At 45.0% G+C, this 67,494-nt stretch overlaps 1 long non-coding RNA gene across 2 annotated transcripts; it reads right to left on the reverse strand.

The window, feature by feature from the left end:
- Positions 1-37,185: 37,185 nt before the first annotated feature.
- LOC140125757 (uncharacterized) lies at positions 37,186-60,634 on the reverse strand. 2 transcript variants are annotated; one of them, XR_011854723.1, is made up of 4 exons: positions 60,361-60,634; positions 40,601-40,648; positions 40,152-40,245; positions 37,186-37,821 (listed from the first exon to the last, which is right to left on the reverse strand). It is a non-coding gene; the product is annotated as an uncharacterized lncRNA (long non-coding RNA). The 2 variants fall into 2 exon arrangements; XR_011854722.1 differs by lacking the exon at positions 60,361-60,634 and adding an exon at positions 43,243-43,354.
- Between the last annotated feature and the right edge of the window lie 6,860 nt (positions 60,635-67,494).

Here is a 67,494-nt window from a genome sequence, read left to right on the forward strand (position 1 = left end):
AGCTAGGTCTCCACCAGCAATGAGTCACAGCAGATAGGTCTCCACCAGCAATGAGTCACAGCAGGAAGGTCGCCACAGCAATGAGTCACAGCAGCTAGGTCTCCACCAGGAATGGGTCACAGCAGCTAGGTCTCCCCCAGCAATGAGTCCCAGCAGCTAGGTCTCCACCAGCAATGAGTTACAGCAGCTAGGTCTCCACCAGCAATGAGTCACAGCAGATAGGTCTCCACCAGCAATGAGTCACAGCAGATAGGTCTCCACCAGCAATGAGTCACAGCAGGAAGGTCGCCACAGCAATGAGTCACAGCAGCTAGGTCTCCACCAGCAAAGAGACCTGCAAACTGAGGCTAAAGTTGTAAGAAAAGAGAACCATAAGTAACACAACAAAGGGGCAGATTTACTTACCCGGTCCATTTGCGATCCAGCGGCGCGTTCTCTGCGGTGGATTCGGGTCTGGCCGGGATTCACTAAGGTAGTTCCCCGAGGCCCGCCGTAATGCACTGAAGTTCACCGGCCTATTCCTGGTGCAGGTAAGCGCGAGTCCCGCGACACTTTTTTTTAAACAATGCGGCGTTTTTTTCCGAATCCGTCAGGTTTTCGTTCGGCCACGTCCCCTGCAATTCAGGGAAAATCGGCGCAAATCGCGGGAAATATTCGGGTAACACGTCGGGAAACCGCGAATCGGGCCCTTAGTAAATGACCCCCAAAGTGTTACTTCTCATTTTCACTTTATTAACATTATTTTTGTGCAGAGTCTGTAATACAATATATTTGGAGAGGCCTCCTCTACATGACACAATCCGGGTGCAGCAGAGGGGTTTCAGTTCACGTTTTAATTTTATGCCATGTCGCTTAGAGAGATGTAAGAAATCTTTTACTCCGGCTGCACCGGCAATGGTGAACGGCGGTGAATTGAATAGAAAAATGTTCTACCCCATAACTCTGGATGTTTTTTACGTTTTTTAAATAGAAATATTTTGTATGTTTATATATCTGTATGATGTAATGTGAAATGTGTGAGGGGATGTCAATTCTTCAACTCCCCTTTGGGACAATAAAGTTTGTTATAATTATTAATGCACACAGTGATGTCACAGTACAAAGAACACACACAGTGATGTCACAGTACAGGGATAATACACACAGTGATGTCACAGTACAGGGATAATACACATAGTGATATCACAGTACAGGGATAATACACACAGCGATGTCACAGTACAGGGATAATACACATAGTGATATCACAGTACAGGAATGATACACACATTGGGGCACATTTACTATGGTCCGTACTCCAGTTTTCAGTGCAAATTCCGCGCACAGGCATTTAACAAGTGACCCTTTTGTGGCGCAGCTGCAAAAAAATTAGGGGGACTTCTTGTGCTCTTTCTGAACGTGCACCAGATTTATCATGCGGAGTCCAACATAATAGTGTCGCACGCCCCTTGTACCAAAAAATTATTGCTGCTCTCTGTTGGAACGCCGCACTTGTGCAGGAAACGCCGCAGTTCATGAATCTGGCGCACTCTACACCCGCCACAGTTTTTGGAATGGGCCAATCGGACAGGGAATCTCCCTGCAGGTGTTCGCTCAGACCGTAGGTGCTTCATAATAATTTACAGCTGACACCCCGTGATTTTCCGCTGATCAGCTGATCCGGCATTGGCTCCATGACATATAGGGGCACATTTACTAAGGGTCAGTCGGACGCATTTCCGTCGGGTTTCGTGATTTTTTCTGTTTTGCCCTGAATTGCCCCGGGTTTTTGGTGCACGTGATCGGATTGTGTCGCATCGGCATCAACTTGCATGTGACGCAAATTGGGGGAGTGGATGTCGGACAACCCGACTGATTCAGACAAACCGCGAAATTTAAAAAACAAATTGTGTCGCAAGATCAGCACTTACATGGATCGGGAGGAAGAAAGTGAACTCCGGCGGACCTCAGCGGTGAAGTGACACATGCAGGAAATTGGACGAACGATCTTAGTGAATCACGGCAGACTTCATCCTCGTTAGAAATTCCGGATCGGCGCCGCCAACGGGACGGGTAAGTAAATGTGCCCCATAAGGTTGATAAATCTGATGGAGAGCAGAGCTCCGAATGCAGAAATTGGCCCAAACTGGTTGCACAGGTATTTTTAAAGTATTTCCACCACGACACAATACTGTGCACCTAAAGGGGCGCTCCTGCACCGTCCCTTTAATATTTCCTGTATAATTGATAATAACATCAATAGTAACGGGGATTGTACTTCAGACATTGCAGAATCTAGCAATAGATTTTCACTTAAAGGAAAATTGACCCTTCCCGCTTCCCCCCAGCCCCCGGCTCCCGTGCCTCCGGTTATAGCGCTGCCATATTGGATGTGACGGTGATTGGACGTGTGATCCCTGCAGCAGATGTTCCCGTCTTCGTTTCATCTTCTTACCTATTTACTATCTCCTAAATTAACGCAGACGCCAATATCCATAGCAGAGAGGCAGACTGGGAATTTCATAGGCGCTGAAGGTCAAGGCAATGACTTCTAGATCTGCCCTAGGTGAGATACGGACCGTGCTTAAAGGAATCTTCCACCCTGCAGCCGCCTGCATGGTATATGTGATTGATAGGATGTCATGCCTTCACGAGCAGTAGTGACCTTACATGTGACGGCAATGTTAGGGTCAAGAGTGATGACCGCTGTAGACCATTTGCAATACTGTAATTTTACCACAGCACTAGGAGCTTGCCCTCACACTGCTGTGCTCTGAGTTCTCTGCATTCTGTTGTCCCTCGAATCACTCTTGGCAAAACTGGTCTCTGGTTGAATACTACAGCAGTTACTCAGACTAGATTGTGGGGTGTGGCTGTGGAGCAGCTCAGTGCAGAGAGTTAAGAGCAGTGCACAGCAGTGTGAGGATACGATCCCGATTAACTGGATCTGGATTACAAAATGTAGCCTTTTTATGGGAGCTTTATTTTATTTGACCAATTTATAAAAAAATCAGAATTCCGTGATTGGTTATCTTCTTATATTTGTTATCCATAGCCCCCTTCTTTCTGAAATCAACTTTTATAATTATGCTAATTTGCTGTTATTCCATGCTGTAGCTTCACAGGCTGTTACATTGTGCAGGAGCACTTATACTCTTACTATGTGAGATTGCAGAAGAAAGTGGGAGGGAGAAGTGCTGACAGAGAAGGGGAGACAGTGTAATGGCCTGCATGGAGGGGCTCTGGTAATGCCCCCCCGGAGCCCTTCGGGTTCATTAGCATAATTTAAAACGTTGATTTTAAAAGAAAGGAGCCCCTTGGTCATCTCCAATCACATTGAAGGTTTACCTGCCCTTTAAATGTACATGTTCTTGCAATCTGTGCCTCCTTGTGAGTTACATGAAAAATAATATCTTGAAGGCTCTCAGAAAACCAGGTCAGTATAGAAGACTGGAGAAATGTAATGCAATCCGCCACCGTACCTGTAACATGTTATAATGGCTTTTTACATGGATAAAAATTGGATTTTTCCTTCGGGAAGTGCTTGATCATGTTACATTTTTCCTAGAAGGAATAGTACAAGTTCATGAGTCCCACAAAGTGCTGACGCCTGAAGGTCACTGAGCTGCGGAGGCTACAGGAGTCCTGAAAGCTTTTCCTCTAATTGACTTAATGTAGGGTAGAGTTAAAGTGATTGTCCAGTCAGCAGCTCAGGACTGATATGTAAGTCCCGGCATAGGGGGAAGCACAGCCTGCTAGGTCCTGCCATCAGTTCTTACCTGACATCTGTGATCTGTGACTACAGTCTAGCTGCGGTGTCTACAGGGAGTCTGAGACACGCCCCCTGTCTCCTTATTGGCTCTGATTGCTTCACTCTGCTCATGTGATCATAGAGAGCTGCTCAAGAGGAAACATGTAGGACTGGGCTACACATGTGTCCCCCCCCCCCTTACCAATAGGGTAACAAGAGTCCATTGGGACCCGGTGTGAAACTGGCACCTCTGTCCTGTGCATTACACTTGAGAATACACATGTAGGCTACATAGAAATATACACACAGCACGTTACTCATAGACTGGCCGGACTAACCATAATTTACCCAGCTTTCCCACACGGCTCGAAATAAAGGCACAGACAAGTATGTTGGGAGAAAAGTGGGGGGTCGGCCACAGTAAAAACCAGATGGTCCAATGGGTAACCCTAGACCCTACCTACTATCACCTAGTAGGCCAGGCCCCACCTCCTAGCACACCAAGCCCCGCCTCCTAGCATGCCAGGCCCCGCCTCCATGCAATGTCAACAATGTCCTAGTTGATCCGTCAATTCAAAAACGTAGTTAACAATAACTTAACAAAACATAATGAACAAAAAACACAAAAAACACAAAAAATTGGGAGGGTGGGATATTTCCTGGAGCGCGGAGCCGTCCTGAAAGAGGAAGGGATGATCCGTGCCTGGCAATAAATATCCCCGGACCCTCCCCCCCCCCGGAAGACGCTGGCAAAATGCTGCCGGGTGGGTGTGCGGGACGGGCCAGGCTCCTCTTAAAGCTATAGAGCTCGGCCAGTCCTGCAACCCCCAGCTTAAACAGCCCGTGGTATGGGCACACCTTAGTGTAGTGTCCAGCAGTGTCCTCCCTTATTAATATTCTGTGCCAAACCTATCATTAATGAAATATCCCCTAATAATGAAACATCCACAGCAGCCCCCTTTTATAATGATACGTCTACAGCAGCCCCCTTTATAATGATACGTCTACAGCAGCCCCCTTTATAATGATATGTCCACAGCAGCCCCCTTTATAATGATACGTCTACAGCAGCCCCCTTTATAATGATACATCCACAGCAGCCCCCTTTATAATGATACATCCACAGCAGCCCCCTTTATAATGATACGTCCACAGCAGCCCCCTTTATAATGAGACGTCTACAGCAGCCCCCTTTATAATGATATGTCCACAGCAGCCCCCTTTATAATGATACATCCACAGCAGCCCCCTTTATAATGATACATCCACAGCAGCCCCCTTTATAATGATACGTCCACAGCAGCCCCCTTTATAATGAGACGTCTACAGCAGCCCCCTTTATAATGATATGTCCACAGCAGCCCCCTTTATAATGATACATCCACAGCAGCCCCCTTTATAATGATACATCCACAGCAGCCCCCTTTATAATGAGACGTCTACAGCAGCCCCTTTATAATGATACATCCACAGCAGCCCCCTTTATAATGAGACGTCTACAGCAGCCCCTTTATAATGATACATCCACAGCAGCCCCCTTTATAATGAGACGTCTATAGCAGCCCCCTTTATAATGATACTTCCACAGCAGCCCCCTTTATAATGATACTTCCACAGCAGCCCCCTTTATAATGATACGTCTACAGCAGCCCCCTTTATAATGATACTTCCACAGCAGCCCCCTTTATAATGAGACGTCTACAGCAGCCCCTTTATAATGATACGTCTACAGCAGCCCCCTTTATAATAATACTTCCACAGCAGCCCCCTTTATAATGATACTTCCACAGCAGCCCCCCTTTATAATGATACGTCTACAGCAGCCCCCTTTATAATGATACATCCACAGCAGCCCCCTTTATAATGATACGTCCACAGCAGCCCCCTTTATAATGATACATCCACAGCATCCCCCTTTATAATGATACGTCTACAGCAGCCCCCTTTATAATAATACTTCCACAGCAGCCCCCTTTATAATGATACGTCTACAGCAGCCCCCTTTATTGATACGCTCATAGCAACCCCTCTTAATAATGATATGTCCACAGCAGCCCCCCTTTACAATGATACATCCACAGCAGCCCACTTTATAATGATATGTCCACAGCAGCCCCCTTTATAATGATACTTCCACAGCAGCCCCCTTTATAATGATACGTCCACAGCAGCCCCCTTTATAATGATACTTCCACAGCAGCCCCCTTTATAATGATACGTCTACAGCAGCCCCCTTTATAATGATACTTCCACAGCAGCCCCCTTTATAATGATACGTCTACAGCAGCCCCCTTTATAATGATACGTCTACAGCAGCCCCCTTTATAATAATACTTCCACAGCAGCCCCCCTTTATAATGATACGTCTACAGCAGCCCCCTTTATAATAATACTTCCACAGCAGGCCCCTTTATAATGATACGTCTACAGCAGCCCCCTTTATAATAATACTTCCACAGCAGCCCCCTTTATAATGATACATCCACAGCAGCTCCCTTTATAATGATACTTCCACAGCAGCCCCCTTTATAATGATACTTCCACAGCAGCCCCCTTTATAATGATACGTCTACAGCAGCCCCCTTTATAATGATACTTCCACAGCAGCCCCCTTTATAATGATACGTCTACAGCAGCCCCCTTTATAATGATACGTCTACAGCAGCCCCCTTTATAATAATACTTCCACAGCAGCCCCCCTTTATAATGATACGTCTACAGCAGCCCCCTTTATAATAATACTTCCACAGCAGCCCCCTTTATAATGATACTTCCACAGCAGCCCCCTTTATAATGATACTTCCACAGCAGCCCCCTTTATAATGATACGTCTACAGCAGCCCCCTTTATAATGATACTTCCACAGCAGCCCCCTTTATAATGATACGTCTACAGCAGCCCCCTTTATAATGATACGTCTACAGCAGCCCCCTTTATAATAATACTTCCACAGCAGCCCCCCTTTATAATGATACGTCTACAGCAGCCCCCTTTATAATAATACTTCCACAGCAGGCCCCTTTATAATGATACGTCTACAGCAGCCCCCATTATAATAATACTTCCACAGCAGCCCCCTTTATAATGATACATCCACAGCAGCCCCCTTTATAATGATACTTCCACAGCAGCCCCCTTTATAATGATACGTCTACAGCAGCCCCCTTTATAATAATACTTCCACAGCAGCCCCCTTTATAATGATACTTCCACAGCAGCCCCCTTTATAATGATACGTCTACAGCAGCCCCCTTTATTGATACGCTCATAGCAACCCCTCTTAATAATGATTCGTCTACAGCAGCCCCCTTTATAATGATACGTCTACAGCAGCCCCCTTTATTGATACGCTCATAGCAACCCCTCTTAATAATGATTCGTCTACAGCAGCCCCCTTTATAATGATACGTCTATAGCAGCCCCCTTTATAATGATACATCCACAGTAGCCCCCTGAATAATGATACATCCACAGTAGCCCCCTGAATAATGATACATCCACAGCAGCCCCCTTTATAATAATACTTCCACAGCAGCCCCCCTTTATAATGATACGTCTACAGCAGCCCCCTTTATTGATACGCTCATAGCAAACCCCCTTAATAATGATATGTCCACAGCTGCCCCCCTTTATAATGATATGTCTACAACAGCCCCCTTTATAATGATACGTCTACAGCAGCCCCCTTTATAATGATACGTCTACAGCAGCCCCCTTTATAATAATACTTCCACAGCAGCCCCCCTTTATAATGATACGTCTACAGCAGCCCCCTTTATAATAATACTTCCACAGCAGCCCCCCTTTATAATGATACGTTTACAGCAGCCCCCTTTATTGATACGCTCATAGCAACCCCCCTTAATAATGATATGTCCACAGCTGCCCCCCTTTATAATGAGACGTCTACAGCAGACTTCCTAATAATGAAACATCGCCAGCAGCCCCCCTTTATCCGGGGGCACAGTCGCACCTCCAGCGATCATTACAACCCTGCTCCCCAACATTACCCCTGGATCAACATCCTGAGATTCATGTCATGAGATGAGAAGCTTTTCTCCCTAGTAACGTCTACACTGCCCGGAGATGGGAATAATCCTTACATCACTGCTTTAGTGGAAAGTCCTATGTTATCGAGGAACAATGCAGTCATTCCAGTGGTGGTAGGGACCCCATTGACTAATTTTGATCCCTGGTGGTCAGGGGTCAGTGGTAGTAACAACAAGAACCTATAGGGGCACGTTTACTAAGGGTCCGAACGCCGCACTTTCGGCAGGTTTCACGAGGTTTCCGAGATTGCCCTGGGGTTTTTGCCACACGCGACCGGCTTGCACGCGACAGAAAATCCAGGTGGGGGGGGGGGGGGGGGGGCTGTCGGACAACCAGATGGATACGGACAAACTGCGGAATTTAAAAATGGAATTGCAGGAACTCGGGCGCACGATCTTAGTGAATTGCGGCTGACCCAAATCCTCGTTGGACAATGCACCGCGGGATCCCGACAGGACCGGGTGAGTGAATGTGCCCCTGTGTGTTGAATTTTAGGAAAACATCTCTGATGGCCTGGGGAAGTGTTGAGGTCAATAATGACTTATCTAGTGGTCTAGAACAGCTAATATATCCCATTCCTGGTGGTCTGTGGTGGTCCTAAGGTTAATGTGGTCTAGGTAAGAGTGACATCCCAGGGGGGAAAGTGGTAACTGGTAACATCTCTGGTGGTCTAGGTCAGTGAGGAGTTTAATGCCAACACTCCTGGGGATACGATAATGAAAGGTATAATGTCTGTGGTATTGTCCCTGGTGGTCTATGGAAGTCTTCGGGACAATATCACAGTCTCTGGAGGCCTGGAACATCCCTGGTGGCCTGTGGTGGTATACTGTGGTTTGATACGGTTATCAGTTTCTGGTTACATGTTCATTTAGGTGTTTAACAACAACATCTCCAATGACCGTGAGGGCATTGACAGTTTTAATTGCAAGATCCCTGGTGGTCTAGAGAAATTGTACAGTCAATAATGACATCTCTGGTGGTCTTGGGAACTGGGGTTAATCTCTAGTGTACAGGGGCAATGAAGGGTTCAATGTCAACATCGTTGGTCTAGTTAAGTTGTAAGGTTATTAATAAGATCCCTGGTGGTCTAGTAAAGTAATGGGGTCACTCATATGAATTGGGATATTCACTGCGACACCGATACAGTCAGTGGTCCCATTTTTAGTGGTCTAGTGAAGGAGTTTATTTAAGAGTTAACATACCCGGTGTTGTAGGGTATTGAGGGGCTACTGGCTACATCCCTGATGGTCTAGTGTAGGAATACAGTGTAACCTCACAATGCTGTACATTAGGTGATGACGTCACTAAGAGAAATATCTTGTACTTCACTTCATGGCTCTTCCTTGGAGTCCCCGGAGAGATTTCTCCCTCTCTTCCATCTTTAGCGACCTATCCATGGCCTCCCGCTCCGACCTTGACAAGGTCGAGATGAACTGAGCCGGCATTGTGTCAGATAACCGGCTCATCAGTCCTTCCACCTCTTACTACAGTTTTACTTTCTGACGATTTAACGAGGTATTAGCCTGAGAAGATAAGAGATGGAACAATGAGCGATGAGCGATGATACTGGTTGTCGGAAGGGAACCTGTCACCAGATGTGACGCCTGTAAACTAGCAGCCCCCCCAGGCCGGGGATGAAATGTCCTTTTTTAGAATTCCCTCTTTTATGTGAAATCTCCCCCCGTTTACTTATAAAAAAAATCTCTTCTAAAGTCATATGCAAAAGAGCAGAGAAGAGTCATATTTTAGTTGAGATGAGTCAAGTTTAGAGGCTGCAGGGGGAGAGTGACTTGTATAGAGCATAGAAACATACTGCTGGTGTCGTATTAAAGTAACCCCCCATGTTTCTAGGTCCTGTAGCACACTTATAGGTGATATAGGCAGCCTCTAAGCTTGACTCATCTCAGATAAAATATGACTCTTCTCTGCTCATTGTCACATGACTTTGGAGGAGATTTTACCTCTTGGTAGAAATGCCATTTCATACACTACATGAAGGAACTAGTCGTTTAATGAGGTAAAATCTGATGACGGGTTCCCTTTAAGGCTTTTACACATTCAGGACAGTTTATAAGTAATTTAGCCAACACGGGGAATCTCAGAAAAGTCTCACCCTCCTCCCTCTAATCTCTCTGTATAAGGCATTTTTGTCCGCTCACAATTTTGGAGTTTGATGGGGGGCAGTTGGAGCGGTGTGGGTAGGAGGCAAACGGAGTATGAACGCCCCATCCCCCCATATTTACTATGGCCTCAGCAGAGACTATATCTAAAATCTACATCAGGTCCCACCTGGTCTAAACCTATTGGTGCTACTTGTGTGAGTGAAAGTTTTCGAGGGGGGTTGGGCAAAGTCAAGGGAACCTCTTTAAATAATGAGGCCAGTCATTGGATGAAGGAAGTCCTGTGACCTCCCAAAAACCAGAAGTCACCAAGTCCTTCTTCCATCCAAACTGACACAGAGAAGATCCAGAAATGTACGTAGATTCAGTTCCATCTGTGTCCAAGGGAGGCAGATAGAGTTGAAGGTCCGGCATGGGCGGCCGGGGGCTGAGCTAATGACTGCAGGGGGCATAGACATCGGCTGACAGGGGGCGGAGCCATATGACCCTGTGGGGATCCAATTATTATTACTTAGTTCTTCAGCAATTTTTGAAACTTTTTTTTTTGTCAGTTTGTAAGTTTCGGGGTGCAATCTGTAGATTAGACAATGTAAATATGCATATTATTAATATTAACCCCTCGTGCCCTCTATCATTACCCCCCTGTGCCCTTCTCTCCCCAAATCCCACAGCCTGCAGTGGGCAACAATCCTAAAACATCTCCCTAGTTAACAGAGAATGAATCAATTAAGAACGATCTAATCACCGCCGGGAAATCGTGTTTGGTGCTTCGCTCCGTGTTATTCCAGAACCCGATCCTGTTACTCTCTGCAGAACAATCTGCGAATCCGCTCCTCGGGTCAATAGCGCCCTCTCCTGGACATGTATGGGAGTGGCTGTGCCGGCGGCTGCGCTGCATACAGATTCCTGGAGCTAAGCAGAATCTGCTGGATTAACTCTTTCCACCCTACACCAATGCACCGTCCATACATGAGCGACCAATGAGGAGCGGCGCAGCCTGTTACTGCCAGGAGATAAGGCTGGGGAAGGGGGGTATACAGCGGTATATAGCACAGGGTGTGCACTGGACCCCTGCCAGACTGCTGCCTTATCTGCATTGTATCTGCAATGCATCAGTAGCCGAGGTGCAGGCCCCTGTCACTTAGCGTGGGAAACCCTGTGTCTTCATATATAATGAGATCTCGCCGTCACTTACTGAAGTCGAATTATTTAACCCTTCCATCGCCAGACTTGTGCAATACTATAGTGTAAGAAATAATGTGCCGCCTTATGGATATGACACATGGACAGGACATTACATATAGCGAGGAAATGCAACTTCTACTAAAAGTTGCAAAGTCACACCCATTTCAGACCCCGGCGCCGGAAAGTGCTGCACGTGAAAGCTAATGGACATGACACAGTGGGACTCATTTACTTACCCGTCCGACTGAGTGCACCTAAAGTGCATTGTCTGACGATCATGCACTGTGCCGCAATTCACTATGATCATGCATCCGATATTCTGCATGTGTCGCTTCCCCGCTCAGGTCCACAGGAGTTCCCCTTCTTCTTCCTGGTGCATGTAAGTACATTGTCTTGCGACACAATTTGAATACTAAATCCCGCGCTCAGTCCAAATCAGTTGGATAGTCCGACTGCACGCCCCCTGATATATGCTGCATGGAAGCATCGCAGCTGCGCCAAAATCTGATCGTGTGCGACACAATCCCAGCGCAAACCCCTGTTAAATACCTGTCAAAGTTGCACAAATCCCGAAACCAGCAAACAATCCGACGAATGTGCGATCCGCGACCCTTAGTAAATAAGCCCCAGTGACTAATTTACAGTATGGTACCAGACACATGCAGATATAAATCTGCCTCACAGTGAGACCATGCAGTGTTACATATAATACTAGGAGATCATCCGACCTCTGTATGTGCAGAACTGTGATTTACATTTTAAAGGGAACCTGTCACCAGGAAGGTTATTATTAGCCGGTGACAGGTTCCAACAAACTATTCTATTCTGTTATGAATAATGCCTTTGTCGACATTGTGCATCATTTCAGTACTTTATAAAACTTGATTTCACATCACTTGGCTCCCTGCCAACAGCATGTGGTGAATCCTGGGGAGGGGACAGCTGCAGTAGCCTATGTCTCAGCCTCCTAGGCCTCCTTTCTTCCTCTATCCCCCCCCCCCCCCCTTCCCCCTTGCCTGAACTAACCATTGCAATCCCTCTTCCTGTTATGTGCACTTAGCAGGCAGGGGAAGGAGAGAGATAGTGTGGAGGTGAGGGGGGAGTATGCAAGGAGACTGAGACACAGGCTGCAGCTGACCCCTCCCCGAGACTCACCACAAGCTGCTGGCAGGGAGCCAGGTAATGTTAAATAAAATTTGATAAAGTATTGAAATAATTCAAAATGCTGACAAAGGAAATTATTAATACCAGCATAGAATAGGCTATTGGGACCTGACACCAGCTAAAAATGACATTCCTGGTGACCGGTTCGCTTTAAGTGCACTGACGAGGTTTCCTCACACTGCTGTTCTCTTAGGTCTCAAAACCTAAGAGAACAGCAGTATCAAACACTGCATCAGACTACTTCACAGCGCCTCTCCAGTGCTTTAAATGACTGATGTGGTAGTTTACCAAAAGTTTCTTTTAGCTTTTTCTGTGTAAAGCAGAGTAACAACTCAATGCAGTGAGCTAAGAGCACAGCAGTGAGAGGACACAACCCTAATGAGCCCTAGTGAAACCCTAATATTAGAAAAACATGGCTGCTTTCTTCCACAATTGTTGTTTTAGAGTTGATCCGCAATATCAGACCAGCCATGTTTTTGTCATCTGGAATAATCCCTTATTAACTCTGAATTCTTAAATGATGTTTTCAAAAATTTGGATTCTAAATTAGACAACCCCTATATCTGCTCCCATTTTATCTGTGTCTCTCTGAAGACTCTCTCTCTAGCTCTCAGTCGGTGGCTGGAGACTGGCTGCTATGATGTCTCCCATACACTGCACACTGAGGAGAATCTATTATCACATGAGAATCTTGCCTCAGGCGGCAGATGTTAGAGCCCCATGGGGGGGCGGCATGTGGAAATGTAAAACATGTGTGATTTGGGTGCCCATGGCATGCCCGAATCTTCAATCAAAAATATTCAGACGCAATTTGTCTCCATCGCTCTGTATGCAGTGGAGGACACAGGCGCCGAGTGCTAACATTACACCACCTGCGTCTCTCCACAGAAGCGGTCCACTGCACTGAGGTGCGGGCGGCATACATCACTGCAGATATGTATTAGTTCGTTATTTTTTTAAATTGGTCACATGGGGGGGGGGGGTGTTACTGCATGGAGTGGGCTTTATTAATAATTTATCGCATCAGTTTATGGTGGTGTGCATACATTTATAATGTGGTCGCTGTATGTCTGGGGAATGTGTATGATGTTCCTCGGGGGTCGGACATCTGTATGTAGGTGCTGGTTATCTAATATGAGAGGGGACTGTATATAATAAACCAATGGGGAACATCTGTATTGGGTGGTGGATACTTATATGGAGGGATGGGAGGGGCTATATATAACATAACTGGGGCTGCATCTGTACAGGGGAGGTGGATACTAATATAGGGGTCTATATATAATATTATTGATGTGGGGCATATATAATTATAGGGAGCTGTATATAATATAACTTAGGGGTGTGTATAATATTCATGGGGGGCATCTGTACATGGCTGTTGGATGCTATTATGGGGGGCTGTATAGTATGTAACTGGGGTATCTGTGTATTGAAGCTGCATACTAATGTAGGGGGCTGTATATAATATACCTTGTGGATCATCTGTACATAGGGCTGTATATAACTGTATATGTGGTCTGCATATAGACTATTGTATGTAGTTAAACTATATGTTGGCGGCTGTATATAGGGGATAGATTTACCAAACTAAAGGTGTGTCTATGTAGGGTACTATGTAATGAAACCCCCCGATTTCCGTCGCGTGCACGCCAGCGCCGATGCGCCACAATACGATCGCATGCGCCAAAATCCCAGGGCAATTCAGGGAGAATCGGCGCAAATCGGAAATATTCGGGTAACACGTCGGGAAAATGCGAATCGGGCTCTTAGTAAATGACCCCCAATATGAAAGTGTCATGTGAACCGAGCCTTAGGGGGCTGTATATAATATACAATAACTCATTTTATTGATATACTGAAATACTGTAAGTGCGTAGGGTGACAATGGGGCTCATTTACTTATCATGTCCCCAGAGTTCACAGAAAGTGCATTGTCCGTGTATAATGCTGCGTGCCGCGATTCATCAAGATCATCTACCGGAGTTCACCTTCTTCTTCCCGGTGCATGTAATTGCATTGTCTTGTGACACAATTTGAAACTTAAGTCCTGCGCTCAGTCCGAATCAGTCAGATCATCCGACGCCCCCCCCCCCCCCGATTTGTGTCGCATGGGAGCCAGAGCAACTGCGCCAAAATCCCAGCCCTGACCCCTGTTAAATACCAGTCTAAGCCCTGCAATCCCCGAAAAAAGTGCAAAGACTGACGAAAGTGCGCTTACGACCATTGGTAAATGAGCCCCAATGTGCTACGTGGAGCTCTCCGGGAGAAATCATAATAACGTCCACTTCCTGATGGAGCGGAATTTTGCCAGAATTCTTAGAACAGGTTGTAGACACATTTAAAAAACTTGTCTAGAAATTCAGTGAACCAATGTAGCAGGCGATAAGTAGTAAGCAGGGGGGGGGGGGGGATATAAATTTTCGCCTTAAGTAGCAAAATCGTACAGATCTGGTGGTGTAAGACAGAACTTACCATTATCTGCAGCATCAGGTGTCTCTCTCCATAAACATTAATATAGTAGGTTACCTCTATGGGGCACATTTACTAAGTGTCCGAATCACGTTTTTCCGCCGGGTTTTCCGAATTTTGCCGCTTTGCAACGAATTGCCCCGGGTTTTTGGCGCACACGATCGGATTGTGTCGCATCGGAGCCGGGTTTCACGCGACGAAAAACAGGGGGTGTGGCTGTCGGAAAACCCAGACGGATTCGGAAAAATCGCGGTATTTTTAAAAAAAAAGTGTCGCTTGACACACACTTACATGCACCAGGAATAGGTTGGTGAACTCCGGTGGACCTCGGCGCAGCAGCGACACCTGGTGGACATCGGGCGCACGACCTTAGGGAATCGCTAGAAGACCCGAATACTCCACAGAGAACGCGCCGCTGGATCGCGACAGGACCGGGTAAGTACATGAGCCCCTATGAGTCCAGTCCCTCCAAAAAAAATTGGGGGTCATTTACTAAGGGCCCGATTCGCGTTTTCCTGACGTGTTACCCGAATATTTCCGTTTTGAGCCGATTTTCCATGAATTGCCCCGGGATTTGGGCGCACGCGATCGGATTGTGGCGCATCAGCGCCGGCATGCACGCGACGGAAATCGGGCGCGGCTGAATGAAAACCAGACGGATTCGGAAAAACCGCGTGCTTAAAAAAAAAAAAGTGCTGCGGGGCTCGCGCTTACCTTCACTAGGAATAGGCCGGTGTACTTCAGTGCATTCCAGGGAACTTCAGCGCAGCAGCGCCACCTGGTGGAAGTCGGAGGAACTGCCTTAATGAATCCCGTCCGGACCCGAATCCACCGCAGAGAACGCGCCGCTGGATCGCGAATGGACCGGGTAAGTAAATCTGCCCCAGTGTATCCAAAAGGAAGGAATTGACTGTAGTGCTTGTCCTCACACTGCTGTGCTTTTATTTTTTTCTTTGACTTTCTCCACAGCAGAAAGTAGCTATTGTGGTTAATGCAGATAGCCAAGAGCACAGCAGTGTGAGGAACACAAGCCCCCCCCCCCCCAGTACAATCCTGCTATCTTTAGTCCATTCTTCACAGTCCTGCAGCTACTAACAACACATACAAAGCTATGATGACACAGGTAATACTAGCTACAATACTGCATGTTCAGAACTGCTGACTTAAAAGGGATGGCGTACTGTCAGATACAGATACATAAACTTGTGGATATTCCATGACTTAAAAGTAAAAAGTTGTTAAAAATAATTAAATTCAGTGAAAATGTGGAGAATGCAGTTGGAGTTGTGTGGGCGCCGGTGCTGGAGGACTCTCCTTGCTGTGAAGGTTACCGGCGCGGGTTTGCTCAGTAATAATCATATTGATATTCTTGGCGGGTGGTTTTGCGAGACACAAATGGGTTTGATTAAATGGAGCCAAGAGGAAAAAAAAAAAAACAAATCGGCAATTTATATCCTGCAGCAAAGGTGGAGCGATGGCATCACGGAGAGCGGGCGCCGCCCACCAAACTAAAAAGCCCTAAAGATCCGCCATTTTCTTTATTAAAGGCAATGTCGGGATGAATAGAAGGTTTGTAACGTTTCATCATCTCGACGAGACTCGGCGTCAGGCGGCTCCTGCTGCGGGAGCAAGACTCCTATTTGTTCTGTATTAATAAAACATGCAGAGAATTCAAGGGACGGGATTGTAGTTAAAGGGCTCCAGACCTTCTCCAGGAGGAAGGTGATGTAGAATATCATGACTTGTAGTGACATCACATGGGCTTAGAATAGTGACATCACAAGGGTTTGGGATACTGAAATAAGAGTAACTTGGAATAGTGATGTCATGCGGGAACAGTGACATCACAAGGATTGATTGATAGCAACAGCACAAGGATTTGGAATAGGGACATCACAAGGGTTTGGGATACTGAAGTAAGAGCAACTTGGAATGGTGATGTCATGCGGGAACAGTGACATCACAAGGACATCATACAAACTTGAGATCACAAGGGCTTAGAAGGTCTAGAGTGACATCACACGGATGACAGTGACATCACAAGGGTTTGGGATAGTGACATAACAAAAACTTGGAATAGTGATGTCATACGTGCTTGGAACAGTGACATCATAAGGGACGTCCCAAGTGATTGCAATCGTATCATTTATGGTAGCAACATCACAACGATTTTGAATAGTGACATCACACAAACTTGATATAGTGGCATTGCCAGATTCGGAATAGTGTCAACATAAGTGACGTCACAACTGATTGGAGTAATGACATTGTATGGGTGACAGTGGCATCACAAGGATTTGGAATAGTGACATCATAAGTGAAGTCAATAGTTATTGAAATAGCGACATCCAAAAGGACTTGGAATAGTGACGTTACAAGGGCTTAGGAGAGTGACATCACTTGGGTGGCATTGACATTGCAAGGATTTGGAATAGTGACATCATAAGTGGCATCACAGAAGGATCTACATATGATAGCGACATCACAACAATGTGGAATAGTGACATCACACAAACTTGAAAATTTGACATCACATGGGCAGCAGCAGAGGAACCTGTAATAGATGTGTCACAACCGCTCAGAGTAGTGACATCATAAGGGCTTGGGATAGTGACATCACAACTGCTTGAAGTTGTTACATCATAAAGGTTGAAAGAAGAGCCATGAGAAAGGCATAAAACAGTGACATCACAAGGGCTTACAATTATGACATCACACTGCCGCTATTTAAGCTTCATCCCAGTCTATTGCACTTTTGTTATATCCATAGGATAAGTCCAGTGATAACATAGAAGATGACAGTTCAGCCTTCTGACTGTATCTTATGATCTCTTACATTTTGTAGGATAATATAGTGAAGAGGATAATTACACCGTCCCCTGGATGGTACGGTCTCTAGATGCCCATGTGATGCTCTACTGATGCATCATGTGTAACAATACACAAAACTGTGATTCTCCTGCTGTTAAAATCCCACAACTCCTAGCATCCGCTGACAGTCTTGGCTACATCCTTTCTAGACTACAGGTCACATATGGAATTACAGTTTGTCCCATTCACTTAAATAGGGCTGAGATGTAATCACTAGCCCCAAATCACATAGGGAAGGGGCGGGGGACTGTGGGGGAGATGTTATTTAAGTTTCAATGGATGCAGAAGGAGGCTATTGGCCCCTCTTTTGGGGCGGTAACTAAAGGAGGTGGGGGGCGGCTTGCAGAGCCCGCCCCATGGTGTTAAAAGCTTTGGGAGCATGTTGGGGGGGTCCTCTTTCCTTCTGCCTAAGGACCAAGCGGCAAGAAGTTAGGACCCCCTTTTCCGTGCTCTTTTTGCCTACCCTCAAGATGGCATCTTTGGAGGCCCAGGTGCTGGAAAGAGTGGCATCTGAGGGGTCTGCATGGCTTGATGCCCTGAAACAGCGCCACGTGGCTGCATCAGCCCCCCTTCTGCAGCACGCCCCAGAAGACCCCACATCCGTTGTGCCGGCTGCTACCCCGTCCATCCAGCCCACCCAGTGCTCCTCACCTCCAGCCCACCCAGTGCTCCTCACCTCCAGCCCACCCAGTGCTCCTCACCTCCAGCCCACCCAGTGCTCCTCACCTCCAGCGCACCCAGTGCTCCTCACCTCCAGCCCACCCAGTGCTCCTCACCTCCAGTGCACCCAGTGCTCCTCACCTCCAGCGCACCCAGTGCTCCTCACCTCCAGCCCACCCAGTGCTCCTCACCTCCAGCCCACCCAGTGCTCCTCACCTCCAGCCCACCCAGTGCTCCTCACCTCCAGCCCACCCAGTACTCCTCAACTCAAGCGCACCCAGTGCTCCTCACCTCCAGCCCACCCAGTGCTCCTCACCTCCAGCCCACCCAGTGCTCCTCACCTCCAGCCCACCCAGTGCTCCTCACCTCCAGCGCACCCAGTGCTCCCCACCTCCAGCCCACCCAGTGCTCCTCACCTCCAGCGCACCCAGTGCTCCTCACCTCCAGCCCACCCAGTGCTCCTCACCTCCAGTGCACCCAGTGCTCCTCACCTCCAGCGCACCCAGTGCTCCTCACCTCCAGCCCACCCAGTGCTCCTCACCTCCAGCGCACCCAGTGCTCCTCACCTCCAGCCCACCCAGTGCTCCTCACCTCCAGCCCACCCAGTGCTCCTCACCTCCAGCCCACCCAGTGCTCCTCACCTCCAGCCCACCCAGTACTCCTCAACTCAAGCGCACCCAGTGCTCCTCACCTCCAGCCCACCCAGTGCTCCTCACCTCCAGCCCACCCAGTGCTCCTCACCTCCAGCCCACCCAGTGCTCCTCACCTCCAGCGCACCCAGTGCTCCCCACCTCCAGCCCACCCAGTGCTCCTCACCTCCAGCGCACCCAGTGCTCCTCACCTCCAGCCCACCCAGTGCTCCTCACCTCCAGTGCACCCAGTGCTCCTCACCTCCAGCGCACCCAGTGCTCCTCACCTCCAGCCCACCCAGTGCTCCTCACCTCCAGCGCACCCAGTGCTCCTCACCTCCAGCCCACCCAGTGCTCCTCACCTCCAGTGCACCCAGTGCTCCTCACCTCCAGCGCACCCAGTGCTCCTCACCTCCAGCCAACCCAGTGCTCCTCACCTCCAGCCCACCCAGTGCTCCTCACCTCAACTGGTTGCTGTGGCCTACCCACATACCCACAACAATTTAATGGTCCATGTCGTTCAATATCGGTTTATTTTGGGGGGATGGCAAATCCCCGGGTCAAGAGCCGCGGTTTTTATGGTACTGGTCTACAGGTCCCTACAGTCTAACAGACGCAGCCTCCGGACAGCTGTGGTGCTGTATCTAGGATCAGTTTTTGCAATGTGGCCAAAAACCTCACAATAGGATTGAGATTACAGATTGCATTATACATTATAATCCATTTTTTAGTCCTGTAGTGACTTTTTTGGGAATTTATGGATTGTAAGTTTAGACATATGGGATAATGGGATTCTCCTTTAACTCAGGGCAGTGCTGAACACTTCATCTTTAATCAGCAGAGCAGTAACCTCTATGTCAGCATGCAGTACAGTATTGCAATGCTGCAGAGCTTTGCGGTCCTGGGAGGGAGCGATCTTCTGCAGGGTGTGGTGCTGCTCTATTCCAGGCTCTGCAGATGTCATAAATCTGACTGATGGCCGCCGCAGCAATGCATGCCGCAGCAGAACCTGGAGCTCTATACTGGAGGGAGGGGAGAGAGAGCAAAAATATATAGATGTAGCAGAGCTGAGTTTGTCATTTGTCATTGCTTCTGCTTTATGACAACTCTGGTTTACCTGCAAAACCAACACAGGAGGTCATCTGGATGATGATGATGTCATTTTACCAGTCCCCAGCCCTAACAATCCCAATCCAGATTATGTATTAGGACTGGAGAGTTTTGGATTGCTCTGTAGCCCATTGCATTATCCTATGAGGTTATATAACATGACAAACCCGGCTCTGCTACATCAATAACTCCTGGCAATGAATAGACTGCTGGAGATCAATCTCACCAGCACTTTAGATGGATGACACAGATATGGAGGGACGCACGGTCGGGGGGGTGATGGCACATGATGTCTCCTATGTGTACACGGGATAATGGAATCCATCTGCAGGTTAATAGAGTTAGCGGCACCTTCCCGTCTCGTATCGCGGCGGAGAAACCCATTTCTGGAAGTGAGAGACAAGATTGTTTCCCAGCAGTCTCCTCAGCAGGACCTCTCACCGTACAAGATAATCAGTCAGCGCCTGTCATGTCATGTAATGATCCCGGCCACTGACAGCCTAGGAGGTGTTACACTAGTATAATGGGGGGCTACCCGTACTGCTGCACCCCCATAACCATGCACATCCCACCCACTGAAGTCAATAACAGGAGACAACCACATGACCTTAGTGATTTGATCTCCCCATGAAGCCCAGAGTTCATGGGGGTCAAGTTTTTTTAAGCAGCAGATGTCTTTATCCCCGATCTTGCTGCAGGTGATGCCGCCTGAGGCAAGAGGCTCAACTCGCCTCACCGCTGGTGCACCCCTGCTTACATGTAATAACCAGCTCCATAATATCTACCAGTGTATATATCTAGCTGGGCCCACAGCAGGGTCTCAGGATACTGCCCCCTAATAATATGAGAAGAAGATGATGCAGAGTTATAGTTTCCCGCCTGGGCTCTAGGTACAACGACTGCTCCTTATGGCTCAGTGGCTATACAGACTGTTCTCCATGCACCTCATCTCTTACCAACCACTTTCCATTGTCCCTTTTCTATCACAGACTGCTCCCAGTCTGCTCCTTCTACACAGATTGGACTATAAGGAGTAGTTACACATCATAGAAATCTGCACAGAGAGAGGATTGTGCAGCTGCTGTAAGGCTGCACAGTTCTCTCTATGATCAGGCAGAGCAATTCACAAGCAATTTTCAAATCATTAACGGGAGATCTTTATTAAACTGTATGACAGCAGTTTAAGTGATGGTTACCTTTTGGCATTTTGACCATTTTTTGTCCGTCTTGGCAGTGTTTTTTTTTTTCCAGAATTATTTTACTTACTGTATAACAGTAAAACATACATTTTTAATTCTCTAGTAATCTCCAGATCTCTGTTTCCTATCAGTGAAAGGAGAGAGTGCAGAATATGAGCGATTACGAGATCTCTGATAACATCTTCTAAAAAATAAGATACAGGTTTTATAAATTTTTTTTTTTTTTTCCAAAATGATTTCTTGGTGCTTTAGTTTCCAGCAGTCATTAAAAATACATGAGCCTATTCCCTTAAAATAGAACATTTGTAACGACGTTAATCGGATGCAGTCAGGAAAATCTCTGCAGCGGCAGCACAGGAATGAGACACGGCATCACCGAGCGCCTGGTCTAGGTGACATGACAGCACATTATAATCTCCATATTATAGCTCAGTCACATAGATATGAATAACATGAATATTTACTGACATGGCAGCAAGAGACGTGACTGCAAAGTAACTTCTCTGCGCTTAATAGGGTTGTAACCTATCCAGGGAAAGCACTACACCTATAAAACCAAATAATGCTCAGATAGTACTGCATCCCTGTTCTACATAACATATAGGCACAGATAGAGCTACTTACCCATCTCTCCCTGTACGTGTCTTATCATTACATTGGGAATGATAGTGTTCTATTAGAGGCACAGATAGTACTTTTTCCTGTATCTATGGGGCTTATTTACTAAGGGTCACGGCCACACTTTCGTCAGACTGTTTGCCGTTTTCTGGATTTGCGCAGCTTTGACAGGTATTTAACAGGTGTCTGTGCTGCAAATGTATCGCACGCGATCGGATTTTGGCGCAGCTGAGCTGGCTTTCGTGCAACAGAAATTAGGGGGCGGGCCGTCCAACGATTCGACTGATGCGGACAAATTTAAGATTAAATTTGTGTCGCAAGACAATGCACTTATATGCACCAGGAAGAAGAAGGTGAACTCCGGGGACCTCAGCGGGGAAGCGACACATGCAGGATATCAGGGGCACGATCTTAGTGAATCATGACACAGGGCATTATTGTCAACGCACTTTCAATGAACTCCGCGGATTGGGTAAGTATATGTGCCCCATTGGGGCAGATTTACTTACCCGGTCCAGTCGTGATCCCCCTGATTTATGTCACGTGAAAGCCGGTGCAATGTGCCACAATCCGATCACGTGCGCCAAAATCCTGAGGCAATTCGGAAAAATTCGGAAAACCCAGCGGAAAAACGTGATTCGGACCCTTAGTAAATGTGCCCCATTGTGTTAGTTTTATAGGTACAGACAAGATTTGCCCCTTTCTTACACTGTAAATAATGTAGGAATAGATGGTACTGCCTCCATGGGGCTTATTTACTAAGGGTTCGCGGACACACTTTTCGCAGGCTTTACGACTTTTTGGGGTTTTGCGCCGCTGTGACAGGTATTTAACAGGGGATTGTGTTGCACGTGTTTGGACTTTTTGGCGCAGCTGCGCCGGCTTTCATGCAATACAAATCGGGGATCCGACTGATTCAGACTGAGTGCGGAATTTAACTTTAAAATTGTGTTACACGCCCAAGCGCTTACATGCACCAGGAAGAAGATGGTGAACTCCGGGGACCTGAGCGGGGAAGCTACACATGCAGGATATCGGGCGCACCATCTTCGTGAATCGCGGTACAGTGCATGATCGTTGGACAATGAACTTTCGTTGAACTCCTCCGGACGGGTAAGTAAATGTGCCCCAATGTTCTTCATGATTTATATGGAGAGAAAGTATGAAACACCAATCTGTGCCAATGTGATCTATAGGGGCACACAGAGAAAATACTTCCTGTGTCTGCTTCCTTATAGGCCAGGAAGAAAGGCAGTACAACATCATGTACATATAAATCGAGACAGGTAGATAGTACTATCTGTACCTACCAGAAAGTAGTACTATCAGTGCTTAACCTATGTACAGGGCAAGACATTAAGGTAGAAACATTGATTTCTACATTATTTGGAGCACCACAAGTACCATCCACACCAGCACCACCTACCTACCACTACAGCATGGCAAGATCGAGGAGGTTCTGTGGTGAAGTGACATCTCCAGGACATATTCCAAGAATCATACTGTACATATCGATCTTGTGATGCTGTAGTGGTAGATAGGTGGTCCTGGTGTGTAAGCTACTTGCTTTCTCCCTAACCTAGAAGGAAGCAGACACAGGAAGGGCCTCTATGTGTCCCTATAAATCATATTGGCACAGATAAGTGTTTCACATTTTCTCTCCATGTAAATCATGCAGATGCAGATAGTATCCAGAGCCGGATTACTGGTAAGAATGAATGAATATGATACAGCCCCTACAAGTCTGGAATCACTTCTTAAAACTGGTTCTAGAATCAGCTTCTTGGGGAATGGAGGACGGGTCCCTTTTGCCTGTTTTTAATCTGCGGTTTCAGGACCTTCAAAGGTCCTGGTGTACATGTGTATTCAGAGCGGGAACAAATGTATGAGGATTAAATGGATGAAGGCCCTTCTAAGTATAAAAATTTGGTGGGTGGTTTGGGTGACCCAGGGTCCCCTAGAAGTCACCCAGACCACCTTTTTATATGTATGTTCTCTCCTTGCGTGGGTTTCCTCCGGGTCCTCCAGTTTCCTCCCACACTCCAAAACATACTGGCACGTTGATTAGATTGTGAGCCACATTGGGGACAGGGACCTATCTGGCAAACTCTGTGCAGCGCTGCATAATAAAGAATTATTATAATGATTTATTATCCACTACTGGATAGCACTGCCTCTTTGTCTCCTGTAAATAATGTACACAGAATAGTACTCCATCTCCATGATCTCTCGTCTTTCAAAGCAACCTAATATCTTTATCAGTAGAAGTCCTTGTAAAGAAGAAGGAGGTTCTTGTACAAATTTTTGTACCACCCTGAATAATTTCCTATAAGTCCCAGAACAGGTGGATGGAGCTCAGATCCCCGGGTTGACAGTAGGGAGCGCTGCCGGTGCTCCGCCATGACTCATTATAAAGTATTTGGCCCAAAGTGAGATCGATATATAGAAACCGAAGCCAGATTTAACTTTGGAAGAAGCCGTGGGTTGTATATTATGATGAAATATGAATGTCCCAGGTCTGCTCCCTCCTCTCCCGGTACAGAACGCTCCATTTTGTCCTTAAACTGTACATTAGAATAAATTTCCCTTTTATTAACTTGGCAACGGGCAGGCGGCAGGCGGAGTCCTCTGTCATTTTCTAATACATTTCCAAATAGGTTTTTAAGAAGAAAGCTCTGAGGGCGCTTAATATATATCATCCCGGATGTGTACCCCAAGCGTTAGTGCGCCATGAGACTCCAGGGACAGGCGTGATTGCTACCTGTGCGCCCCCTGTCAGGACCTGACTAATAGTCTCACACCTTTAGTGTAGTTTCAGCGCTTGTATTGGTAGTTTGCTTTGCTTTTAGGTCATTTGTAGCTGCATCTGTGGGCAGCAGGGGTGTTGATAGGGTGGTGAAAGATTTGGGGCACTTTCATTAATACCTTTCCCTGTATATAATCTCGGTATATTTGGTTGTGCCAATAACAACTTTACTGACGGTGTATACAGCAGCAGAAAACACAGAAGCAATCCCTACTTTATTTCCAGTGACACTTCCTGTAGTTGTTCTCTATTAGGCATCACATTGGGGCTCATTTACTAAGGGCCTGATTCACGTTTTTCCCGACGTGTTACCCGAATATTTCCGATTTGCACCAATTTCCCCTGAATTGCCCCAGGATTTTGGTGCACGCGATCGGATTGTGGCGCATCGGCGCTGGCATGCACGCGACGGTAATCGGGAGGCATGGCCGAACAAAAACCCGACGTATTCGGAAAAACCGCCGCATTTAAAAAAAAAAAAAAGGGTTGCGAGACTCGCGCTTACCTTCACTAGGAATAGGCCGGTGAATTTGAGTGCATTTCGTGGACTTCAGCGCAGCAGCGACACCTGGTGGACGTCGGAGGAACTGCCTTAGTGAATCCCGGCCGGACCCGAGTCCTCCGCAGAGAACGCGCCGCTGGATCGCGAATGGACCAGGTAAGTAAATCTGCGCCTATGTCTCCTCTTCAGCCACGTGTCCTTGCTGTGGAGTTCAACACACGGACATCTTATTTTCTTCATTGTCCCTACATCTTGGTTCCCTGACAGTGTTATCCTGCTGCTACCCCTAACAATCTCCCCAAAATCCTTTCTGTATGTGCTGCAGCCTGAGGTGAGAGGCTCAACTTGCCTTATGGATTGTGCAGCCCTACATACAGCGGAACCCATCATCTCTATTTACTTATTATTGCAGGTATAATGAAAGAATATGTGTCGTGGCTTGCAGCGTGCTGCGTTATCTGATATCTTCTACAGATCTCGTTCCTTTTTCCATTACTCTTGCCGCAGGAGATCGCGTCCTGAGGAGTCAGCTCATTACATAAGAGATTACCGCTGAATAAGATTTCCTAGAAGGAACAATGCTGGATGGGTCAAAGCGGAGGCAGATCCTCACACAGAACTGTCCAGCAGGACCAGAGCCTTCACCTGAGTGGGGAGGGTCCCTTCAATTAGGCTGATGGGGGGGGGGTGATGCTCTGCGTCTGCCTATTGTCTCACCTTACTCTAAAATTGTAAGCAGAGGCGTCTTCAGACTATAAGCTGATCACATTATACTTAGATTCTCTGCCATGAGCTGTAAATTGTGGGAAAATCAGCAAGCGAGTGTTCAGCTGTACAACAGCGCCCCCACAGGGGTAATGAAGTACTGCACAGTTTTTAGTTAATGTAATAGACTGTGCAAATTATGCATAGACAGGGCAGATTTTTTGGTGGAACTTGGGTTTTAAGCATCAACATTGTTACAGACCTCAAAAAATTCTAAATGAGACTTAATAAAGACAAATAGGCACTTGAAAAAATATAGACCCATCGACTTCAAGGGAACCTCTCACCAGGTTTTACCCCACTAAACTACTAGTCCCCTTAGGTAGGGAATTTCTAGAATTCCCTTTTATATGAAATCATTTACCTATAGAAGAATTTCCAAACTCAGACAAATATGACTCTTCTCATCCCATTTTCACATGAGATGAGTCAAATTTAGTGGTTGCAAAGTTAGTGTCATATTAAAGATAAGGATCTCATCTTTCAGATCCCATTCAGATTACAGTTCTTTCAGCTACAGAACTGGACATACAGACAGGTAAAGAATAGGTGGGAACTGGATCTTTATCTGCAGCTCACACTTCCATCTATGGGGCTTATTCACTAAGGGTCAGCGGAACGCGGCACAATGCATTCCAGTCAGATATTCCGGATTGGGGAACGCGCCAGGGACTGGTAAGTAAATGTGCCCCTATGTCTTTAGCTGCCTGTATCTAGGTAGAATAAACCTAGAAGTCACACTAACCCTGCAACCGCTAAACTTGACTAATCTCATGTGAAAATGGGATGAGAAGAGTCATATTTATCTGACTTTGGGGGAGATTTTGAAGGTATATAAAACGGTGAGATTTCACATAAAAGAGAGAATTTCATAAAAGACATTACACACCCTTCTTGAGGGGGATAGCAGTTTAGTGGGGTAAAACCTGGTAAAATCTGGAAAACCCCCAAAACAGATGTGAACTGGTCCGTGCTCCCTGAGAAAGGTGACTCCAACAGTGTTGACCCTCCCTAAAAAAGAGCCGGACCCCAATGCCAAAAGAATCTAAACAGCTAAAAAAAAGCACCCAGCCATTTCCCACCCCCCGATTTAGCAATTTGGAAGTTAAAGAACAGACTTTAGGGTAACTTTGGGCTATATGTGCCTTGACGCTATAAGAACTGGCCACATTTATTTTGTTTTTTAGATACTTCCTCTGAACTTGCCCCTGGGGGTAAATAGTTTGTCTAGTTAGAAAAGTTATGGGGTGCAACAATTATTCTCAGGAATCTTGGGAGAGATTGGACCTGGGGTTCTTTCCGGGGGCACAGTCCACGTGGTCCTCTGGTTAGTAGCGTTTAACCACTGTGTAAGGAGTTGGCTTTGCTACAGGGACACCACCACTTTGTTGCCTCTTGGAGAAGTCATTGTTTAGTGACCGCTGACAAATGTTGCCTTCAAGTGAACCAGGAAGAACATTTTTAGCTGGTGACAGGTTTCAATAGTCTATGCTATGCTGATTCAAAAAATGCATTTGTCAGCATTCTGAATCATTTCAGTACTTGATAAAACTTTATTTCACATTTTTTTGCTCCCTGCCATCAGCGTGTGGTGAGTCATAGGGATGGGGGTACAGCTGCAGCCTGTGTGCCTGTGTCTCTTCAAGCATGCTTCTCCTCATCTATACAATTCTCCCACCCCCCGCCTGAAAGTAAAGTGAAATAAAGTTTTATAACGTGTTGAAATGATTCAGAATACTGACAAAGGTTTTATCAAAATCAGCATAGCATAGACTTTTGTTGGAACCTATCACTAGCTAAAAATGACCTTCTTGGTGACATTTTCGTCTTAAGGACAGGCTGCGACATTGTCAGTGGACAATCTAAGGTTATAGTTCATTCCAAAATCCGAGCCAGGGCAGGCGGTAGAGGCTCTGAGTCTGAGAAGTAAGCTGATGACCGAACATACAGAATAAGGCTGCATTACGGGGGACAAGCTTGCGGCCGTACATACATCCCCCATAGGCCATGCATTTCTATGGAGAGGGGAGGGGTCACCTATCCTCCTCTCCAGCACTCCAGATGTATGCCCGTCCATCCATAGCCGGGCGGGCATATCTTTATATAAATGCAGCCTTAGGAATAGAAGACTGAATAAGATAGGAACCCTATTGCTCAGACACCTTCTTGCTGAGAAAGGTGCCTTGCAAAAGTAGGCAATTGGCTAGGAGCATTTGGGGGAGAAGGCAAGGGGTGGTGCAGTCACTGCCTCAACTCATCTCAGCGTTAGGAGTCCAGTGGGCGGTCCTATTAGTGATGAATTGATATGTGTAGAAACAAGACTTTAAATCAGTGAGTAGGACCGCCCACTGGACTCCTGATCCCATAATGAGCCGAGATACATATATATATATATATATATATATATATATATATATATATATATATATATATATTGTTTCCTATAACACTATAGATCAATAGATATTTCACATTCTGCCTTTAGAAATGGGCTATTATGTGATTTTGTGGCGCTCAGTTTTGGACCATTATCGGATATTCTTGTATCGTGTTACCTGTGCGTTGTATACAGATACCTCCTATATAATGGATTTCTAATGTGCAGAGTTGCTGTGGATTTCCAGTAAGTTACCTCTGCGCGGCGCCTACTCCCAAATCATTAAATCCTTCCCCTGTGGCCCGGTGACGTAGGCCCCTACAGTGTAGGATGGGGCGAGTCGCCCCTTCTTCTGCATTGCAGTCCTGCAGGCAGCGGTGTGATGGGAACGCCCTGGATTTAACTCCCGGCTCCCTGGAATCTGCAGCGTGTTACTGGCTGGAGGAGGAAGCAGAGACGACTGTGTATAAGGAGGTCACTGGATATACAGAGCATTGGGTCACTTCATATAAGATCAGAAAGACACGAAGGTCAGAAAGTGCTGACGTCAGCAGAAACTTGTGCCTGGGAAGGAAGGTGCTGGGGCTGCAGAGGAGATGCTGACTCATATGTGATGGAAAAGGATGAAGAAAAAGAAACTTCTCACAAAGGAGAAAGATCAAATAGTTTTGTTCTCTTATTAATAAATTATTTATACGCTCATAATTGCTTGTCCCGATGCAGAAGGAAAGTTTCTTCTTGTGCTTGAGGGGAAGGTGTATGTAGAGGGAACAGATGCATGTAAATAGGTGTATGGATAGAGGTGTGACTGAATCAATTACATTGGCTTACCGTTTTGTGTATACAGCTCATATGCTGACTTATGTGTGTCCATGGTTATAAGACATAGAGCAGGACTGGATTAGACTATACATAGGGTTAGTATGTGATGTGATATAATATTTGTCTCCATGGGAGATGTATGTGCAAAAGTAAAAGGTATAAACTGCTGCTTTGTGATAACTAGCCAAAAATTAGAGACCAGAGCACATATTGCAGGAGAAGCTCCTGCTGGCTATGGTAGAAAGGTGTCAGGACACACAGGACAAGTGTAGAGGGTGTGGTCACAGAGAGGTCACAGCACCCATGCTGACCCCTGACCACTGCTGGCTATGATAGAAAGGTGTCAGGACACACAGGACATGGCAGCTTGCTGTGTATGGGGGGTGTAGTCACAGAGAGGTCAGAGCGCCCATGCTGACCCCTGACCACTGCTGGCTATGATAGAAAGGTGTCAGGACACACAGGACATGGCAGCTTGCTGTGTATGGGGGGTGTAGTCACAGAGAGGTCAGAGCGCCCATGCTGACCCCTGACCACTGCTGGCTATGATAGAAAGGTGTCAGGACACACAGGACATGGCAGCTCCCTGTGTATGGGGGGTGTAGTCACAGAAGGGTCAGAGCAGCCATGCTGACCCCTGACCACTGCTGGCTATGATAGAAAGGTGTCAGGACACACAGGACATGGCAGCTCGCTGTGTATGGGAGGTGTAGTCACAGAGAGGTCAGAGCGCCTATGCTGACCCCTGACCACTGCTGGCTATGATAGAAAGGTGTCAGGACACACAGGACATGGCAGCTCGCTGTGTATGGGGGGTGTAGTCACAGAGGGGTCACAGCGCCCATGCTGACCCCTGACCACTGCTGGCTATGATAGAAAGGTGTCAGGACACAGGACATGGCAGCTCGCTGTGTATGGAGGGTGTAGTCACAGAGGGGTCAGAGCGCCCATGCTGACCCCTGACCACTGCTGGCTATGATAGAAAGGTGTCAGGACACACAGGACATGGCAGCTCCCTGTGTATGGGGGGTGTAGTCACAGAAGGGTCAGAGCAGCCATGCTGACCCCTGACCACTGCTGGCTATGATAGAAAGGTGTCAGGACACACAGGACATGGCAGCTCGCTGTGTATGGGGGGTGTAGTCACAGAGAGGTCAGAGCGCCTATGCTGACCCCTGACCACTGCTGGCTATGATAGAAAGGTGTCAGGACACAGGACATGGCAGCTCGCTGTGTATGGAGGGTGTAGTCACAGAGGGGTCAGAGCGCCCATGCTGACCCCTGACCACTGCTGGCTATGATAGAAAGGTGTCAGGACACAGGACAGGGCAGCTCGCTGTGTATGGGGGGTGTAGTCACAGAGAGGTCAGAGCGTCCATGCTGACCCCTGACCACTGCTGGCTATGATAGAAAGGTGTCAGGAAGCTCAGAACATCACAGCTTGTTGTGTAAGGGGCCAGCTAGACGAAGACTGTTTATAGTGATCTTGATGATCCCTGTCCATCACTGAAGTTGCCTACAATTGGAAGGTGAGCAATGGGAGAAGGCGCTTGGTCTAATTAATCAAATTACATCCAGTGTGCGGCCATCTACCACAGCATTGAACAGGTGGTAACTTGGCCTCCAAACTCACCAGATCTCAATCCTATCGAGCATCTGTGGTTTGTGCTTCAATAGCAGCTCCAAGCCATAGAGGCTGCGTCTCACAACTCAAAGTACTTGTTGCTAACATCTTATGTATATGTACCATATACCAATGGACAACTTAGAGTGCTGGAGTGCTGTAATGATGTCATCCTTGGACCTATCAGTGGAGTATCTAAGATGAAGAGAACCAGAGCCCACGTGCAACTTTAACATCCACTAAATTTAGACAGTATTATGCAACAGAAAAACTTTATTCTGATTCCAAATCTTCAAAGTTGAATTGAGGCAAAAGGAAGACTCCCCTGAGACACAGTGGGGCACATTTACTTACCCATCCCATCACGATCCCCAAGGTGCGTTGTACGATGAGGATTTGGAACTGCCGCGATTCACGTAGATCGTGCGACCGATATCCTGCATGCGTCACTTCCCCGCTCAGTTCCGCTGGAGTTCACCTTCTTCTTCCTGGTGTATGTAAGTGCATGGCTTGCGACACAATTTTGAATGTTAAATCCCGTGCGTTGCCCAAATTTGTGAATCCATCGGATCATCCGACAGCCCGCCCCCAAATTTGTGTTGTGTGTAAGCCAGCGCCCATGCGCCAAAACCCGATCGCGTGCACCAAAAACCCTTTCTAAATGGAAATCGTCGGGTATTCTGACGATAGTGCTTACCGCGGACCCTTAGTAAATGAGCCACAATCTCCGGAGAATCAGACTAAAGTTCTTCTGTTGCATAATACCATCTAAATTTAGTGAGTGTTAAAGTTGCACGTGGGCTCTGGATCCCTTGACCTTAGATACTGATGATAGGTCCAAGGATGACATCACTACATCACTGTAAGCGTTCTCTGACAACCTTCTTGCATACTGATTGTCTTCCGGCGCCGCTGTTACGATTGCTTTGCTTCTCTCATCTTCATTAGTGTCACCGCTGTCCATATCTGGAACATCTATCCTGATTATTCCCATCATTCTGGTAAAGTGGAAGGAGATGAAGAGCCGTAACCCAATAAGATGTGAGATATTGCCTCTGCGATATTAAATGTACTTCCAGGAGCAAAGACTCAGGTCACAGGCGCGAAGAGCGATGTGCCGTAATATTGTCACAACCCGCGTAGAGCGTGTCCTCCCGACCCGTCCAGCCACAGCTTCTATCCTTCTACAGAAGACGCATGGACTTGCCAAGTAATCAGTAATTTGGGCTTAGTTTGTGTTCATGACCTTTATCTGTGACCTCGCTTTTCTGCAGCACGGCAAATTAATTCCTCTCTTGTCTCCGGGTAGACCTCTCCGCTACGGAGGTCATTAATAGTCTATACTGATCGGATACATGCAGTCAGGTCATGGCCTGAATATCCAGCTGCTTTATCCATGTATTTGTGACTCACTGTCTCAGCTATGCGAGCTATTCCCCACCACAGGGAAGCATTGCCACTACTGTCTTGTTATTCAGCTCAGCTATACAAGCCTCCTACTCTGCTGTGTTGAGCTCCTTCAGCACTGCTGTGCAAGCTACGTCATCTCCACACTGATTGATAGACTCCGCTTGACCTCGGCGTGAAAGGGGTTAACATCCGCAATCGGAGTCGGCTCAGATCGCGGGTGTTAACCGCACGGTGTCAGCTGTGATAGACAGCTGACAGCCGCTTCTTCTGGTGCCGGCTCTGTTCTTGAGCCGGTGCCAGAAGCAGGACGTTATAGCACGTCCCCGGGCACTTAGCATCTAGCCGTAGGGACTATAACGTCCTGGTGCGCCTAGGGGTGAAAGACACTACCTAATATGGCCTTCAGGGCACATTTTTGGGGGTTTCCCTGCTTAAATTCCAAGTCACAGAACATGGGCAAGTAAGGCCTTGTTTTTTGTGGTAAGATTTGTATTTTCCAATGGGTTAATTTTTATGGTAAAAATAGCTTAATGATTCAAACTTATTAACTCTTTCCTGCAGCGGAACAGAATCAAATAGCAGTTTTACCAATTTTTTTTTTTTTTTTTTCATTCTAACTTTTACCCATACAGTATAATAAACATGATAAAACTATTCTGTAGGTTAGTACAATTAATGAGATATCAGGTTTTCTTATGTTTTACTACTTTAGCAAATAAAACTTTGTAAAAACCTTTTGTGTGTTGCCATATTCTGAGAGCTATAATGTTTTTATTCCTAAATCAAATGAGGATTATTAGGGCTTGTTTTTTGCAGGATAAGGTAGCGGTTTGATTGGTGCTATTAGGCCTGCGGCACACGTGGCGTTTTGAACCCCTTTTTGGGCGGTTTTTAAGCAGTCCGTTAAAAAAAACTGCATACGGTTTTCACAAACCCATGCGTTGCTTGAAAACGTATTCGTTTTTGACAGGTTTTAATTAAGATAATTGGTAAAACCGGTCAAAAAGGGATGCGTTTTATAAAAAAAACGCATGCATTTTTTAACACATGCGTGTTCAAAAACGCCACGTGTGCCGCCGGCCTAATAGGGGACATCTAACTTCTTGATCGCTTTCTATTACATATTTTTGGGAGGTAGGAAGCAATATAATTGCTATTTTTTTTATACCTCCCACAATACAGGTATAATATAATATAATATGTGTTTGGCCAAGGTCACTACGGACGTGACAGTAACAAGTTTGGGGGAAGGGGGTATTTTATTTTTTGAACACAATATAATTATATACTATATAGGTAAATGGGTGATTTTTGTAAAAACGCACCATACAAGTCTATGGAGACGCATCAAAAACGCATCGCACTGTGATACACATGCAAGTCCAATGCAAGTGCAATGTGTTTTTCACACATAAATTGCCATAGAAAAGATAGAGCTCAGTCCTGAGTCCGTTTCATGCGTGTGAAAAACGCATTGAAATTGCATTGAAAACGTGCGTGAATCACTGACCAAACCCTGATCGCACCCTGATCAGACTCTGATGTGATCTGCAACGCAAGTGTGAAAGAGGTCTTAGGCCCCTTCCACACTTGCAGGGTTTGTTCAGTGAAAAGCAATAATGTGTAGACAGTGGTGAGACATGCGATTCCTTAGTCGTAACAGCCTGGATGCTACAAATCTGATGGCAACAGGCCGGGGTCTGAAGCTCAAGTTTTTCAGCTACCTGGATTACCCCTTTAAGTAATTTAATGGCTGTAGAAGTTGTACAGAAACTAACAGCAGAATTATGTTGTTCAGAGCTGCCAGCAAGGCCCCATTTACTTCTTAATCTATAAACTGAAATGTCTAAATAAATCAGGGGCGGAACTGCAGTGGTAGAAGCCATAGCAGCCGCTATGGGGCCCACAGTATCATGGGGCCCCCGGAATCTGGGATATTTGGTGTGAATATGCTTTATGTGTGTATTTGTGATGTGTATATGCTCTAAATGTGAATGCGTATGTGATGTGTATTTGCTGTATGTCTGTGTATATGGTGTTTATGCACTGTTTGTATATTTTTTACAAGGTATGTGGGCCCCATTCATAAGTTCACTATGGGGCCCTACCCCTCCTAGTTACGCCACTGTAATAAATGTTAAATTGTATAAATGTAGAACAAAACATATTATACCATAACTGTAGATCTGTACAGGAGCTCAGTGTTATGCAGTATGAGCGCAGTATACTTACTCACCACTAGAGCGCAGTATTGTGTCATAGAATTCAGATTTTTAGGAGGTTCCAGAATGACTTATCTCTTATCAGAATGATTATTTCCTTATCTCTTAGATGTATAATGAAGGGGTTTTACCCAAAATTGTTCTGATCCCTTATCCACTAGTAGAGGAGAGGTGTCAGATCAGTGGGACCCCCACCCCTGCAATCCTGAGCAATGAGGTCCTTTAGTGTCCTATGTGGACACCAAACATACTGTACATTGTGATGGATTGCATCGGAAAAAAAAATCATCCTCACGTTGACAAACAATAATCTAATGACAGATTTATCTGAAATAGTAAATATATAGGGGGTCATTTATCTTTTTTTTCCCTTGCTGTTGGTGTTTTTGCGCCCTTTTTGCTGCGTAATGCTTGTTTTGAGCCTATTTTGCACTTTTTTGGAATCTTACGTCTCAATTCGCCGTGTGCTGTTGCGCCCTATTTGACATTTCATTGCACCTCTTTACAGATGTTTGCGCCCAATTTATTATACTATTGCGCCTATATGGGCGCAAATAATTGCGCAATAACACGCCAGTCCTGACCATGGAGAGGCAATGGTGCGTTTTGCGCAACAAATTGTGCCTTTTTTTTGCAAATAAAATCTGCATTTGACAAAGAGGCAAAAAGACAAAACAAATGAGGTACGGGGGGGGGGGGGAATAAGATAAATGATCCCCAGAATTTCTAGGGAGATGTTAGAACAACCTGATCTGCTGCCATCTACATGGGATGTACATGTGAAGTGATGCCAGTCATGTCAGGGTTAGCCTTGTATGGTTTGTAGTGACTGATTGTTGTTGTTTTTTTTTAGTTTTTTCTATTTTTAGTGGGTGATTCACAAATACTGAACAGTAACCAAACAAAGCAGCTCAGTCTAAGTCCGGTTCCTTTCCAATAATATTGTACAGTGTGATGGTATAAAAGGAGAAGGCACCTCTGTCAAGAATGATCAGATCTCTGTGTGTGGATAGAACAACTCTACAAAGTGGGACCTAAGCATGTCATGGGGTAACATAGTTGACCGATGGTCAGTAGACTGATGGAGGAGAACCATGGGTGAGAATGGTTTGGTGACTACACATTCCTACAGTGTAGTCTGTGACCATGGAAACACCAGAATCCCCCAGTGGAGCATCAATGGCTGTAAGTCTCCACATGCCTGCAAGGTGGCCTTAATTGGCAAAGTCTCTATAAGGAGAACTCTTACTTCCTGGCTCTCACTCAGCTAAACTGTTGAGAATCTGGTCCTTTTGGAACTGGTTTGGCTCTAACCGCACATCTTGTCATTAGGCTTCTTGAAAGTCATGCTTGATATTAAGGGGGCTGCCTTACAAGTTAGCCAATAGAGGCAATGTTTTTCTTATCCCATCCTGAAAAATGAAACTGCATATTTCCCAGAATCTCCAAGTGGAGCATCAGTGGCTATAAGTCTGCACATGCATGCAAGGCAGCCTTAATTGGCAAAGTCTCTGTAAGGAGAACTCTCACTTCCCGACCGTGGAAACACATCATTCTACATAGGAGCTGGTCATCATTATAAAGTCTATTTTCAAAATTGCTAGATGTAAATGTAGGCAAAGTCTTTACAGATATCTGTTATTTTACTAGACTAAAAATAGAGATTGGTTAAATCAGTAAAGATAGAATCAGGCGATAAAAGCCGATTCCCATTAGAATGAAGTATAATATACAGGTATTTACATGTCATGATGATATCTTGTTCTGCTGGGCAGGGGATTGTCACAGGGGTCGGGGAGGTTCCTCATTTGGAAGAATAAGAACAATAGAGTCCAGTTACTTATGGGGTATCAGTTACAATTACTTCTCTATTTTTGTGGTTTCATTATCTTTGCACACAGCAACACGTTACATGGAAAGCAGGAGGATAGAGAGATCTGCCCAGGGTCTCTAAGAGTGGCTTAGATTTGGCTTTTGAACATTGGGATCCAAAATTAATACCGACCCAATTACACAACACACATTCATATCATTACACAGTCCTTGTCAGCCATTGGAACCAAGTTATTGGGCCTCAACGGGACAGAACACCTGCCCATGAAACAGCCTTTGAGTCAATCGACCACTTACTTTTGGTCCCTTTAAAAACAGAGTGTCTCATGTCAAGGAGCTGAAACTCCGAAATCTTCATCCAATTTTAATTCAGATACGATCAAATGATTTCATGTCTGGACTTCATAACTATAACTTGAATATGTCTCAGTAAACCAGTCAAAAACTAAATGTGTCAGTGTCCAAATATCTATGGGCTTAACTGTATCTGCCTCAAAACTGACATTGAAAATCAATGCTTAAAGGGGTTTGTCCATAAAGGAAGGTTCTCAAATTTTAATCCCCTAGTGATGTTTGCACAATAAAGATCATTTTTACCCCTTTACTTTACAATTTTGCTTTTGTTTTTTGAAGTTTTAGCTCCTATCACTCAGTGGGCGGGGACTCTCTAATCAGACACTTCATGATTCCTCTTTGCTATGAGATGCTGTGTGCTGAAGGTGTGCTTAGATTATCAGGGTCCAGGGTCTTATCTGTCTTTAGCTAGTAAAGTAAGTCTCTGCACACTGCTGCTTGCTGGCAGGAAGTGTCTGTGTCTGAGCTGCTTTTGTAAGGGGGGAGGAGCAGGAGACAGAGAGCACTGCAGTGTGCAGACAAGAGAGGCTATTCATGAGAAGAATCTGGCCAAAAATAGTCAGATACTGGAGCAACTAAAATTGTGTACACCAGGACTGATAGAGACAGAATGGAATTATATATGTGAAATACTGTATTTTTTATTAATTAGAATGAGCGAATATGTTATTTTGTTATCCTAGGTATATTTAAGAATCATTTCTTCATGGTAATACCCTTTTAAGTTGTTGTTTAGGACCTTCCACCATCTTCATCAACACCGACTCGGATCCTTTAATTCAATCAGCCAATCTGCTAGTTTTGGCAAAAGTGGAAATGTTCCCTACCGTTTTCATGCAATCAATTTAATTATTTTTGGATCGATCTCCTCCCATAAGGACCATCCATGAGGTACAAGAGAAATTATTGGAGTGTGAGCTCCTCTGACTTGAGAAGATAAAGGAACCGTTGTTCCAAGGAACCCCATCTAAGGAATGGATGACGTCACAAAGAACACAGAGCAATTAACACAATGTCAAGGATGATTTATCTAGTAACAAAATGTGCGTCTATTCATCGACGGTGTCACACAGGTACAGGTGCACGTGTTTCAGGTGGTTATGTAAGAGCCGCTTGTGGTTGTAGCTTCTCGATCCTTAATAATGCATTGTACGAGTTCTCGGAAGTGAGGCCATTGTCACAGCTCAGTAACACACAGGCACAATGATGTTTTTCTACTTGTGTAAAGGTTTCGGGGGTTGACTCATCCATCCAAGGCCACTGTTTCCTGAGCGTCGTCTGCTCCGGGCTGGGAGATGCTACCATATAGGTTTGGGGTGCCGCCAATATGAAAGAGAATGGGACATTTGTCTTGTGAAGGCATATTTATAGCAAGACTATAATAGATGATAAGATCTATAAATAGAAAACACCAACAGAGAAGTGACGCTAAAATAAACAATGAAAGTTACGGTATGTGCACGATGATCCGTAAAATGCCCGGGTACTGTGGGTATAACTGGATGACGTGCGAGCCAGCGACAGATATAGCAGAGCTGAGCTTTGTAATACATTATAGGCTGTTTTATAGATGACTATAGAGCAGATGATACCTGCAGTCTTAAAGGCATTGGCCAGGAAAGAAAAATGTCTGCTCTCGAAAACCGTGCCCTTCCTTTCCATAGTAAAGTCTATGGGGATAAAAATCAGACACAGTGGGGCAGATTTACTTACCCGGTCCATTCGTAATCCAGCAGCGCGTTATATGTGGAGGATTCGGGTCTTCCGGCGATTCACTAAGGTAGTTCCCCCGATGTCCACCAGGTGGCGCTGCTGCACTGAAGTTCATCGGAATGCACTGAACTTCACCAAGCTGGGCCGAGTGCAGGTAAGCGCGTGTCCAGCGACACTTTTTTTTTTAAAATGCAGCGGTTTTTCCGAATCCGTCGGGTTTTCGTACGGCCATGCCCCCTGATTTCCGTCGGGTGCATGCCGGCGCCGATGCGCCACAATCCGATCGAGTGCGCCAAAATCCCGGGCAATACAGGGAAAATCGGCGCAAAGCGGAACCCAACAGAAAAACGCGATTCGTTCCTTAGTAAATGACCCCCATGTAAATGACCTTTTTATTGTGACCTCTGAACTCTGTGGATCATAGGTCAGACCCAAACAAACCACCATCACCAGTACATTTATAGTAGTTGTCAACAGACTACAAATGAACCTTGTGTAGTCATATTCTCCATCTACACTTTTTTTCCTTCTACCCCTTTCTCTTAATGTGTGGTTGACAAAAAGTCAGGAAGTAGGACCACACGTTTTTTTGTAGTTTGGTAGATATTAAATCAAACTCGCATCTAAAATAATTTAATTTTAACTATAAATGAATTTAGCTTTGGATCAATAAAATCATTTCTTACTCATAGTAGGTACCATTATGACGTAGGGACAGATAATGCTGCCTCCCTCTCTTTCTCTGTGAATGATGAAGGCACAGATAATACTGACTGCTTGTATCTTTCATTACATGACACAAGCACAGATAGTACTTTCTTTCTTCCCCTGTAAATTATGATGGCACAGAAAGTACTGCTTTGGCCTCTCTTTACACATGTAGGGGCAGATTTACTTACCCGGTCCATTCGCAATCCAGCGGCGCGTTCTCTGTGGAGGATTCGGGTCTTCCGGCGATTCACTAAGGCAGTGCGCCCGATGTCCACCAGGTGTCGCTGCTGCGCTGAAGTCCGTCAGAGTTCACTGGAGTTCACCAAGCTATTGTGGGTGAAGGTAAGCGCGTGGGCTGAAGCAACACTTTTTTTTTTTAAATACGGCGGTTTTTCCGAATCCGTCGGGTTTTCTTATGGCCACATGTGCCACAATCCGATCGCGTTTGCCAAAAACCCAGGCAATTCAGGGAAAATCGGCGCAAAACGGTAAAATTCGGGTAACCCGACGGAGAAACGCGATTCGGGCCCTTAGTAAATGACCCCCACAGTGTATCTCTGTAGGCTCATTCTGCTTCTTCCATGGCATTAGTACTTCCATTAGTACTGGTAATGATCTATCCATACATTGAAGGTCTACCATAAGGTTCCTAAACCCAACCACCCCACCTGACATGTAGCATTCCTAATTTGGTTGTCTTTTTATGTGACAGAAGGTGGAACCCCAAATGCCTCAGTAATCCACCATCTGTGTCCCTGTCATTCAGGTAACACATTGTACAAGTAGAGGGATCTATAATTTTAGGGTTCACTGGTTCACAGAAGACTCATGTAAGCATGGAGGAATTGTTTGCAGGTAACAGGAGGACAATGAAGTCTAACTAGTTGCTATGGACATAGAGATGTGAATAATGTTAATAAATAATCTCCCCCCCCCCCTCTACCCCTTATTTATCTTTCTATCTCATCTCTGACACCGGTGGTTTAATAAGTGTTTGATAATTGTGCAATGCTTGATGTTCTGCTGTGATGTCTTCTTGCTCAGGTTACCTCCTGGACCCCATCCAATCCAAGACATAAACTCCATTGTTCTTGAAGATGTGAAACTTGATGGTCAATTTCACACGTCATCACCCTCCCCACTCTTATTCTGTCTAGAGAAGTGGCTTCAATCGCAAAGCCAGGACTTACACGTACACACCTACCTGGCGTCTTCAAGGAGCTCTTGCCATGTGTCTTGACTTGTCCATTTGGAGACACTTTTCTTCCCTATGTCATACCATGGCTCTGTTATTCCTCCTGGAAACATACAAACTAATTAATGACTGGTTCTTGTCATTCCAAAAAGAAAGCTACATTTAATTACCTAAAAACACACAGCACGAATAAAGTGTGAATACATAAGAACAAAGTCTAAATTAAAAAAAAATAAATATAAAGGTTTATTGTTTTCGGTCTACAGCTCCCATGCCCCATGTGTATTTGTCTTCAAAGTTACAGATATCAAGCAAAGCACACCGCAGGATTGCAGGATCTGACTACATACTGTGCAGCTTGTAGTCTGATACCATGGATACACATGGGTCTGAATAGGAGTTGTAGATCCAAAAGGAAAATAAAAACTAAAAATTTACCAGTTTCTTTTCAACGTTACCTGACCAGGGCTGACCGCAGTGTGAGGCGGCTGAATTCTCAGGGACCACTGTGGGAAGATGCAAGAAGAAAGGTAAGCCACAATGTAGATAAGTGATCATCCTGTGCGTGTGGTAACAAATTTCCCCAGGCAGATAGCAAAGGGGAGGTCCATGGTGTTAGCGGCAGGCAAGTGATCACTCTGGACAAAGGAAATCAGTTTCTTTAATGGCACACAGTCCAAAACATCAGCAAGTAACAGACAATAAAAGGTCCTTCCTGCAAGCACACATGAGGTGGTGAATTGGTTGTCTGTGGAGATGATTCAGTTGTGAAGTAGAAATTTAGTAGTAATCCAGTAGTCAGTAGGCTGGAAATAGGAGCCAGATTGGCTCTTCTGCTTCTGCAATAACCTAGGTGCAGGGAGGCATCTCTATGGAGGAATCTTAAGACTGCCCTAGAGCCCTATACAGAGCCTACATTTATAGACTTGGGCTAAATTCACTCTATCGTGAATAGTGAAGAATAAAGGTTTAACAGAGGTTTAACATATCAGTTCAAAGTCAAATTGACATCAATGTAAATGTTATTGTCATCCATTGTGGACAGTTTTGTCATGGATCCGTTATCCATGCATTTTTTTTTCAAACGGAGGAAAAATACTGCAGCCTCTGTCATTTTTCTCCGTCCAAAAAACGCACGGATAACGGATTCTTGTCTAAACATGGATGTCAATGGAATTTTTAAGTGATACGTTAAACCTCCAGTCTTTATTTTTTTTAATGGCTTTAGGGAAGGGAGGGAAGGAACAGTAGTGTGAAATGAGCCTTACTCTGTCTAGACAGTGCAGGAATATTCGCCTTGCCTACCTTAGAAAAGTTACATAAACTTTAAACATAACATAAATAGACATGTCATTGACTCCATTGTATCAGGCATGATGTAGCATGTAAAATCCTTTTGGGCAGTAGATCACAGCCTTAAAGGTGATTTTAGCGATGGCCCGTCTTACGGGACATTACACATGTCCACAGCTTTTTTATGGTATTGCCAAATCTAAAGTATACTGATGTAATGCTCAAGTCATTAAATCATTTCAAAAAACATATTAGTCTAGATATATCATTGTGCCTGTGCCAGTTTTTTTTTCTAAGTTTGCACCAAAACAAGGCTGTTTTGATCTTGCACATTTATATATGAGGTGTTTGCACCACAGTTGTGTTGTTGAGTTGTGATAGCATGAAGGGCATCAAGAAAAAAAAAGGTGCAACTGTGTCACATCCTGAAAACAGACCAGATCAACATAAAGCCCCAGACACTATTAAATATCTTATTTGGAAAATCTCTGAGGGACAGTTTTTATATAAAATAAATCAGAACAGCCAACAATTATTTAAGCCCCTGCGTTTTTTGTTGGACTTTGCATAATCTTTTCGATGCAAACTCATTGCATATGTATTAAAAGGAAATCTAACATTTGATTTGATGCATAGTGAATCAAACATACCTTGAGAATGCTGTAGCTACACTAATGCAGAAACATATCTTGTTTGATCCCTGAACTGGCTTTGAGTGGCTTTGCTGAAAAAACAATTATAGAATTATGATATTGAGGCTCTGGCGCTCCTGTGACTGGCTTGGCTTCTCCCCTTATCCTAACTGCTCCAGAGAATGATGTAATCACTGTGTTGTGCCTGACAGGCAGAAGTAATCAATCACTGCACCATCCCACAGCTGCTGTGTATGAGTCATCCAGCTCAGGTTGATTGTCCTGTTCAGACAGATCAGAAAGCTCTGCGTAATGTGTTAATGATTGGCAGCCTGCATGCAACTCAGCTTTCCCAAGGTCCTGAATTTTATAACTGTTTTGTGAGCAAAAACACTCGGACCAGAGATTAAACAAGATATGTTTCTGCACCAGTGTCGCTACAGCATTATCAAGGCATGTTTGGTTCATAATGCATGAAAACAAATGGTAGATTTCCTTTAAGAATTGTCTGCACACATTTGTGTAATGGCTGCACTATACCCAACGCGACACAAATTTCTGCACTGAAAGGGGTGTTCCTGTGCACAGTTGGATCTTGCAACAAATTTAACATGCAGTGTCCAACAGGATTGTGTGACACTCTTTGGCCCACATACATCAAAAATAGGGCAAACTGCAGTTGCCTGTGTATAGTGCAGGGGGCGCCAGATTCAGGATTTCTGGCACACGTTCTTCAGGAAATTGACGCCCCCTGCACTGCTCCGACAGAGGGCACCAACTTTTTTTTGGTGCACCTTTAGCTTCTGTTGGACACTGCATGATAAATGTGTCTCATGGTCCGACCGTGCACAGCAACGCCTCTTTCAGTGCAGAATGGCGCAGCCGCAACAAAAGTGTTGTGGACACTTCTTAAATCCAGATTCAAGCAGTTTGCACTGAAAATACATAATATACAAGATGTCATCAGTTTTGGTCCCATCAGATCGGAATCCCTGAAGATTGATTTTTGATGGGATTAAGGATTGAACATTTTGGTTGGCCACCCATGTTCCTGTACTAGAGACTTGTACGTGCCACGTGAGCCTTATGTAAGCCTGATATTTATGTTTCCTTTAAGTTGGCAGCTAGTGAATCCCAACAAATCCCCAATGACCAGAAATAACGTCTCCACTCACTTTCTCCATCGAAGATCTGAATGATAAAGATCTGAACCTCCTCCAGATACAACAATGCGGAGGATCAGATAAACATCAGATTTCCTCCATTGTGACTGTGCCATCGAAACTGCTGGCTGCCAAGAGAGGGAATCATTGCATTTTTATGTGTTAATGATAAAAAATAGTTTCCTGGTACTTCAAAAGCTCCTGGCACCCGACCAACCGTGTGACCGAAAGAGGCAGGACAGTACACAATAGTCTTCTAGTAAGACCTAATGGGGCCGAGACAAACTTTACAGAATTGTCCAACCTTTTGCCATAACAACTATAACAAACTAAGGGTGATGGTTCCATGGTGGTGGAGAGTGGGACAAGTGTGTGTCAGGATGAAATTAGTGTAAAGAACATGAATTGGATCCAGGATATATTCAGCAGCTTGAAAAATCTCCCCCATTGTCTCTGGTGTTCATTAGTGTGTTCATTTCCCAATTCCTGGTGTAACACTGATAGTCCAGATTTTCCTTGCCGAGCAAGGCCATTGGGTTACTGCTCCTCGGAGCTTCTCCTCCTCCCTTTGTGTCCTCTCCTCCTCTGCCCATAGGTTACATGTGCCAACTGTTTCTGCTTCTTAAAAGGCCATCACATGCACCCAAAAATTATGTTCCTAACCAATCCCCTGAAACCTCTAGTCATGTTGGGAATCTTCCTCCAACAGAAACATTTTGATAAAAAATGGCTCCTTGTGTCTTAGATACCACAGCTGGGTAGCTCTTTGCCTGAACCTCAGTACTTTTTACCTACTAACATGGACTATACTCAGTACTCCCTACAAGGTTCAGAACCCTACAGGATCCTAGAGGTCAGGGTTGAACGCAATATCCAGTCCATAGACTTTGACTCTGATTGTCAGTGATATATTTACTATAGGGGAGCATCTACATTTGGCTACATAACTTTTTTTTCACCATGAACTTGTCTTAGACCTTCCTGTTAGGATCCAGTGTGCACTAATCCCTATCATAAACCTGTTACACAGTGTCACAATCTTGGGTACATCTGTCCCTGTTTGTCCCCGTCACCGCTCAGTCATTCTGCGAGCACAAAGCCTCTGTTATTCCATGTTATCTTCTGATGTTTTTCCAAGATTTTCCATGATGTCCACACTTACCCAGACAACCCACCCCCAATAAAATAAGAAGGTGCATGGACTTTAAAGAAAAATGTTTAAGAACTGTCGCCTTAAGGTTTGCTATGTCAATGGACTGCTCCAAAATTCTGATGGCTTCCCTTCCCATTCCCCTCATGTCAAATTCATTTCTAATAAAGTATAAAAATGGGCGGGAGATTTAAATCTAACCTTGACCTTGTGTGTTACTGGTTTACGTCTAGCCCTCGTTTACCTGTTTGCCAAAACCTTCTCTGAAGTTCTTCTCTTTTTTTGCTTTCAATCCTTTGGCTTGACCTTTGGCTGATTTACTGATATCCCCTATTTCTGGTCACCTTCCATGTTCTCCTGGTCCATGTTTTACTGTCTTGGCCTTGCTGTGAAAGCTCGGCCCAAACCAATGTTAAGAGTAGCCATAAATTCTTGCTTTTGGATTTTGGGTAGCTTGTTTTCCTTGTGGGGCTCTTTCTTGCGAGATTCCCTTAAGCATTTAATGTCTAGGGCAAACTCTTAGTTTTTTAACCCATTATTAGAGTCTTTGATTCAGTGTTAGACTGGGCCACCATAGTCCCAGAGAATCCTCCAGTGGACACAAGGATGGGTAGCAAGATCCAGGTGAAGATAACTAAGTTTCTAGGCTTCTAAGGTCTATGTTCTAAGTGTTAATAGAGGGGAGGCTCCAAAATTATGGATCTGGTGCCCACAAGAGACCCAAGTCTAACAATACTTTATTTGCTGGCGTATATTAGCCAAACCTATGGTTCATGTTCATGGCCGTTGACTACATGGGTGTTTGCTGTTGACCGGCCTAATAATAGACAGTATACGCTGCTTCCTATCTTGTTATCTATACTATAGATACCATAGGGATATAACAGCAGCTGGCGGATGAGAATCAGCTATTTTATAGCACAGAGTATACATGATCACACCTAGGGGATGATAAGTAGGTGATATATAGGGTTAATGTCTCCGAGATGAAATCAGCATGAATCTCCACATCTCAGGTGTGTGGTGAAGGAGAAGGAGTGGCAGGAAGGTGTTACCAGGATCTGAGAGGTTGTGACTAAGACGTGAAGTGTGCGCCGTCACTGTTACTGGTAGTCAGGTGTCCAGGATGTAGATGGGGGTCACTCGTGGGGTCTTCTGTACATCACAGCTCATGACAATGCACATTTATAATAATGTAAAGTCTTATATTGTTCCGTCATGGCACTTGTCCAAATTCATCCTTAATGGGATCTGAGAGTGTGATTCACACCTTAATTCCCTATTTTACTGACACCGAAAATTGAGTATCAAACAAATAAACCAGCAACTGTTCCTGCTCCTGCCTTGCTGCTGGACACGTCCACAATGCGTTTAGAGGATCTTTCCGTCCTGAAATGTCAATAAATGTCAATAATGCCCTGCCTCAGTGCCCCCAATGTCACGGGTGCCCCTGCTACCCATGTCTCCTCGCTCTGTTGCGCGCGCCCCCCCCCCCCTCTTGGGGCACGCATGCATTGGTCGTCTAATATTTAAAGGGCCAGCGCACCAATGATTGGTGCTGGCTGACTGCCTTCCCAGTTAAATTCCCGGCCCCTTCCTGTTTGACGTGCCGGATCTTTGTGCTTCCATGCCTTTGCTTTGTTCCTTGCCCTGTGCATTTAGACTGATTTCCGGTGTGACCCCGGTTCTGTTCCTGATTACGCTTCTCTGCTGCCAGCCCTGACTACAATCCTGTGCTGCCTGTCCTGACCTCCTGCTTGTCCCCAACTACGATTCTGCTCTACGACTCTGTACTTCACTTCGGCCACCATCGTAGACACAATTGCGCCTATGTAGTGACCTGGTGGTACCATGCCGCATCAAGTCAAATCCACTTGGACTAGCTCTGGTGAAAACCGGCTGCCACTTAGACTTCTCTCGGCTTATGTCATAGTCCGCGGTTGTACAGTGGATCCACTACCCCTGATCCTGACACCCAAATATTATCCTGCCTAGTGGCCCTCTAGCTTTATAATAATTCCCATCCAGGAGAGGCAGGGCCCCATAGCAGAATTCTGAATGGGGCCCCCCTTACACTTACAAAAATATACATATTTGTAAACTTACACACATTTCTACATTCACATATTTATACACTTATACCACTCATACACATACATACAGTTCTCCAGTAATACACACCCATTTATACACTCTTATACACTCATGTGAACACATTTCTGCACTGATATATACATTTATACACTTATACATATACACTTACATATACAGTTACATAAAAAAACTGCATATACACTTATATTCACACACTGTAAGCACAGAATATTATGGCATTATATAAATAAAGATTATTATTATAATACAGTAGCATATATAGATCACCAGCATATATACAAACACAAACACAGTATATACACATCAGATATGCACACACATATACAGTATATACACATCACATATATAAATCAATACATTTATACACTAATACACACATGTATATATTCATTGCCAGGCAATCTTCTTATCCTGGGGCTCTGTATCTGCTAACCACATCGATGAAGTAGATGGCAGCAAGTAGAGATGTGGGGTTCCTAGTCTTGCCGTCCTGCTGTCCCCTCCCCCATCGTTTTTTATTTTAGTTGCTGGCTCAGGTGTGTACTATGGAAGATATGCCTTATATACATATGCTATGTACAATATACAGCATAATATGTATACAATGGTGAACCTCCTCCATTCTTTACTGTCAGATTGGATACCGGGGCCCCCTGACACTGTGGGCCCCATAGCAGCTGCTATGGCTACTACCCATGCAGTTACGCCCCTGCTCCCAATGTCCCAATGTCAATCCTGCAGCTGCTCTCTTCACTGTCGCTTATTCCGGTGGCTCTGGAGCTAAATGGTGGAGCTTTAAGCCCGGGGAAGGAGGACAACTCCCAAATTTTGGACGGTCTTGTTAAATATGGAACGGTTGAGAGGTTTGGTTACAGCTGTTTCTGGGAAAGTTGGACAATTAATATGGCCACCAGTGCAGCTTCAAGGATTGTCACTCTGCCTAATAGCCCGTGGCTTCATAGTTGGTGGTAAAATGAAGGAGTTTAGTAAAAGTTATTGGGGGCAGGGAATAGGACCCACTATCCCACCACTGTTTTTCACATACCATTCAGTGCACTATGAACACACATATTACTGAATACACACACCTATGTCTCTATAGATATCCAGATGTGGTTCAGTCTAATACTTTTGTTAAACCACGCCCCCTGCGCCACAGACTGCTCCTCTGTCCGTGAGATGGTAAGTGATGAGCTGTCCTGCCCTGACTCAATGTTTAGCAGGAATCCCCTTCCTCCTTGACTGATAATTCAACAATTATTTTAGGAGAAGAGGGTAGGGCTGTCAAGATCCCACCAATATCCGCAGTATTTCTTCTGCGATTATTTAGGATTTGTTAGTAAGTGCCGCAGACAAATCGTGTCTACAATGGTAGAGAGTTTGGCTATAATTGTAGACTGGTAACACGCGGATCTAGAGTCATGGCGCCCGCTGATCTGTTTGGCGCGGCACACGGCTACGTTTGGCTTCGCCGGAGTTGATACATTGGCTGTTTACCATCCAGTGTTCTAGAATGTTGTCTGCCGCTATCTATGACACCTAACACGACTGTCTGCAGAGCGTCGCGCAGTGTGTGAAACTGTACCGCGAGTAAATAAAAGTTACACTTTACTCTCTGACATAACACTGACTCCTGTAATCCGCAGAATAATGGCCGACGTTAAAGGGATTTCGCTCTTATTTACAGTGGAGACGCAGAGCGTTTGCTTAGTAAGGAGACACCCAGGTCTGCGCCGTCTGCACACAGCAGTATATAGAGTAACAGGAGTCATATCAGACTTGGAGGGACACGTCCTGCACTTCCAATGCCGGAGCCAGATCACATTCTTGTCAGTCAGCCTGGATCCGGATAACTTACATAACATGTACGGGAAGCTCCTGCCACAACTTGTATAGCTTGCAGGTACATATAGCAGCAGGAATGTGTCTACACCCATCTGATACGGAGAAGAGGTTACGGCTGTGTTCACATCATGTCCAGGGTTTATGCGCAGTCTATGCACTTGCTACGAAGTGTGAACAATGTCTTAAAGGGGTTGTCCATAACATATGTTCAGGGGTAATACACAATGTTCTGGGCCAAGTTAATGGATAAGTCAATTGTCCAATGTAGAACAGAAGTAGTACAGTAGTATATAAAGCTTAGGAGAAGCAGTGCTGTGATGTTCCTTATATACCAAATAAGAGTAGTAGTATTATTTGCTATTCATGTATAAAGGATAGGAGTAGTACTGTGCTGTCCCCATATATACAACATAGGAGCAGTGGTACTGTTCAGTGCCCATACAGAATACACAGGATAAGGGTAGTAGTACTGTGCTGTATTACTGTTTTGTACCCATATATATAGTATAGGAGTAGTGGTACTGAGAAGTGTCCATATATAGAGGATAAGAATAGTAGTACTGGGTTGTACCCATTTTTAAAGGATAACAGTATTACTGTGCTGTGCCCAAATATACAGCATAGGAGTAGTAGTACTGTGCTGTGCCCAAATTTACAGCATAGGAGCAGTAGTACTGGGCATTGTCCATATATACAGGATAGGAGTAGTAGTACTGTGCTGTGCCCAAATTTACAGCATAGGAGTAGTAGTACTGTGCTGTGTCCATATATACAGAATAGGAGTAGTAGTACTGTGCTGTGCCCATATATACAGGATAGGAGTAGTAGTACTGTGCTGTGCCCAAATATACAGTATAGGAGTAGTAGTACTGGGCATTGTCCATATATACAGGATAGGAGTAGTAGTACTGTGCTGTGCCCAAATTAACAGCATAGGAGTAGTAGTACTGTGCTGTGTCCATATATACAGGATAGGAGTAGTAGTACTGTGCTGTGCCCATATTTACAGGATAGGAGTAGTAGTACTGTGCTGTGCCCAAATATACAGTATAGGAGTAGTAGTACTGGGCATTGTCCATATATACAGGATAGAAGTAGTAGTACTGTGCTGTGCCCAAATATACAGCGTAGGAGTAGTAGTACTGTGCTGTGTCCATATATACAGGATAGGAGTAGTAGTACTGTGCTGTGCCCATATATACAGGATAGGAGTAGTAGTACTGTGCTGTGCCCAAATATACAGTATAGGAGTAGTAGTACTGGGCATTGTCCATATATACAGGATAGGAGTAGTAGTACTGTGCTGTGCCCATATATACAGGATAGGAGTAGTAGTACTGTGCTGTGCCCAAATATACAGTATAGGAGTAGTAGTACTGGGCATTGTCCATATATACAGGATAGGAGTAGTAGTACTGTGCTGTGCCCAAATATACAGCATAGGAGTAGTAGTACTATCATGTTTTCATGATAGGAGTAGTAGTACTATGCTGTGCCCATGTATACAGGATAACAATAGTAGTACTGTGTTATGCCCATATATACAAGATAGGAGTAGTAGTACTGTGCTCTGCCCATATATACAGGATAACAATAGTAGTACTGTGTAGTGGCCATATATACAGGATAACAGTAGTAGTACTATGTAGTGGCCATATATACAGGATAGGAGTAGTAGTACTGTTTTGTGCCTATATATAAAGCATAAGAGTAGTAGTACTATGCTGTGCCCATATATATATATATAGCATAGGAGCAGTAGTACTGGGAATTGTCTATATTTTCATGATAGGAGTAGTAGTACTATGCTGTGCCCATATATACAGGATAGGAGTAGTAGTACTATGCTGTGCCCATATATACAGGATAGGAGTAGTATTACTGTGCTGTGCCATATATATACAGGATAGGAGTAGTAGTACTGTGCTGTGTCCATATATACAGGATAGGAGGAGTAGTACTGTGCTGTGTCCATATATACAGGATAGGAGTAGTAGTACTGTGTTATGCCCAAATATACAGCATAGGAGTATTAGTACTGGGCATTGTCCATATATACAGGATAAGACTAGTAGTACTGTGCTGTGCCCAAATATACAGCATAGGAGCAGTAGTACTGGGCATTGTCCATATATACAGGATAGGAGTAGTAGTACTGTGCTGTGCCCATATATACAGGATAGGAGTAGTAGTACTGTGATGTGCCCATATATATATATATAGGATAGGAGTAGTAGTACTGTGCTGTGCCCAAATATACAGCATAGCAGCAGTAGTACTGGGCATTGTCCATATATACAGGATAGGAGTAGTAGTACTGTGCCCATATATATAGGATAGGAGTAGTAGTACTATGCTGTGCCCATAGATACAGGATAGGAGTAGTAGTACTGTGCTGTGCCAATATATACAGGATAGGAGTAGTAGTACTGTGCTGTGCCCAAATATACAGCATAGGAGTAGTAGTACTGGGCATTGTCCATATATACAGGATAAGACTAGTAGTACTGTGCTGTGCCCATATATACAGCATAGGAGCAGTAGTACTGGGCATTGTCCATATATACAGGATAGGAGTAGTAGTACTGTGCTGTGCCCAAATATACAGCATAGGAGCAGTAGTACTGGGCATTGTCCATATATACAGGATAGGAGTAGTAGTACTGTGCTGTGCCCATATATACAGGATAGGAGTAGTAGTACTGTGATGTGCCCATATATATATATATAGGATAGGAGTAGTAGTAGTACTGTGCTGTGCCCAAATATACAGCATAGCAGCAGTAGTACTGGGCATTGTCCATATATACAGGATAGGAGTAGTAGTACTGTGCCCATATATATAGGATAGGAGTAGTAGTACTATGCTGTGCCCATAGATACAGGATAGGAGTAGTAGTACTGTGCTGTGCCAATATATACAGGATAGGAGTAGTAGTACTGTGCTGTGCCCAAATATACAGCATAGGAGTAGTAGTACTGGGCATTGTCCATATATACAGGATAAGACTAGTAGTACTGTGCTGTGCCCATATATACAGCATAGGAGCAGTAGTACTGGGCATTGTCCATATATACAGGATAGGAGTAGTAGTACTGTGCTGTGCCCAAATATATAGCATAGTAGCAGTAGTACTATCATGTTTTCATGATAGGAGTAGTAGTACTATGCTGTGCCCATGTATACAGGATATGAATAGTAGTACTGTGCTGTGTCCATATATATATACAGGATAGGAGGAGTAGTACTGTGCTGTGTCCATATATACAGGATAGGAGTAGTAGTACTGTGCTGTGCCCAAATATACAGCATAGGAGTATTAGTACTGGGCATTGTCCATATATACAGGATAAGACTAGTAGTACTGTGCTGTGCCCAAATATACAGCATAGGAGCAGTAGTACTGGGCATTGTCCATATATAGAGGATAGGAGTAGTAGTACTGTTCCGTGCCCATATATAAATGATAATAGCAGTAGTACTGATCAGTGTCTATATATACAGGATAAGAGTATTAGTACTGTTCCATGTCCATATATACAGGATATGAGTAGTAGTACTGTGTTATGCCCATATATACAGGATAGGAGTAGTAGTACTGTGCTCTGCCCATATATACAGGATAACAATAGTAGTACTGTGTAGTGGCCATATATACAGGATAACAGTAGTAGTACTGTGTAGTGGCCATATATACAGGATAGGAGTAGTAGTACTGTGCTGTGCCCATATATACAGGATAGGAGTAGTAGTACTGTGCTGTGCCCATATATACAGGATAGGAGTAGTACTACTGTGCTGTGCCCATCTATACAGGATAGGAGTAGTAGTACTGTTTTGTGCCTATGTATAAAGCATAAGAGTAGTAGTACTATGCTGTGCCCATACATACAGAATAAGAGTAGTACTGTTCCATGCCAATATATAAATGATAGTAGCAGTAGTACTGATCAGTGTCTATATATACAGGATAAGAGTAGTAGTACTGGGTTGTACCCATATATACCGGATAGGAGTAGTAGTACTGTGCTGTGCCCATAGATACAGGATAGGAGCAGTAGTACTGGGCATTGTCCATATATACAGGATAGGAGTAGTAGTACTGTTCTGTGCCCATATATATATAGCATAGGAGCAGTAGTACTGGGAATTGTCTATATTTTCATGATAGGAGTAGTAGTACTATGCTGTGCCCATATATACAGGATAGGAGTAGTAGTACTATGCTGTGCCCATATATACAGGATAGGAGTAGTAGGACTGTGCTGTGCCCATATATACAGGATAGGAGGAGTAGTACTGTGCTGTGTCCATATATACAGGATAGGAGTAGTAGTACTGTGCTGTGTCCATATATACAGGATAGGAGTAGTAGTACTGTGCTGTGCCCATATATATAGGATAGGAGTAGTAGTACTGTGTTGTACCCATGTACAGAGAATAAGACTAGTAGTACTGTGTTATGCTCATGTATACAGGATAGGAGTAGTAGTACTGTGTTGTACCCATATATACATAATAAAAGTAGTAGCACCTTCATACATACATTACTAGAACCAAACAGACCGCATAGATACAGTAATAGAACCAAGCTTAAAACATAGATACGGTACCAGAACTAAGAATACTACATAAATACATTACCAGAACCAAGGATACCATATGGATACCTTAACAGAACCGAGATTACAGAATAGAAACAAAAATGGAACCAAGCTTACTACCTAGATACAGGACCAAAACCAAGCTGAATGAGACAGGCAGCCTTATATTGCACCAGATTTATCACAGTGCCTGATGCAGGATTATGAGTTCATGGGTAATTCCAGTGCTTTCTGTAAATCTAGTAACTAACACATGCTTTCTTTGACAGGAGTAGTCTATTTTCTTCTTTTACCTGGTCACCATGTTAGCTTCTTCCATCCACAACTTTTGTATGCATATTTAGTAACACAATCTTAATACTGCTCTCCTGTTCCTATCATAACCCAGCAGTAGCACATATAGTAACAGTGCCCCACAGTAGTGAATATAGTAATAGTGCTTCCACAGTAGCCAATATAATAACAATGCCCCCAAAGTTCCAATAAAGCAACAGTGTCCTTACAGTAACCAATATATTAACAGTGCCTTATTGTAGCCTAGTCACAGTCCTCCCCAGTAGCTACGGTAATAGTCACATTTCTATACACAGTGTCCATGTCAGTAGCCAAGTCATAGAGTTCCCCACAGTAACCAAGTCACAGTGACCCGACACTAGCCAAGTCATAGTTCCCCCTAAAGTAGCCAATAGTCACATTTCCCCACGCAATAGCCAAGTCACAGTGTCCCCACACAGTAATAAATACTCACAATGCCCAATGAAGTAGCTAAATCACAGTGACCCCCACAGATAACCAATAGTTACATTGCCCCACGCTGTAGCCAAATCTCAGTGCCCCCACAGTAGTCAAGTCACAGTCCCACACAGTGGCCAATAATTAAATTGCCCCACACATTAGCTAAGTCATTGCCCTTCCTCCAGAGTAACCAAGTTAGAGAAGTCCCCTACTAAACCTTCTCAATAATAACAGGGCCTCTGTAGCTTTAGAAAAAAACTTAGTAAAAAATATTCATCTTACTCCTCTTTGTCTTGGTGGCTTCTCTCCTCCGGAGGCTGCATGCCGGCAGCTTGTGAGATGGATTTAGAGCAGCTAATAGCTTCCATGCTGAGGTTGCAAATGGGTACAATCGAGCAGTGAGGAGGGGGAATACTGGGGCACCTTTCGTGGTGGGGTCTATGACTGGAGACCCCCTATTCCCCCCTTGATGGTGACCTTGCCTCCACACCAAGCAGCTATAACCTGTGCCAGTTTGGAGCATCAAGAGGGAATGGGGCTTATTTACTAAGGGTCCGCGGATCATATTTCCGTCGGACTGTTCATGGTATTAGGGATATTTAGAAAGAGTTTGTGTCGCACGCGATCGAATTTTGGCGCAGCAGCGACGGCTTTCATGTGACAGGAATGTGGGGGCGGGTTGTTGGATGATCCGACTGATTCGGACTGAGCGCGGAATTTAATATTAAAATTGTGTCCGAAGCAAAGCACTTACATGCACCGGGAAGAAGAAGAAGAACACCGGCAGACCTGAGCGGGGTAGCGACACATGCAGGATATCGGGTGCACAATCTTAGTGAATCGCCGTACAGTGCATGATCGTCGGACAATGCACTTTCGGAAACTCTTCCGGATGGGTAAGTAAATGTGCCCCAATGTGCAGGCATGTCATAAATCCCCCACAGAACTCATACACAAACTGTTATAATCACTTCCTTCCACTCTGTCTATGTCCTGGGAATTCTGGGAAGAATGCAAATATGTTTTCCGAGCTGGTAAATGGAAAACAATACCTCCTTTTGCTACCTTGAAAGGCAGCCCCCTTAACATCAAGTATGACCTACAAGAAGCCTAATAACATGATGTGGGATTAAGCCAAACCAGTATATCTATTCCATAAGGAACAGACTCCCAACTGTAGACAGCACTGTTTCGACCTGGTTGGGTCTCCTCAGTACAGTGTAGGGAACTGATTTGGCTGTGTGAGAGGCTATTGACATGTGGAGCATCTATGGCTTTAAGTCTCCACATGCCTTTAAGGTGGCCTTAATTGGCATTGTCTCCTTAAGAAGAACACCTACTGTCTGATCCTATGTCCTGGGAATGCAGATGGAGTTGACGTGCCACTCTCTCCGCCACAACCATATGGCTCAACGAAATATACAGCAGAGGTAAAAGCTCATTATAATGGGAATAAATTAAATGATTTAAAAGATAAAATGTGACAAAGGCAACAAACATACAAAAATGGTACAAACACCAATCTGATGTAGAGCAGTACAAGTTACTATTGATAACATCAGAATCATGAGAATAAAATTGCAAAACGGAAGTAAAACTGCAAACCAGGAAAGTCCCAAAAGTCTTAGTTCATTGATAAAAGTCAACTATGAAATGAGACAACGATGGGTGGCACCAAAGGGACAAGTGAAGTTCAAAGCGTTTCTGAACAGCTCAACTCTGGTCAGGGAACAGTCTTGTGAAGGAAGGAGAGTGGATTGGGAACCTTTTTTTGCTCGGGAACCTACTCATGATGAAAGGTGCATGGCAGGGAGTCACCAGCACCAAAGTCACCCCACTAGTAAAACCAGAATTGTGTAGGACACGGTATAAGCCGTACTTTACGTTTTCCCATTGCTCCGATATTTTAGGGAAATTTAAATATCATATCTTCATGCAAATTAGGTTAATGACTAATGAACTGAGGGGTGGGGCCCGGGCTAATAATAGAACCATTTACTTCTCTCCAAATCTAGCAGTGATGCCCATCGTTGTGCATGGATCGTGATGCATAGTGATGGGCAATACAGCGAGAAGAAAATGGCCTTACCCACAGTTCACTGTGAAGAAGCTAATTTGCATAAAGGTCCTGGTATCACCACAAACTCTACACCCTCTTTCCTTTCCCCTAGGTCATTGATGGCGAACCTTTTAGAGCCTGAGTGCCCAAACTTCAACCAAAAGCCACTTATTGATTGTAAAGTGCCAGCACAGCAATTTAAGCAGTAATTTATTTCTCCTTGTTCTTTGACAACTTTCAATCGTTCAGCCTCCTAAAGACACCAACGCAGTTGAAAGGAGGAGGTCAAATTCATCTATCACTGTAGGAAGATTCTTTCAGTCCTGCCTGGTGAACTTCATGCTGGGGTGATGGCCTGGGTGCCCACAGAGAGTGCTCCGAGTGCCGCCTCTGGCACCAGTGTCATAGGTTCGCCACCACTGCCCTAGGTTATATCTCAGTCCCCAGCCAAAAAGTTAAATTTGTCATTGCCCCCAAATTTGTTAACTATTTAACCCTTTCTTAACACACACATAACCAGTCACTCAGACTGAAATTTCAAAACAGGAAGAAGGAAAAAAAAAGGTCACAGTGTCTGGTTCATCACAAGTCATGTGAAGGAACTGCAGAGAATTGTGTCCAAGCTCAGCAAACAGATGTGGTTTGGCAGCCGACACCAAGAAACGGCTTCTCTTTGGTGGCAGACGCGGTGACATTCTGCTACAAGAGCAAAATGTTCTTTCAAAATCACTTTAGCATGTTCCTTATTTAAAAAAAAAAAAACATAAAACCACAGGGTGACGAAACTCAAAGATTTACGAGGTGAGAATCGGGAAACCTATTCACATATTAATGTACAAATGTACGTGGGGTGACGAGAAATGGAGAGGTTTATAAAGTCACACGTATCCAACCCCTTCCGTATATGTCTCTGATCTTATGAGCCAATTCTGGTCCCAAAGTAATCTCCAATACTCATAAGACCTTCTCCTTCTCTACTACTATCCGCTCTTCTCACAATCCTCTGCAGGACATCTCCCACGCGTCCCCTGTACTCATGCACTTTGTGCTCTTCTTTAATGGTCATCATCATGGATACTGGTTGTCCACTTCAAAATATATGCAACACTTCGTGAGCGCATGCACGCGGGCTCGATGGTGGATGCGCCTCTCTTAGCTCCGCTACCGCTGACGGCCCCTTGGCAAATACCAGTGACAATCAGCACCGGACGGAGCCCATACTTACCGGAGCAGGTATTGGAGAGTGACGGGAGCAGAGCGATGCTGGGGGAAGCAAAAAGAAGGAGCCGGGAGCCAGTAATATGCTGCCATCTCCGGTGCAGGAAGAGGCACAACGTTTGTGCCAAAGCATGAGAGTAGCACAGCAGCTTCCCCTGCAGCGAGACAACCACAGCCCAGCCACACCACAGCCTGAGGAGGAATTAATAACGGGGTCTGGAGGAACCCCAGACTGAGACCCCCAAGGTATAACAAACACCCCAGATTTGTTTATAGCCTCTCCCGCCTGCACAGTCTCCTCTCTGGACCACGCTATGGCGGCAGCCATCTTTAGTCAGCAGTGGTCTGACTCAACAGGGGATCCACAACACACCCCTGCAGCCATGCAAGCCCCTCCATACTCCGCAGACAGCGTGCTGCTGGCTCGTTTTTCACATATGCTAAAAAGTGAACTTGCAAAAGCGTGCTCACAGATAACTTCTGATCTTAAAGGAGACTTCCAGTCTATAGAGGCAATTGATGAAACTGGAGCAAGGGTGAATCAGAACTGTGATCGTATTGCTGATATATACACACAACTAGAAAAAAGCGCAACTTAAAGGGAACCTGTCACCGCTGTTTGAAAAAATTCAGTTGCGGGCAGGTTCCCATAGAGCCCTTAGTCTAGTGAGTCGAGGAGGGCGGATACATATGCAACACCCTCGCCGATGCAAGGCAGAGGGGTTGTTGCGAATACGTCCCACCATATCAGCCCCACAGTATGTCACTACATGACACAGGGGAACACTGCAGCGGTAGAGTCTGCCTGGTAAGGCAGGAGTTAATTGTTTTATGTGATGTAATATGTGTCAGCCAATCACATATGTTCATATCATATGTCTGTGAGCTGAGATGTAATTGGAGGAGTAGCTACCACCTGACCAGTGGGAGTAACAAAACCCCTCGTCAGGAAACTTCTAGAGTTCAGTTAGCTGAGCAGTAGCTCAGAAGAAGACTGGAGTTAATCCAGTACAGACCAGATTAGAGACTCTGAAGAGTCAGTGCAGCCAGCACACCAGACCAGAGCAGGAGAGCTCAGCTCCCTGCCTGAAGAGTGTAGTGAGTTAGTCAGTGAGAGGAAAGGGATATCATCCTACCTTCAAGGGTGATACCTGAAGCAATCCAGGACAAGCTGAAGCATCCTACTAGGACACAGCTACCTCCCAGCCTGCCCTTGCATCCAGGCTGGTGCTCTACTCCTGTGGCTCCCTCCAACTGCATCTCCAGCATTCTACCATTCTGTCAAGGCATGTTGCTACTGTTCCTGTCGGTTCCAATAAAGAGCTGTAAGTTATTTTTGTTCAACGTCTGCCTCCGTCTGGTCCCTGCTACCACGGCTGTCACCATCATGGGCACCCTATCCACTACACAGGGACTCATACTCCAGACCCCAAAGGGTTGCCCCAGGGAGAACCGCTATAGCAGCCTCTCCCTCATCATTTCTTGCCAACACCACCCTGCTGGAGAGCTGCCAGGCTGTAGGACAGCCCTCCGGTTCCCCATACCAAGCACCGTGACACAAGCATGCTTAGGCCGCAACCGCCAGCCACTCAGGTACTGCGGGTCCTGGCTGTCCACAGACCCCAAGAAAAGGCTAGGCCCCGGTAGGGGATGTTGCACATATATGTGAGTCCCGCTGCTTACTCACACCTCCTTGCCCTACGTCATCCAGCTTTTGGCTGAATTATAACACAAATGCCTACAGCGCATGCGCGGAAACAGGAAGCCAAGCAGTAAAGCTGCGCATGCGCTTACTCAACTGTATCCACATTAGACAGGTAATGGCTAAAGATTAATTTACGATTCTCACCCATAATGTCCAGGGGCTTAATGCACTGGCAAAGAAGAAAATGGCCTTTAAGTCTTACAAAACTCTTAAGACAGATATTTTATTTTTACAGGAATTGCATTTTTCTAGATCATCTTGTCCGAAATATATGGCATCTAACTATCCCTTTTCATTTTTAGCATTGGCCAAAGAAAAGAAGAGAGGAGTGGGCATCTTTATGTTGAAGAATGTATCGTTTATTCATCGCATCGCGATAGCGGATTTAGATGGTCGCTTTATTCTGGTTGCAGGGGCCATCCATGAACAGGCGGTCTCATTTCTTAATTATTACGCCCCCAATGTAGACCAGCTGCGGTTCTTCTGGGGTATGTTCCAAAAGCTTTCGGATTACTTACAGGGAGTCGTGTTTGTGGGAGGCTCTAACGTAGCCTTGGACGATACCCCGTATAGGTCTGCGCCTCATTCTGCTTTTCGGGCCCACTCTCAGTCTAGTATGGATCTGGCCACTCTGCTTCATTCCCACAATTTAATAGATGCTTTGAGATCTTGTCACCCTAGTGATCGAGATTACACATATTTTTTGGCAGCACATAGAACTTATTCACGTATAGATCACATCTTTCCATTTGATTCTCAAAATCAGGGAGGCAACTATCGCCCCCATAGCATGGTCTGACCCTGATCCAATAGTAATTTCATTAGATCCTATGTGGTTCAGATCACCTCATTTTTTGTGGCGCTTAAATGAATATATGCTGACTGATCCGGATATCTTTACAGAATTAACTGAGGCGTTCTGCGGACCCTTAGTAAATGTGCCCCTATAAGTCTAAATATGACATTCCAGAGACGGAATTGTTTAGATTTAGGCAGATATACCATTTCCTCCATAAACTGAAAAAGTCCTGTCCAGATATTACGGTGTACACTTTATTCGAAGGCCTTTGCATGACAAAGGTGGGCCTTCCTCACACCCTATTTAATATCTATCAAATACTCAACGATCAATCCGAGAAATTGGGATACATGCTAGCTTGGGAGCGGGGCTTAAATAAATCCTGGCAGGATATGTACATTTCGGTCCTGCAGAGAAGAATGTCAAAGCCAATGCCTATTCTCGTGCCTCAGATGTCATTGGGGGAGAACCAGCTCCTTGACATATTGTTCCGCCTGAACGCCTGGTTGTTGCTGCTCCTGTGGATCTACGGCAGCTTCCTCCTGGCAAGACCTATGTCCGACCAGCTCTTCGGAAGAGGATACTAACTTAGGGACATTGCTCTCGTGTGGCTGGACACCCTGGGGTGCTGAGATCTGTCACTCTCTTATGAGATCTCTTACGAGATCTTGTGAGTTACTGTACTTCCTTCGCCCATAACAAGTCACCCGTAGGAGTTCCTGCACTCCCTGTGCCCATTCTCAAGCCTGCAGGTCTGCTTCTGCCCTTACCGATACCCAGTTGCCCATGGACTCACATAGCCATGGACTTTGTTACGGATCTTCTGCCATCTTTTGGTAATACAGTCATCTGGGTGGTCACAGACCGCTTTTCTAAGATGTCTCATTTCATTCCTCTACCTTAATCTCCTCGTCTTGCCAGCCTGTTCTTCCTGATCTTCCGGCTTCATGCACTCTTTCTGCACACTGTCTCAGACCAAGGGGTCTAGTTTTTTTCCAAGTTCTGGCATTCCCTGAGCAGCCAATTTCAAGTAAAGTTGGATTTCTCATCTGTGTATCATCTGCAGTCTAATGGACAAGTGGAGAGAGTTAATCAGACTCTGGGCTGCTATCTCTGCCAATTTGTCCCCACCCTGTTGCCATGGGCAGAATTTCCCTACAATTCCTTGGAATCTGCCGGCTTCGCTCCCTTCTTCATTGTCTATGGACACCACCCTCACCCACATCTTCCTCTTTGGGTTCCCTCTGAGGTTGCTGCTGTTCAAGATCTCAAGTCCATCTGGGAGCAAATGAATGAGTCTCTACTTCGTGCGTACTGATGCTGCAGGCTGACAAGAAACGCAGGGACTGTAGGGAGTAACAAACCCAACCTTATTAAATCCGGTATTTGGCCCTGTACTTAAAACCCAATATAACAATAAAGAACCGGGAAACTTACTGTTTGGGTAACGTGGGAAGGCCACAGCATTTTTATTTTTATAACAAAAGCATAAATTATTAAATAACAAGATAAACTTAAAAAATTAACAAGGTAGGCCCATAGACTTCTTCAAACTTCACCCGAATGGCGGCTGCGGCCCGGCAGCCGGCATGTGGGAAACCTCAAACGCCTTTGGGCCTCTGTCCAACTCCGCCTATACTGTGACATCTGTGGAAAAACAGAAGGAAACAGCCAGAACCCGTGGGGGAGAACACCTGAAAAGAATTTATTCTGAGGGCAGGGTGGGAGGGAGACTTCATACCTCTCCGATGCTGAGGGCAGAAGGAAAGAGGCCCCCCCCACATGCACTCGAGCTTTTTAAAACACCCGGGCGGGTCCTTACCCGCCCCCAAAGACCGCCTCCAGTGACCTCACTCAGGGAGGGGTAAAGGGCCAACCACCAAGAGCCTTCTAGAAGCCCTGAAACTCCACCCCCCACAGTCCTCAGCCCCTTCGCTAGTCTCTTTGGGGCTTATTATCTCCTCCAGTCTTCACTCCAGGTGATAAAGTGTGGCTGTCTTCTAGGTACATCTGGCTGAAGATTCCCAGTTACAAACTTGGTCCTCGTTTCTTGGGTCCATTTGAGGTGCTGAAGTGCTTTAACCACGTGGCATATAAGCTTCATCTTCCTCCCACAAGAGCATCCCGAACTCCTTCCATGTCTCTTCTGAAGCCTGTCATCCTGAAATGCTTTTACCGGAAAGTATCTCCTCCTGTTCCTGAGGCTGATTCCACCAATGTCTTTGAGGTAAAGGAGATCCTGGATTTGAAGACATTTAGAGGGAAGCTGTTTTTCCTTATCAACTGGTAGGGGTTCGGACCAGAAGAAAGATCCTGAGAACCCGAAGGCCGAAGGGGAGAGGCACTGTCAAGGGTGCCTCTGTGACCCATGTCCTGGATTGTAGACATACCCGTGTGCCTCCCTGTGCTCCTCGTGCCCGGCTGCAGTGTGTCTCACCTCACCTTGGTCTAGCGCACATCCCTGCCTCCTAGGGCAAGTGCTTCGGCTCAGTGAGACTTAAAGGGTCAGCGCACCAATGATTCGCTCTGGCCAGCCATCTTTCCTGCTAAATGTCCGACCCCTTCCTGTGTCCCCTGCCGGAACTTTGTGCTCTATGCCTCTGAGAAAGCTGTTCCCTACTGCCTGTGTGATTTCTGTTGTGACCCCTAGCTACATTCCTGACCTCGTTCCTTTCCTGCCTGTCCTGACTTCCTACCTGTCCGTGACTACGTTTCTGCTCTACGATTCTTTACTTCGCCTTGGCTACCACCACCAGTAAAGTTGCTCATGTGGAGCGACCTGTTGGTATCCTGCCGCAGCAAGACCAACCCGCTTTGCAGCGGGCTCTGGTGTAAACCGGGTACCACTTAGACTCCGCTCCCAGGTGTTGGCTTACGTTATTGCTTGCGGTAGTACAGTGGGTCCACTACCTGATCCTAACATCCATGGTCTTTCACTGTCCCTCTCTACCACCTCTTTGAAACCTCTCATTGTTGTAGAGACCCAACTTGTCCTGTCACAAGTCATCCAGATCCTATTTAAAGTCCCTCTGTGTTTCAGTATATAATAAATCCAGCTACAACCCTCCAGGGCCATCAGTTATCACATACAAAACACCCAACTTAAAGACTACCCCTAATAACAGACGGACCTTTAAATGCTGATAATTGACTGTACTTTCACTACAGGCTGCAATTGTCAACTGTAAGAGTTACCAAAGCTATATGCAATGAAACTTTATTGTTAATCCTTATTCCCATGACAACCCAAAATTTTAAAAACGGAATTGTCAAAGGGACAAAAAAAAAATTTTGACTAAAGTTAGTTACACAATATATACATGTTCCGACTTACATACAAATTATATACCTACAGAACCTACTGTATTTTCTACGTAACCGGGGACCACCTGTATTTACAGTATTGCGATGCCCATGAGGGGTTACTATCATGCTTTGCTGTCACCTTTATCTGTTTGTGATTAATTTATGTTTTTGGTATAACTAGAAAAAAGTTAAAATGAAAACAATAAAAATTTAGATTATTAAAAAAAAATCACAGGTAGGTAATTATATGCACTTAAAATTAATAACATTTTAAAAAGTTAGTTTCCTACAAGTATGAAAAAATTGGGGCTTTTCAATCCCTAGTGCACACATGAACCTCTTTAATATATTTTAAGGGCCATGGAGCCCATGGGAACATTTCACAACACCTAGTTATGAGGCACCTTCCCCCTTTAGAAATATTCCTGAACATCAAAGTAATCCTACAAAAGTGTCCTACAAAAGTGTATGTCTGACTCATGTCCAACTTCTCCGTTCCGGAACCTAAATCTTACTGAACATTCGAGTTCTGTCAGTGACTAATGACCACAAACCCGACTTGAGCTAACTTTAAAACTTGCTGCACGTCCTGACCCTAAAAGTTTAAGAACTCTGCCAGCCCTGACCTTGGCTCTTTCTGACTATCCTTTGCACCAGTGACTCCCAGTGGCAACCGAAACCAAGACCAAGAGCTAGAGGTCTGGTGATCTTGAAACAATGGCCATTTCCCTGTATAGGGATAAAATGGTAAAAATTGGGAGAAGTCCAAAATTAAACTAGTTATGTGACACAGTGGATCCACAACCTACTATTTGCAGGGTATTGCCATCAAGAGGACAAGAATGACTCAAACCCTTGCTCTTCTTCTTCTTCTCTTTGCGCTGTATTGACTTCTTTCGGAGCTCCAAGGATAGCCAAAGGAGGCTTACATAAAAGTGAATGATGAAAGCCACGTATACACCATCAACTCTACGAGGTAAAGGCCAGACAACCCCCATACTCGAAAAATGCAACCACCAAAAAAGAGCAGCCCAAAGCTAATGTTGATGAGCTGTAGTACCAACAACATTTGAGATAATGGAGGACCCATTGCTTGTGGGTGGTTGGTTAACATTGCCCTCAAACAGAGGAGAGCATTGAGTCTAGAATGTCCCAGAATCCCTTTGGCATAGACAGAAAGTTTGAGCTAAATATAGACACAGATATTGTTCAATGTTCTATCATTGTATCATCCTGACCATTCTGATACCCAATCCTTACACAAACATCCATTCACCTCTCTATGTAACCGTGCGCTATTCTTCCATTGTGGTCGTGAAATGACACTTCACCACGAGCAAACATGGGAGCATTATCCATAAGTATCTCTCCTTACCGACTGTTTACCCGTATTCAGAAAGCATTACTGAAAAGATATCTCCCTCTAATATTACATGCCATAAGTAGTTTACTCAGTGCTAACAAAACATCATGTCCTCACGTGGTCCAAAAATGTGTTGTGTACCAGGTGTCCTCTCCACATTTATGTACTACGCATCCTCTATATAAGAATGTAATGCATATGTATTAACACCCCGGAGTCAGTACTTTGTAGGACCACCTTTAGCTACAGGTCGGATGGGGGGTGTCGCTACTGGTTTTGCACATTTAGAGACTGGACTTTAGAAATTAGACCAAAAAGTTCAATTTTGGTCTCATCTGACCAGAGCTCCTTCTTCGATTTAGGATGGGACTTCTTACGCCTTGTGATGTATTTCTTCTTCCATATAACCAGATTTGGGAAACACACAACTAATAATTGCTGTTTCTCCTAGTCTCGGGATTCAGTTTAGGTGGATGGCCATGTCTTCATAGGTTAGCAGCTGTGCCATGGATGGTGCATTCTGCAGTGCGTTTAGAGATGTTTTTGAACACCTATCCCTGAAATACACTTTGCCCAAACTTTAACCCTGGGCTGTCTGGTATGCTTATTTGTTTTCATGATGCTGATTGTTGACTAATGTTCTCTAACAAACCTCTGAACCCCAGACATAACAGTTATTCTGTAGCCTCTCTGAGCTGGTGTCTCCCTCCATATACACCTGATAGTTTAATATACTGTGTCTGTGCCTGTTACTGACTTTTTTCATCAGGCTCCGTAAAAATCTGAGTTATTTTTCTGCGAATTGGCTGTGATTCTGCCTGTAACTTACCCACTTTTCTGCATTTCAATTCTGTACTATGCCACCACCTTGGTATTGACTCGGTTAGACTGTGCCTCGTTGTCTGTTTGGGGCAGCACCATGGCTTAGTGGTTAGCATTACAACCTTGCAGCGCTGGGGACCTGGGTTCAAGTCCCAGGGTCAACATCTGCATGTTCTCTCCATATTTGCATGGGTTTCCTCTGGTTTCCTCCCACACATACTTATGTGTATCCTTGTGGTTCAAGATTGTTTGGTTTTCAAAACATACTGGTAGGTTGATTAGATTGTTAGCCCCAGTGGAGACAGGGACCAATTTGGCAAGTTCTGTGCAGTGCTGAGAATCTCTGTGTGCTATTTAAATAAAGGAATTGATGTTGTTGTTGTCATTCTGTACTGTGCACTTACCCACGGAAGGGACCACCACCTAGTTGTCTCCTTCCCTTTAGTGCAGGGCTAGCAAGTTGGCAGGCACACTTTTTAACCCCCAAGAAGTCCCCGGGGTGACAGGACCCGATTTGTCTCATCAGTAAACTTCTCCTATCATGGAACTTCTATTGGGTTCATTAGTGGAGGTGACGTCCTTTGTTGTTCCCATTTCCAAAGAGGCCGCTCATTGATGAAATTGGGGCTCATCACCTCTGGAACTTCCAGATGGGCGTAGTGATAGCTACAACTATCCACATAGATGTCAACCAAACATTCGGCTTTGGTGGAGTTTCCCAATACTCCAACTTAATGGAGTAAAGAATTAGGCATGTAAGGAATAGATCAAGACTGCCACTGGTTCTGGGCTGTATGACTATAATAGCCCCTACAAATCTGGAAGTCACTTCCTACATATGATACTAGAATCATAGAATCAACTTCTTGAGGAGTGAAGGATGTGTCCGTTCTTTCTGCTTTCAATCTGTGGTTTTAGGACCTTTAGAGGAACGTCAAATGTCCTGAAATGGCTCTTGTGTACATGTGTATTGAGAGCAGGAACCGATGTATGAGAATTTCATGGGTGAAGGCCTTCAGAGTATAAAATCTGGTGGGTGGTTTGAGTGGCCATGGGCCCCTTAGAAGACTTGAGCCGCGGGCTATCACCCTATTTTATAATCCACTATTGGGCGTGTTGGATTTAGCCATACCCAATCCTATTATTTGTGGGGAGATAAGGCACCACTAGATGTGTCTTAGTACTTCTTAACTACTTACTCTCTGCCCGTTGAATTTTGCTTGTACCTGGAGTACGTTAAAGCTTATACATTTTGAAACCACAATCCTGTCTCCTGCCTGGGCCGCTCACGCCTGTTTGTTTGTGTTGAGGGTGTGGGGGTACACCTGTTTACACCTGGAGCCCTGGTATTCAGCCAAATACAATATGTTGGACATAAAATGTTATTGTATCCAGCATAAGTAACACAAGTAATTGCTTTAATCATTCTCTAATTAAGTAGGCAAGCGCAGTGGACGCCTGAAATAGATGCAATGAAAATATTTGCCCCGTGTTATTTTGGGGGAATTTCGATCCCACATGTTGGATCGGTTGCTTGGGAACCTAACACTTGTCTAATGTCATGTACAATGTGGTTGTAGGCTCTGTCAGCAGATGATAAGTGATGAGTTGAATGTCATGTTCCTTCTGCCTTCTTAGGGCTAATTTGCATATGTCTGACCCACTTCTCTCTGTATTCTTTGGTACCATGCAAAAATATTGGAGGTAATTGATAACAAAACCGAATTGGGGGTCAAGTTGTGTTTGATGGCATAATTTGTGGTATAGTGCAACTGCAGAGAAATTTCCCCTCTTTGCAAGACTTTCTATGACTGCAAAGTTAGTTGCCTCATGTATGACTTTTTGAACCTCTAAGCCTTAAAGACTGTAACCACCAAGTTTTCTACCCAATATAGAACAATGTGGTTGCAGTTCTGCTTCTCCACTTCAGTAATTGAAACATCCTTTAGTAAAACACAACTGTACCAAAATGTATTGTCATCTCTTATTCCCAGAATAGGGGATTAGTGGGGGTCTGAGTGCTTGGATCACCACCAATCACAAGAATCGGGGACCATACCCCCAAACAGGGGCAGATTACTAGCCATGGGCCCTGTGCTGTATGAATATTATAGCCCCTGCATGTCTAGAATCACTTTCTACATTAGGCTTCTTGGGGACTGGAGGATGCGTCCCTCCCACCTGTTTTCAAGCTTCAGTTTCAGGACCTTTTATGAGGACCTTTAAAGGTCCTGAAATGGCTCTTGTGTACATGTGTATTCAGAGCTGGAACAGATGTACAATGATTTCATGGGATAGTATATAATTTGGTGGGTGGTTTGGGTGGCCTTGGGCCCCCTAGATGGCTTGTGTCCCCGGCTACAACCCAAATCACATATATTATAGTCCACTATTGCCCCCAAATCATTGGAGTAACTAGAAGGTCATGCACTGAACTCTTGAGATCAAATTTAGGACTATTACACGTCCCCCCAGGTCCTTCCTGTTGCCCCCTTCCTCCTATTATTGACATTGACTCAATGCCTAGTTATAATGTTTCTTC

Source organism: Engystomops pustulosus, chromosome 4, assembly GCF_040894005.1.
Source record: "Engystomops pustulosus chromosome 4, aEngPut4.maternal, whole genome shotgun sequence".
Taxonomy (NCBI): domain Eukaryota; kingdom Metazoa; phylum Chordata; class Amphibia; order Anura; family Leptodactylidae; genus Engystomops; species Engystomops pustulosus.